Here is a 71,920-nt window from a genome sequence, read left to right on the forward strand (position 1 = left end):
ATCTTCATGTTTAAGTAAATGCGTTTATATGGAAACTGTAAATGATGTATATGAACGAAGGTAAAAGACCATATTGGATAAAAAGTTCCTTGTTGGAGGAATCTGCCCTGAATTGTTAGGTAAAAGGTTCTACTTGATAGATCTCTTCTTCCTCCGTGTGGTGATCACTCTTTCTACTTTTAAACTGAAGTTTCTCCGTCATTTTTGCCAGTGAGAAAAAAAATGTCTACGTGTTAGTTTATTTACGTATTCGTCTATTTTAAGCCTGCGTGCTGCGTTAGAACGCTTCTGGCTACCCTCAAAACGCTTCTCCTCCAGGCGGGATTGATTGTTTTTCATGCGAGATTCTCGATAGTCTTTACATTTCACTTGTAACATGAACATGTCTATAATGCTCGTGCATACATGTCCAAAACCTTTCATTTCCGTATCCCAGGCAAACAACAGCTTTTCAGTTTCCAAGTACAATTACATGGTTCTATAAATGACAATCTTCGTTTTTAAACTTCGTAGATGGGTTGATCAATTTTTCTACTTTTAAACTGAAGTTCCTCCGTCATTTTCGCCAGTGAGGAAAGAAAATTGTCAACGTGTTAGTTAATTTACGTGTTCGTTTATTTTTAGCATGCGTGCTGCGTTAGAATGCTTCTGGCTGCCCTCAAAACGTTTCTCCTCCAGGCGGGATTGTTTTTCATGCGAGATTCTCGATAGTCTTTACATTTCACTTGTAACATGAACATGTCTATAATGCTCGTGCATACATGTCCAAAACCTTTCATTTCCGCCCCCCAGTCAAACAACAGCTTTTCGTCGTCAATACCGTCTATGATATCGCCATAATAAGTAAACAGCTTACTTACTCTCTTCTGAGTACAAATTTTGTTATCGATATAAGCGTCTTTGGCTTGCACGCTCGGTTTATTATTCAAACAAGTATGATCCCTTTGTGACAGCCAACCTTTGCTACACCGAGACAAGTGTGATGAAATGCGACAGATTCTAGCGTATCTACGACGTACCTAGCATACTTTAATTGTAAGAGAACTCGAGTATACACCCACTTTGGTGTTGTCGAGACAAAACATTTGCTTCGTCCATTATATATACGTTCGTATTTTAAATTAAGAGATAAATAGTTATTTATATACTACAATTGATAGAGTACGATAACGCATTTATTGATTGGTACACTCATACGTATTCACCTTTGAATTGGTTCAGTACGTTTAGCGCTTTGATTTTTTAACGCATAACATTTCTAGCCTTTAGTGTGACTATCGCAAACCACGCTTTCACCGTATTTTTTACCTAAAATATTGAATAGACAGACAGCGGAGTATTTTACATATCCTTTTTAGAGCCTATATTTGACTAGTCTTTCTTCAGACCCAATGTCTTTTTGTTTGTTTGTTGTTTTATTTTTTATAGGAGATCACTCCTGAGGCAATTTATATTTTTGTATTCTTATGACCCTTCTCAAAACATAATAAAACCAAAGACGGATGTGGTCAGAATAATATGAGAAACTATTTTCAAAAAAACGACTAACAAATTGACTTTTCATCAAGGTTTCTTCCCTTAGTGAATAATTTCCATCACTTTTCGACTTTATTTTGACTATTTTCATTACCTGTTTTATACGCGTTAGAAGGGCACCGAGTTGCTAATAATGATCTTCCCTTAAATAACGAGGAATGTGTTCTCCGACTGAAATAATAAAGTACTTTCAACGCTTTTATACTAAACTTTCCACTTTATAAATGATTAATTAAATTAATCTGTTTCACCTTTAAATTACTTAAGTACGTTTAGCGCTTTGATTTTTTAACGTATAACATTTTCAGTCTTTAGTGACTATTGCAAACCACGCTTTTACCGTATTCTTTACCTAAATTATTAAATTTGAATGGATAGACAGCGGAGTATTTTACATATCCTTTTTACAGCCTATATTTGACAAGTCTTTCTTTAGACTCAATGTTTTTATTCCTTGTTTTATAGGAGATCACTCCTTGGGTTATTTATATTTTTGTATACTTATGACCCTTTTCAAAACATAATAAAAACTGTTAGAAAATAATTGAAATACGTACATATATGTAAATAATTTTCAATATCGTTGTAATTACTTGTGATGAATATTAACTAATCGGATAATAACTACTCCCCTGACTCACCCAAAAATACCGGATTAACACTATTAAAAATTGGTACTTTAGTGATAGAAAACAATTGAAAGATATTGGTCTCGATATGTATTCTTATATTGACAGGCCTATGTCTAAAGTGTTACTTGTTAAGTCAGTTGAACAGTGTTTGTTAGACCAATTTAAAAATGAATGGTTGTTGAAAATCATTTCTGTTACTGGTCACTCGCGTAGGGGAGGTAATAAGCTTAGAACATATTGTACCTTTAAAGAAGAGTATGGTGTAGAGAAATATTGTACTATGCTTTTGCCATTAAAACATCGTTCAACCTTTTGTAAATTTAGATGTGGTGTGGCACCAATCAGGCTTGAGACCGGAAGATATGAAGATCTACCTGTAGATCAGCGCTTGTGTCCATTTTGTCAGATTTTAGATGATGAAAGACATGTTATTCTAGAATGTTCACTATATGAAGACTTAAGATTGATTATGTTTGAAAAAGCAAATGAAGTAGTCCTAGGTTTTCAAGCTATGCAGTTTGAAGAAAAACTAGTTGCTTTCAACGCTTTGATTACAACCAGCCAACGTTTTAGTTTTACAATTTTAAGAACATTAATTTTAACGTACCTTTAAATTACTTCAGTACGTTTAACGCTTTAGTTTTTTAGCGTATAACATTTTCAGTTAATTTAGTACCCTTCAACGCTTTTATTATTAAAAATTTTCGCTTTGTTTTATTATAATACTAATACATAATTTCGTTCTACAGTAACAACTTTGTAATGTTTTTTACTTATCTTTACACTTTTCTCTCATATATATCGGTGTTATTCTTTACGATTAACGTTACAACAGAGGTAGTGTATCATCCTATATATACAGAATGCCACTTATTGTTTTTCTACAATAGAGATTAGTTTTCGTTACTACGGTGGCACTTTTTACTTTAATCCCAATTGTCAACGAGTGCGCATTGAAGCGGATTAAGTATCTTAGAATAAAAGCAAATAAAACAAAAATCTGTGTATAAGTAAAATTGAATATAAAAACAAAACATTAATTGTTTGACTCTCTATTGGTTTCCGTACTATTGTACGGATCTGAGATATTAGGTATCTTTAATCATAAAGATGTTGTTAAACTACATTTAAGATTTTGTAAATATGTATAAGGGGACCGGAAATATATAGATATTTGTAAAACCGGCTGAGGGTGTTATGTTTTAGGTAAGCTTTCTAAACACTGAAAATATCGTACGTAATTACCTTGAACAACGTAATATAAAATGTTTTCGTCTTCTAATGTTACAGATTGTTGTTAATTATTTCATTTTGACTGCTATTGTTTGTACTATATTATGCAGTAAATGACTTTGTAATTTTGTGTTAGATTTTATAAGTTCTTAGACAGGAAAACCAAAAAGAAAAGAAATCGCAGACGGCCCGTCGGAGGTAAGTTCTTTTCAGTCACTTAAAATAATGGGAAATAAATAAGATAATGATAAACGTGTAAATAATAATCAAACTTGTCATAGAATTCGGGGACCAGACTAGCAAGTACGGATTCTCATGACAGTTGTTAAGATGTAGTAAAACTCAGAAGTTTGACATAAAACATTTAACCATATATTGCACTTATTCGCCCATATATGTTGGTGTTATTCTTTACGATTAATGTTACAATAGAGGTAGTGTATCATCCTATAATAGAATGCCACTTACTGTTTTTCTACAATAGAGATTAGTTTTCGGTACTAATTCGGTGGCGTTTTTTATTTTAATCCCGATTGTCAACGATTGCGCATTGAAGGGGATTAAGTATCATAGAATAAAATCAAATAAAACAAAACCCCTTGTATTTATAAAACTGAATATGAAAACAAAACTTTTACTGTTTGTCTATCTGGATGTTTCCTTATTATTGTACGGATCTGAAATATTGGGTATCTATAGTCATAAAGTTTTTGTTAAACTACATCTAAGATTTTGCAAATATGCATGAGGGGACCGGAAACAAACGCCGACTTGTGCAGTTTATGGTGAATTAGGAAGATTTCCGTTGTCTACTATAGCCATAGAAAGATCAATAAAGTGTCGGTTGAAAATAATGAAAAATATGTACATGGAAAGTCAAATGTTTACTTTTCTGATGAAGCAGCCAAAGACTTGAATGTTATTTACAAAGTGGAAAATATTAGTGAATTTATTGTTTGTGATTACCGCCCTTTATCGCTATAACTAAAAAGCTCATGTGTGATATTGAAGGTAAAGATTTTCTGTTTGTGTAATTATGTATAACATCTAAACAGACATTTGCTTTATCTGATTTTTAAACATTTAACTTTCAAATTAATTTTTTTAAATGCTCCGGTTGACTGGATATTGTTGAAGACTAAGCGCATATGTTTGTGCTCTGTATCATAGTCATAAAATGAAAAGAAAAAGATATAATCGTTGCATTTGTAAAACCGGCTGCGGGTGTTATTTTCAGTCACTTAAAATAATGGGAAATAAATAAGATAATGATAAACGTGCAAATAATAATAAAGTAAAATGCGCTTATCGCTTTCGTTTATATTATACAGAATATTCCGTTTTGTATTTTTTTTTTCTAATTTTTAAACAATTTTTAAGACCGCGCTTGTCTTCACACAAATCAGAACTGAAAAATGAAATTAAGAACGGTCGTAGATATTTTAATATCCCTAAATGAATCATAGTGGATAACATTACTTTGTTAGCATTATATAAGGTGACGTATAACTTTATTAAATGGAACAAAGGGTCGCAGCACCTTAGGTTGTAGTTTAGACAATTTTGCCAGAATTAAACATATTCTATATCATTGCTATATAGATCTTGAATTCGGACCACACTCCACAACGATTACGCATTGAAGGGGATTAAGCCGGATTAGGGATTATGTCGGTTTAGGGATTAAGTCGGATTAAAATGCCCCGCTGCCCCGCTGCCCCGCTGCACCGCTGCCCCAACTCTCCGAAACGCCTCGTTATATACTACTGTCTGGTGTCTTTCACATGTCGAAAATACTCCCCGAGTAAAATTTGCGTAGGCGCAAATGTGACTTATACAAGGTCCTACATGGCGCTGGTGGTATATTCCACCTCACATGTGTTTGTGTTCAGAAATATAAATGTGGCGCATGTTAACATCTCTTAAATTAAAAAATATATATATTAAAGAATACTTCATGTTACTCCCATGGAAGAGCAAATTGCTTCAATTTGTAATTTTTACCTTGAACAACTGCTTAAAATATCTCAACATAAGAAAGAGATTATATATAATATATTGGATTTGATTTGATATTTGGAATTTAAATCTATTATGACTCAGTTTTGTAGATGCACTTTACTAAATAAAAGTAATAAAAGACACAGAAATGACCTTTGTTTAGTTAACTAGTCAAGGTCCAAAATCATAAACTTAAGCATGGAGACAAGTCTCAAAATTCAAGCATGTCATTTGCTGTTTCTGGGCATAGTTTTTAAATTGACCTGAGGCACGACTGATCTTCCAACTCAGATTTATAACCTCGGTTAGAGGAGGCGTGACCGACAACTTCCTCATAGCCGTCTCGTCACAAAGCAGCACTCTGACTGAATCGTTCAGGATAATACAAAATACCTCGCGATTTTTGTGCAATATATATTTCATATTTATTAATATATCCAATTATATAACTTCATCAGTACAAATAATGATATATCAAAAACGCTTTCAATAAAATTGATCATGCATATAGATGTATATAATAATAGTTTGATATAAGTGGAAGCAATTAGTTTATGGAATGGAATGAAAATTGAATCGGATTTCTTGTACCTAATTTCAGCCTTATTTCAGCCCAGTAATAAAGTCTGTACTACTGCTTTCGCAACCACTAGTACTATAAAAAACAGCAACCATGTAATTTTGGTGCACGCACCTGTTTGATCACATAATTTGTCACATAATTTGCCATTAAGCATATAGAGTTCCAACAGCATTTTACCACGAAACAGCCGTTATCATGTAATAAACTGCTTAATTAAGGATATACAATTATTCATTAATGTGGTTCGAGATAAATCAATATTCGCATTATAGCAATACATTCTTTATATATTATTTCTTTTCTTGTATGAACTTATAAAGCGGGTTTTCTGCTTTCCTTTACATGTTCTTGTTACAACTATGTTGCAAATAAGTTACTGCAACATTATAGATGCTCAAAAAGATTAATTTGACAGTGATAGGACATTCTTTCTTTTTTCTTTCATTGTAGTCTTGAGAAGAAAAATTACTTATTGTACAAGAAAACATGCAATCAGATAATTAGAAACACTATGATTGTTCGGTCTTCTAATCGGTTTAAATGAAATTCATTGACCTTATGCAGTCAGGGCAAACACTAAAGAGGCGTTTCGGCGTCTTGCATGTTTCATGAAGTGTAAATATCACGCTAGTTATCCCCCTCCGGTTTAAGTCCATCATCACCTATCAATTGTTCATTACATTACATCGTCCTTATTTACTTTGTTAACAGAAATAATTGGATAAACACACTTTTACAAGCTATCTGATATTTTCAATGGTTGCAGCCACTTTATGCATGATGTAAGCGGCCAACAACCTTTGAAATTCTCAAAAGATGTTACAATAATTAATGGCAAATGAGATAAAATTGTAGATAATGTCGCATTTCGTCACGTCCAGTGGCAACATGTGTAACTTTATGATGGTTGCGTGTAATGAATCATTGAAATTATGAGCTACCAATCGAAATTTGTCCAATTTTGCATCTTTTGATGATAGCCCCCTTTTGATGTTGGAAAATTTTGTAATATGATTAACTTTCTAACTGTAAATTTGTCATGAATTTGAGATGCTGGTTTCAGTTATAGTAACACTTCAGTTGATTACGTCGACAAATACTTCATGGAAAGCGTAAATCATTTTTGTTTTCGACAACTCGAATAAAACAAACACTATACTCACTGTTTTATTATCTAGATAAAAGAAAACAAGTTTTATTATTCTTGCATCTGGGAGAAATAATTGTTTTATCAAATTTTCTGCATGTTTGTTAAAATAAAATGAAACTAGTTTACAGCAGAACTGGGAGTCAGGATATGCAGGCTCTATTGTTATGCACTTAAAAAAAGCGAATTTCAAGCACATCGAATGTCAAAGCAAAATTAAGGAGATACAAGCATCCATTCACCTTAATTAAAATGAAATTGAAACCCTCCTTAAATACATTTCTGTAGCATAATTAAAGGGCGATCTCCTATCCTCAACTGCTTGTTTAAAGGAACAGGAAATAAAATACAGGGTGTATATAATATGTACATGTGGAAAAAAATGTCTTCACCTTATTACATTTTAAGAAGAAAAGCAATGACGAAATGAATTGAGAAGATAGAACAATGTATATTTCAGTTTTCTACATTGCCACGCTTTTTGGAACAAGCAAAGAAATAATGGAATGTAATAAACCAAGTATGCTTTCTGTAGGTGTTTCTGTATAGATATTTTTTTTTATTTTTAAGAAACAAGACAACTACATGTACATATTACATACCATTATAATGACACGACAACATTATACACTTTGAAAAGAGACAACACAAAATATGAACGAGATAATGAACTGAATTGTAGACGGCAGGGTGATGCAACGTAACTGCCCTTTGTTGATTTAAAAAGCTTTTTTGGCATGCGCGTACACAATCTTACCAATATATAATATATTTATTGATAAGTAACATCGATTCCAGGTTGCTGAGAGTTTGAAGAGGATTTCTGTGATTGAAGTCCTTCATTTGCAGACGAAATCATTGCCCGAACACATGTTAGCACTTGGAAAACAAAATAATTTTGTCTGGGACACCAGTTCTTTGTATCAGTTTTAGATAAAAACAGATAGAACTGGGACACAGTCCAAGAATGTAACGATTAATGCGCGTTAAAAAGAAAATAGATCTTGCTCTAATTCCAGGTAGCAATTTCTAAGTAGCTACATTATCGTGATAAAGATAAACAGATAAAAAGTGGAGAAAATCAGGTGGTAATTATAATGTAAAGGAATTTCTGTCTTCTGCTCGTGGGAAAGTTGTAAAATTTTGCCGTCTGCGGTTGTAAGTTGCTTCGCAGTTTGGCGCGCGAATGGCAGAAACAGACGTAGATATGAACATTTTTTCCGTAATTTCGTGATTCAGTTTGGCAGTTATATATTAATTATAGAATAAAACATTACAGCAGGATAAGATATAGTTTTTAAAACAATATCTGTTAAATTCAATGTACGTCTCTGTTTAAATAATGTCGACCAACGAAATGCATGTCGGCAAATTTGCAGCAGACAATATATCCCCCATAGGGACAGAAACAAGGCGTTTTCATACCGGCTCTTTCATTATCGTAATGGCTAAGATGTGCACAAGAACACGCGCCTCCGGGTGGTGATTTGATAGGATAATTACAGTCTGTACAACTGGGTGATAGCAGTTGTTACAACCGAGCAAATTTCAGACTGATTCGGACAAATTATTTGGATCGCTGATATTACACTCGGGATTTGTTGACAGTTCACACAATTTGTCCGCACAATACATTGTTTTCCAAAAAAAGTTTATCACCATCACCATGATAATCATCACCATCAACATCATTATTATCGTCATCATCTTCTATGTTCTTATATCTTCATCATCATCATCATCATCATCATCAGCGTCACCACCACCATCATCATCACCATCACAATTATCAGGGGACGCCATTTTTTTTCTCATTAGATTTACTCCTGTTCATCATCGTTAGTTGTTATCATCATCATCATCATCATCATCATCATCATCCATCATCATCATCATCATCATCTTCATCATCAACAACAACATCATCATCATCATCACCATCAACAACATCAACATCATCATCATCTGACAGTCATCTTCATCATTATTAAAAACAATAATCACATCAACAACGGCAGCAGCAGAAGTATCACCAGCAGTAGCAATCATTTACATAAGAAATCAGCAGTAGCATCAACAACAGTATCATTATTGTCGTCATCATCAGCATAGGGAAAAGTAGCAACATTCATCACAATTATCATCATGTCCACCATTATCATCATGTCATCATCATCGGCCTAGTATGTGTACGTGACGACGTATCACTCAGTAACCCTGCATGTTATTAATGACAGTAACAAAATTTAGACTAGACTGCCACTTTTTATACGTGGGGAAATTGCATATTTGGCAAAGAAGTAACATATATCAATCTAGATACTTATTCAAAGAATCCTCATCATTATCACTTATTTCATAAATGAGCCGTGCCATGGGAAAACCAACATAGTGGGTGTGCGACCAGCATGGATCCAGACCAGCCTGTGCATCCGCGCAGTCTGGTCAGGATCCATGCTGTTCGCTAACAGTTTCTCCAATTCCAATAGGCTTTAAAAGCGAACAGCATGGAGCCTGACCAGACTGCGCGGATGCGCAGGCTGGTCTGGATCCATGCTGGTCGCACACCCACTATGTTGGTTTTCCCATGGCACGGCTCAAATGATGAAACTGACATCAACATAATATGATATTCTATTCTTTAATGCTAATTTGATTTTTTATGAGCCGCACTAAGAATAAAGATTATTCTGCCAATTTATTTGTCTGTTTCAATCGATAATTTATTTATAAATGTTCTATTTGCACGTAATATTTCATTCTAATTACAGATATTGCCTAAACTTATTTCATATATTTGATGCCTAAATTTTATTTCTTGATCTTAAGGCTTTTTTAATGAAGCGTGGTACATAAAGACACGTTAATTGCCAATTAACTGCACATTTTGACATACATTTGATCAAGACAAATATGAATTTGCGTATTGTAATTACTCAGATATTTCTAAAGATAATGAAAGCGTATTAATTGTACCATTTCAGTCATGCTGGATCAGACATGTTAAAGACATTAAGTTGCATATACAGTCGTCTGCGAATGTATCAGACATTTAATTCCTGATATCTTTTACATCCTCTTCAAGATTTAGTTTTAAGAATGCATATGGCATAGTGGCTGATTTCTGCCAAGTTTTTTCAATTTTCGTCAATTCGTTGTTTCGTCGAAAAGACGGCGATTTAGGGCGCCTTTATTAGCACTTAGCATGACAGTGTCATTATTGCGTACTGTCGTATTACCTGCTCTAAATCCTCATCTATTCGTGCTTTTTTCAGTGAAATAACGACACAAAGAAGGAACGAAATAAAAAAATGACGACAATAACGTTGGTGAAAAGACAACCATAAAATAGTGACGTTTTTGTCGCCAATTCTTCTTCCTTTGTTTCACCCTCGAAAACACTAAAAGCAACTATTTTTAGTGAACCGTTTACGGTGCCGGCGACACGACAGAACAAAATAACAAGAGACTCTGAGTTCGCTCCACTGAAGGCGCACTGAATCGTCTTTTCGCGGAGAAACAACGACGATATAACGCTTAAACGGTCGTTGAAAGATGGTAATTAATACACTCTAACAACGCTTGTATTTGGTCAGTTTCAACTCGCAGAATATTTATTTCCAAAAATGATTTCTTTTAGATGTCCGTTTCTTTGATGGAGACTGCTCACCATATAGGTCCTAACATGCAGGAGCTATCGCTGGCATCAAAACTGAGAAACAGTCCGTAGAATAACACGCCTGTCGTATTTTATTAGAATTTCAAGTAAAATACATAGAAAGTCTGTTATTGGGAATACGAATCACTCCCTCTTGTTTGAAACATTGTTTCAAATTTCAGACTGCAGAAATGGATGTTTTTTCTACCCAAAGTAAATCTGTGATGAAGGTACTAAATCAATTAGTTGCTGAAGGATAATTTACTTTGTAATTTAAATCATGAACAGCCGTTGACTTTTTCATTGGGTTAGTATTGCACTGACACAATGACCGTCTTAAATTCTTAAACCATCTTGAGTATTTTGAAATAGTTTGATCGGCGCACTTATACATCCGCATATTGCATACTTGTGATAGGAAGGTTTATTAAAGTTTGATAAAATATGACAATATAGTTTTCGATATTTTTGGTTGTTGCGGAGGTGGTTGTTGAGAGAGGACACGCGTCTGACGTCGTCTGACGTCTGTTTCTATACTACGTCGTATGCGATGAACTTTTCAGAAGTTACAATAGTATAGTGTAGTATAATACAATGTTCCTTGAGTTTTCTTTCATACCTTGAAAATCTATTGAAATATATTACCACAGATTCATTGTCAATAGCTATATTTCTTGAAACGTTTCATAAACTTGTTTAATCTTTTGCTTTGTTGTGGATATTTTGATGGCATAATATGATATAATATAGAGAAGTTAATATTTGTCAATTTTTATGTTTAAAATTGTGTTATAATATTATATGCCACCATGTTTGGAGTGTAGAGATGTAAAGAAGCAACAACAAAAGCACTGGGGGTGGGATGAGGGGGGCGGGGGGACATCATCCCTACAATTACACTGACCACTGTCAAACTGTGTAAGTTATATACACAAGTTAATACGCAAAGTATGTTTCATAATATGCGTCTAGCAATAAAAGATCTGTTCAGTTTGGTTCTGTTCTGTTACATTAACCTGTAGTCACCGTCGGTTATGCAAATGCTTCCTGAAAGATCTCTTCTGTGTCAAAAAAAATGTCTGCGACTTTTAAATATTTCAGGAAGGAACAATTTCCATTTATGAATATAAAATTCATATAAAATGACCAGACAACGACCGTTAACTGATTTCATTTCTTCTAACATGAATTGACAATATTTTCACTTCTAATCAGCGCCTATTAAATTGTTCCGTTAACAATATTGGGATGGCTTTTCGGCGAGTAAAACGCCATATGGTAGCCCCGATTTAATTACAAGGGACGGGAATTGCCGGACCTCGCTCAGTGGCCGCCCATTCATAGTTTCTTAGGGAAAAATAAAAACAATTAATTGCTCTTTAATATCAATATTTGCGATATTTAACGGTAAAACGACCTCACACATGTACGGTATTGTTTCAGGCAAGTTAACCATTAGGCACCTGCGTTTAAGCATCAAAGATTCGCAAATAGGTTCCTAGACGACCCGAGGAGTTATTCGATACCTAGACACAACAAACAAAACCAAGACCACTGGTCATCATTAGATTTTCATTTTTTCTTTCTTTGATGTTTAGAAAATCTCGGAAGAGATTTCCACGTGATTGCTTAAACTGAATTACGTACATATAGCTTAAAGCTTAACAGCAAAACTTTTCCACATTTTTATCCCCACGTCCCACCCCCACAAAAAGTAAGCCTTTAGTTGAAACCAATAATTCAGACTTAAGCTCAGTTTATATCCTTTCTGTTAGTGTCTTTGTCTTGTATTTTACATGAATGTAAAAATATCTATTACAAAGTCTTTGCATATTTAAAATACGTGTGCTTATACAAATACAAAGAGAAAAGAAAATATTTATTTCGTGTTTAAATAAGACAGAATAATTATGAAGTAAAAATTTATGATAAACGCACGCAAAAAATATTTTTTTACCACAGAACTATATTTTTTTGAAAATGAAAGAAATCGAAAGTGCATTCTTCGGAAGAATTTAGAGACATTATATAAAATTTACCAAAACCGAAATAATAATTAACACCTAAATTCGTTTGAATCTGTGGTACAAGTTACAAACTAATCTAAGAAGCATTTCACCTTATTGTTAAAGATCAACAGTAAATTCTAAATATTTCACCGTTGGGACATGATTTGGTTCATTTAAAGTTTGATTTATTTGACATTTTGACATTTCTGGTGCATCAACATTATTGTCATAGATTTCACGCTCATTAGCCAATTAAACAAATTCTGAAAAGAAACTGGAAATCATCATTTAATGCGCATGCGTACTTGTTACAATTGCACGCGCACTTTGCGCCGTGCACTGACATGCAAACAAAACTTTGGACACCCCGTCTTGTCTCTCTGCGTGAGAGTTCGCACAATTAGGGTATAATGATGAAAATGCAACAGGAACGCGCATGTGAAGCACGTGCTGGCATTCAGAATGCATTCTTGGGAAATGATAAGCCAATATTTCAGCGTGACGGACAATTGATCAACTGTTAAACGACAGTTTATCACGCCACAGCCAAAATGATACTCTAGACAATGTTTGTTTCAGAAAAGATATGACAATCTGCTAAGCAATATTCATTTAAATTCAATCTGGTGCTGACGACCATCTTCCACAAGATATCATTTGATATTAACGGTTACCATTTGAATTCCTCCAACAAATAACCTTGTATTTATAACTGTATTAAACGGCCACCTGCTTTAGACGGTCAGCGACCATTGTTTTTCATTCTCAGATGCATCTTCTGTCCCCACTTAACGGTCAGCTACACATATTTCTAGACTGAAGTTAAGATCATGGAAACAACCCTTTTTTTGTCTTTTCTTAACTTTAAATACCAAACTTATTTTCCATACTGTATAAATACATTGGCCACATTGTATAGATGTGTATTATACTTTAAACAGAAAAACAGTTTGTACTCCTGAAAAACATCACTATCTCTGTTAAGCGGTCATTTGACTCTAGCATTTCCCTTGTTCGGCAGCTTAATTAACACAAATTCGGCTGTATACATGTATTAACAAAAACATGCATTCAAGGTTATGATGATATAATCTCAACCGTTTCAAAGCAATATCGTTGGATAAGGCAAACTGAATCTGCAATAGCGCTTTTGACTTTTGATAGTTCAAATAACCGACTGTTGTATTTGATAGAACATAATTGTAGAACCACATTAAATGTCTACATGCCAAAATGACTGGTAGGTGTCAATGTTCTTTAATGTTTCCCGACACATTGAATTGTACCTCTGGCATTACCCCAAGGGCGGGTCGCCACTGCATGCCAAAATATTCACCTCAAATAGGCTTTTATTACATTCTGTAATATAAATGTTTTCGCCACATCTATTTACTTAACCATTATTAACTATATTATGAAGGAATGTAAAGCGTTTGCTGGCACCGGATTAAAATTGGATTTTTTTACAATCATACTTGCGATAGGTAATTGCATTTTTTCTCTATCTTTATTTTCATTCAAATGGTGCATTCTTATACTGCAATTATTTTGATATATCACTTCTGGATACATACAGAACGTTGCAGTCCATATATATAATCGTGCGTAGGCGTTACAGTATTACATATTTGCGTGGACGAACTATTTCGTGAAACGAACTATTTTTTATTTTCATAAGTTGTACCATACAGCGGGTTTGGTTTTTGTATTAATTAAGGCCTTTACGTCACCATCGGATACCCTTGATTCAACATCAGCGGTATTTTTAATCAATTACTGAGGGGTTTCTGATATTTTTTTTTTAAATCGTCAATGCCTATATACCTTGAACATCTTACTTTCCTATTCCTATATTTTAGTGCCAGGCGTCAGGTAGATGGGCAATTTGTAGTCATTATTTAACTTACCGGCGGCTCACCAGGACGTCTTTCTTTAGTAGTAATGCATACCACTGACAGAGCCCGAACCTTCAACCTCCCGATTGAGGTGCAGACACCTTATCCATCAGGCCACTGTAGCTCGTACAAGCGCGAGTATGTTAGCCAGGTTTCTAAAAGGTCACACACTAATAAATAGTTTTCCCTATATATTCTATATAAAACTCACATTTTTTAAAGAGCTACCAAACATAGCTAGACCCATTTCAGAGAACGAATCCTTACCTCATTTTAAAGAGTTATGATAAACTGATTTAAAATGAAGAGAAAAGTAGGGGTCATATAGAGAGATTTCTCTTGTCACATTTGCTTACTGTAAAATCACATCAAAATCACAGTGCTGTGACCTGGAAGTACTACTCATACTAAAATTGAGTTTCACTTCACCAAATACAACCTCTCGTTTTTCCTACCAAAATGTCAAAAATACATTCATATTAAATGAAATTTAAACAAACCAGCTTTAATTTAGACGTCTGTGGCCATGCCAAGTGAAAAATCAGTGTTCAAAAACCTGTCCGCCATTACATGACTAAACCAGATGGCTCCCACGCTGGTCGCTTTACTATAGTTAGGCCTATAAATGAGCGGTATGTCAATCGAGCAGGTTAGCCGGTGTAAACGGCAAAATTAAAGACCCGCCACAAGCTAGTGGCCTACGTTTTTCCACCTACAAAACGTTAATGAATATCATTCTTATACTACAGGTATAATTCAACTTTAGTGCAAAATGGCTATATACATTTAAAATATATAGACAAATAACTATCTTATAATGTATAAAAAAGGTGTGGCCTAAACTAAATAAATGTATACTGTTCACGGTTAAACATTAAACAGGTTGTCTTGGCCTAATATATACCACTGTCAATTTGTAACTAGATACTTGTATTTCTCATTTAGGCCTATATAGTTACCATATAATATAGTTGTCATGTGGTAGGTTCTTTAAGTGTAAACGTACCTGATTTTCCATTTTTGGTATGCTGTCAGCATCGGACAAAACCTTATTCACGAGTATTGTACTGAAAATGCGAGGAATTTACAGAACTATTCCAAATATGCAAGTCGTTTGCGTTTTGTTATTTCATTATTCATTTCATAACTATAAATCAACACTATGTACCAGCTGCACTATATATCAAACGACGAGTAATTAGATGAGAGAAAATTATGCAAATCAGTTCTACCTTTTTACGACAATTTATATTCACTATATCTTTTATTTACGTACGAAGCACGTTTTTTGCGTGAAATATGCTAAACAATAGTTAATTCTAATTCTATTTTGAAATACATTAGTTAGAATAGCCACTAGAATGATAACAAAATTTCAGATTTTTGTGATTTTCTCTATTTTATGTTTAAGTGACAAATGCCAGTCTATTTTACAAAAGGTATAAAATTATACCTGCGGGTATAAAAATTATACGCAGGTACAAAATTATACAGGTAAAATTATACCCGCAGTAAAATTTTTATACCCGCAGGTACATATCCAATTTATACCCGCAGGTACTTTTATTACTACTGGTGGTATCCGGGAACTTTTGACCCAAACGGTACGCCATAATACTTTGTTAATGTTCGCCCCTTGTGGTTGTTGGCAACAATGTTCAGACTAAACATACTTCAAGGCATTTAGGAGCTAAGAAACAAAAACTGTTTTAAATTTCAATAGTGACACTGACCTAGAAGCATTTATCATGTACGCGACACATTGTCTCATCATAGGGAACATTTGTGTGATCCATCAATGCACATAAAAGTTATGAAGCGGAAACAATTTTACTTAATTGACCTTCAATAGTGACCCTGGGGCCTTTGACCGAAAGCCATGGGTCATGCTGACGAGTCTTATCATAGGAATATTTCTGTGAAGTAATAATAAAAAAATCCTTCAATGCGATTAAAAGTTATGGGGCAGAAACAAATTTTTATTTGACCTTAAACAGTGACCTTGACCTTTAACTGACAAGCATAGATCATGTCATTGTCTCATCTTGGGGAATGTTCCTGTATAACACTAAGATATATAAAAGTTGGGGAACGGAAACAATTTTTACTTGACCTTCAATATTGACCTTGACGTTTGACCTACAAGCATAAGTCATGTACGTGCATAATCTACATATTGCTCTCTATTCACATACCAAGTTTATAAACCTAGCTTGAATTCTTTTATTAATTGCAGGATCCAGATTTGCGGACGGACAGACAGACGGACGGACGATTTGAGGACATTCCTATAGTCCACCGGTGTTCCACCGGTAGGGGACTAATAACATTGGAGCTGCACTCTGTAAGAAAATCCACGGACAGAAAGCAACCAAGCAAAGTTAAATATAGTAGTCTGTTCATATCCATAAATTATAATAGAGAACATGTCGTTGTTTGGAGTTCATACGCGAAAGAACCGTATCTTTGTATACGTGAGCGAATTTACAGGCGCCACCGGTAAACCATACGGACGGCTCCTCCAAAAAACTGTTGGTAATTTTAGTGGGAGGATAGTGCAAGGTACAGATGAAGCTCCAATTCCAGAAACATCCATAAACCGGGCTCTTATCCCAGAGTTAGTAATTCTAGCTGAAGGAGCGGGTGTTCGACCTCACAGCCCCTGTTACGTAGTCAGACAGTGTCGCCACTGGACAACTTCGTCAGCTCTGAAGAACTGTATCATTCATGTATTCAGAAGGTGGTCATTTTGACGCGCCTTCTTGCAAACACGTTATTTGTTTAGATGACTTATTCGACACCTAGACACAATAAAAAAGAATCACAAAAGCATTGACCCTATTGAATTTTCATTCTTTTTGTCTTTGATGTTCAAAAAACCTCGAGTTCCGTTCTTCTTGCCACAATAATTTCCCCAAATTTGGCTCTACTTTATCTATTTAAGCTTACGTAAATTGAAAACCACAGTTATGCTTGGAAGCTAATTATAACGGTATAGCTTTTCGAGTATCTTGAAAACTTATCATAATTCTGCAGCCAAATTTATCAAATATCTTGACATTATGTTTTGTCTTTTTTTTTATTTTTTACTGCGCAATAATTGACTTCTGTTTGGACCTCATCCAAAATGCCGCTATTAATCAAAATTCGCGCTCGAAAGTTAACAAATTTGACACAATAATCTCTTCATTAACAACACAGACATAGACACCGAGCGTGAGGTTAAATAGATATGACATGTGCCTCTCTAATCTTAGTCAGATAAAGACTTCTTGTTTACTTTCTGAAGGTTAGAAATTTCATCTTTTAACAACTAAATAAAAATGGTTATCAATCGTGTATGATCGTGTGAAGAAAAGTTTTCTTCATTTTCATAACTGTTCTTAGTACTGTACCTTTTTTTTGTGCTGTACTGAAATAGTACAGTAATTTGTTGAAGACAATTTACGCTCTTGGGCGGATCAAACAGAATAATCGTATGCCTATTGACACCATTTTTCTGCTGACGACTGAAATAATAGTTTTGTTCTGGAATTCATCTCTTTTAACAAAGAGCAATGCCAGTGCTTTTTCGTAACCGCAGAATCGCCCAACTGCTTAAGTTTAAATTTCGTGTTCCACTCAGTATTTATGATTGCTGTTACTATCGAACTTGTTGTAAAACACTATATAATACATTTATAATGTATAATGCTACGCCCTGTGACAAGTGCAATTAGAACAATATATTTTTTTTTTCAAAAATGCTTATGTTAACTACTGACGCTACAAACTTCTTATAATGAAAGATAAATTCAAGACTATTGTTTTCTTATTTGTCGCGTTTCTGTTTCACAGAAATGTGCTGACCCCGCCCTGTCCTCCTCCCAACCCCTCTTCTAAAAAAACACCATTCACATAATTTTGCGCCTAGGTCCGTATTCATCAACGTTTTAAGTCTTTGAACGAGCCGCGCCATGAGAAAACCAACATAGTGGCTTTGCGAACAGCATGGATCCATGCTGTTCCATAACAGTTTCTCTAATTGCAATAGGCTTTGAAAGCGAACAGTATGGATCCTGACCAGACTGCGCCATGCTGGTCGCAAAGACACTATGTTGGTTTTCTCATGGCGCGGCTCAAATATCTAAACTTTAAATGCTGCAACTTTCTTTGTAATAAATCTATATTGCTGAAACTGACAGTGAAACTGATGATTATGATGAGAAAACTTATGCTGATGACAATGATGATAGTGGTATCGATGATGAATGGTGACTATGATGGCCTTCTCCTATCAACAGAAATACCAAAGTGGGTTCCATTCAGCTACTCGCAACATTGATTTTGTCCCATTAAACAAATCGCGTTGTCACTATTTTTATGCGTAAAAAAAACCCTGCAAGGGCATAAAATTACCATTTTATCCATTTGCCCTTCCTTTCGTTCGTACCAAAATTAAAAATGGTGAAGAAACTGGTGATATTAAATCATGATTTAAACTCATGGTGATGTAAAAATAATGATAATAGTTTTTGCTATGACGTTGATGAATGATGATTAAAACGACCCAATCTGACTAAAGTACATATCCTATTACGCTACGCATAGGATCTGAGAACGACCTATTCATTGCCTCGTTCTGACGACCCTTTCGCTAGCCAATCAGAGCCTAACTTACAACATCCTGCAAATCTACCTGTAGCATTGACTTTTGATATTTACAATTTTTATGTCATATTGTATCAGATAGCCGGTTAGCTCAGTCGGTAGGCCACTTGCTTTGTAAGCGAGGGGTCACGGGTTCGAGCCCTGGAATGACTGCACATTTTTCTTACTCTTTGACATTCGAACAAGTCGTCTGATTGGATAAAATAAAAATAGCAATACTGGAAATCCAAAATATACAGAAGACGAATGTGAATGGGTCGTTCTCAGATCTTCGTTTAGAAGATCAAGTACTTTAGTCAGATTGAAAACGACCGTATCGTCGACAAAAAATTCTATTATGATTGATCCATATCAAAATAGATGCACCAATGCAACGGACTTTGTCGCCCGTCCAGACTTTGGAACTGCCGTCATTTTGTGGCACAAGAGATAGTGAAAAACAAATAAAAATGGACTGCTGAAAATAAAGTAGACAAAAGAGAACCATGACAACCACGATGGTAAAGAATTGAAGACGATAATTTTGTGTATGACCTGTTAGAGCGAGCAAACGTTCTATAATTTTGACAGGTAATGGAGCCCAAAAAATGTCAAAAGTATAAAAAGGGTATTCGTTTTCGTTTCTAAAGTAAGAGTGATCACCCGCCAGTGAAATAAAAGAAAACTAAATTTAACAGTGAAAAGTGTAATTTATCGAAATTCAATTCGAAACTTAAATACTAGTTTCCGAATATGCGCGGATATTGGCTCGCCGGTCAAATTAATAAAAAGCGTTTGGTAAGTTGCAGAGAGCGATGATCTGGGTGCGGAAACAAATAATTAAAATGAAATGAAAACCAAATGTGCTTTATTTCTATTGTTTTATCAATTCTAGTAAAACGCTTGCTTGTGTCGGTTTAAGTGACAGTAATTGACATTTTGGCGTGACTTTCTATTAAGGTCGGACAGGCACGAGTCTCTTTCGCAGGTCGTATTTGCGGTGTCCTTTTACTTTTGATTAAAAAAAAGTCACAGACGAATGCTAGAGAACATAATTAAAATAAGTGCTTAATTTAAAGACATGAACTCATACATTCTGCAACAAAGGTAAGGAATTGTACCTTCAAAAGAAAACGTGTGAACTATGCCACTGACTGAACGTATAAATCAGAATCAAAGCTATGGCATTCGGCATCTATATGATATATATTGTCTCGATTAAATTTGACTTCTGTTGTAAAAATATGTGGTTCGGTAAAAAAGGTAAATCACAGTACAAATATATAATAATATAATACTGTATCACATAATTAATTCCTCGTTATCCTGCTTGTTATTAAAAAAATGTTGTTTTTTTTTGTTTGTTTGTTTTTTGTTTTTTGTTTTGTTTTTTTTTTTTGCAGAAGAGGGGATTGGGGATTGGACGTTAACACTTCTTCCAAAAAACGGCATGGTAAGTTCGAGGACTGTTTCTAAAAGGAAGCATTTGGAATTCAAAATATGATAGTTTCGTACTTAAAAACCAGATCCGCCTTTTTAAGTGACCAACCGTCTGCCACGGTGTATATTTCACGTGTCCAATGAGTGCCGCCATCATCGTTTTGCCATTTTACTCTGATTTTATCTGCCAGTGTAAAGCCGATGTTGATTTTTTGCCCGAGTTAAGCCAATATTTGTTTTTTGCAAGTATTTTGCCAGTGTAAAGCTGATATTCATGGAAAATTTGTGAACTAGGTCAGTAAGCATTATTTCGAATCAAATTTTGCATGCCAGCAATAAACTAGTAGTAAGGCATGCACCGTTAAATTCTCGACTAATGTTATGTTGGCATTTATGGAGAAAATTCTGCGTTGTCATTTCATTGTGGGTTCCATAACTCTTGAGCGGACAAATAACACGCGCATTCACAGCACGTGTGATTATGCAATTTAAGTCGCATCTTCACTGTAAGATCCTAATATTTATACCAACAGGTATTAATTATACCTTTACGTACATTAAAATTTTTCTGATTTGTACCTGCAAGTATAAAAGTGTACCTGCAGGAACAATTTTATACATGCAAGTACAATTTTATACAATAGCAACGTATAGTACTAACATGACAAGCGCATACTAGTAGTGTAAGAGTGAAAATGTAGGACCATGGTTACTGCCATTGTAATACAAGACCATGGTTTTTGTTCAAGCGATTGTTTAAGAACTTAGTGCTATGGGAAAAACAATCTTGTTGTTTACAGTGCCCACATATTTTAGATATGACATGCCAGCGGTCACATGAACTAAAAGACCATGTTACTGATTTGTTTTAGACAAGACTATAAATGTTAATTAACGTCGTACATTTTGGGCATGCAGAAGCGTTCCTTGAATGCTGCCAACATACTGTTAAGACAATAAGCAATAAAAACATATCATATGTCGGTTGAAAAGAGTATGAAGCTCGTATTTCGTAATCTTCGTAGGTTTTTTTTATAAACCTGTGCCACCTGCTATCTGGCAGTTGACTCGGTATCTATAAAAGCATGAGTTTCTCTTTTTTAAAGGTCCACAGTGTCTTTCTTTAAAGTGTGATACACAAATGAGGTCAGCAAATAAGTTTCGTAAAACAATTAAACATGGAACATTTAATTGATTCGAGTATAGGATAAACAGTTTAATCATATAATTCTGATTAAATCTCTTCAACAGTATTTTCAAAAGTGAATGGCCACTTTAAATATTAGATTTGATGCACACCTTAAAATTGTAGTAGCGCAATTTTCAGATTGGTTCCAACGCATTTAGCATTTTTGTAGACAGCAATATTATCGAATTTAGACAGTCCTAATCGTCTTTCATCATCACCATCGTGATTACCACCGTCATTATTACCATAGATTTCACCATTGTGATCATCAGTTTTATCATTATTTTAACTTTCTTCGGACGACGACAACGACATTGATGATAATGATGATGATGATTGTGGCGGCAGTGATGATGAGGAGGAGGAGGACGATGGTGATGATGATGATTATGATGATTACGACGACGGCGACGATGATGATGATGATGAAGGCGATGACAATTACGACGACAATGATGACGGTAATGATAATGATAATGATGACAATAGTGGTGGTGGTGATGACGATGACGATGGTAGTGATTATGATAGGTAAGATCAAAGCAATTGTACGCATGCCTACGATGATGATGCTAATGATGTCAATTGTTTGTATTCTCATTAAGCATTGTATTTATGCTGACGATGACGATGATGACGATGCCATTTATTTGTATTCGCATTAAGCACTGTATTTATGCTGACAATAATGATGATGGTGATGTTTTATTAAGCACTGGCGGATGCTCCAGCGTGACTGTCGTCCATTGAAACATCCCTGCTTTGACTCCTCCCTGTTTTTTTTCAGATGATGTCGTTTAGAGCCGCCTTATATTTGTCTAACGCAACAGGGTTGTGACTACAAAAATTCTCTGCGCTACCATTAGAACGGGTACCTGCAAATTATTTAGAAAGAAGACGAAGAAATACCTATCACCCTAACTTCTTTACACTACGGGACTTTAAAACATCTCGTGTCAAAAATGTATAATGAAGATTTATGACAACGTGTATTACCGCAAGATTGTACGTGCGATAATATACGGCAATTCACAAATTATCTCTAACATCAATCATACAATGCCATGTTACGAACAAATGGATTTAGCTTTCTCTGTGGGAGAATTAATCTGTCACCTCGGATTTTATTGTATTGCTTATTTTCCTGGAAAAATGTGCCAGATAATATCTTAAGGTACCTAACTGGTGCAAACCTGAACTGGTGCAAATTTGTTTGGTCGACATAAATTAACTGATCAATATTCAAAAAAAGATCAAGAACAGGGATACTTCATTCTTTTATGGGTTTATCTCAATTACTATAACAGTAGCAGCAGTAGCAGTAGCAGCAGCAGCAGTAGCAGTAGCAGTAGCAGTAATAGCAGCAACAGCAGCAGCAACAGTAACAGTAGCAGTAGCAGCAGCAGTAACAGTAATAGCAGCAGCAGTAGCAAGTAGTAGTAGCAGCAGCAGCAGCAGCAGTAGTAACAGTAGCAGCAGTAGCAGCAGTAGCAGCATTAACAGTAGCAGCAGTGGCAGTAGCAGTAGCAGTAACAGCAGCAGCAGCAGCAGCAGCAGCAGCAGTAGCAGCAGCAGTAGCAGTAGCAGTAGCAGCAGCAGTAACAGTAGCAGCAGTAGCAGTAACAAACACATGAAACTGACAGTAGCAGTAGAATTAACGTGAAATTGGCAGTGGCAGTAGTAGTTGCAGTAGCAGCAGTAGCAGTAGCAGCAGTAGCAAGCACGTTAAATTGCAAGTAGTAGAAGTAGCAGCAGCAGCAGTAGTAGGAGTAGGAGTAGCAGTAGCAGTAACAGTAGTAGCAGTAGCAAAAACGTGAAACTGGCAGTAGCAGTAGCACTTGCAGTAGAAGTAGCACTTCAGTAGCAGCAGTAGCAGTAGCAGCAGAAGCAGTAGCAAACAAGTGAAACTAGCAGTAGCAGTAGCAGTAGCATAAACTTGAAACAGGCAGTAGCAGTAGCAGCAGAAGCAGTAGCAAACAAGTGAAACTGGCAGTAGCAGTAGCAGTAGCATAAACTTGAAACAGGCAGTAGCAGTAGCAGCAGAAGCAGTAGGAAAATCGTGAAATCGGCAGTAGCAATAGCAGCTGTAACAGTAGCAAATATATGAAATTGACAGTAACAGTACTAGCAGTAGCAGTAGCAGTACCAGTATAAGCAGTAGCTTTAGCAGCAGTAAAAGAAGCAAACGCGCGAAACTGGCAATAGAAGTAGCAATAGCAGCAGTAGGAAAGCCTGGAATATTTTAGCAGCAGTAACAGTAGCAAAAAAGTAAACATTGTAGTAGCAGAAGCAGCAGTAACAGTTGCAAAAACATGAATTTGTAGTAGGAAAAGAAGAACACGAAACTTGTGCTGCTACTGCTAATTTCGCGAGTTTGCTTCTGCTACTACTAGTTTTAGGTGTTTGCTATTGTTATTGCTGCTATTGCCAGTTTCACGTTTTTGCTACTGCTGCTACTGCTACTGCCAGTTTCACGTGTTTGGTACTGCTGTTACTGCAGCTACTGCTACTGCTGCAACTGCTACTGCTGCTACTACTACTGCTTCTACTTCCACTACTGTTACTTCTGTTACTGTTTTACGTTTTTGCTACTGCTACTGCTGCTACTGCTACTGCTACTGCCAGTTTCACGTGTTTGCTACTGCTACTGCCACTACTGTTTCTACTGCTACTACTGTTACTGCCTTTTTCACGTGTTTGCTACTGCTGCTACTGATACTGCAACAAGAATGGTAAATAAAAAATGTACCGGAATCGTCCAGTCATCACGTATGAAAACAATACATAAAGTCGTCGTGTATTGTTTTTATGCAAGAATAGCGATAATACACGTTTGTTTTGTGTATTAACGTCTGCAGAAGCCCTTAGGATATGTTTGTGACCTCGACCTTCGGTCTCGGTCACAAACAATCCCGCGGGCTTCTGCAGACGTTAATACACAAAAAACGTGTATTATCCGTACATTTGCGTTCACACTTGTAAAATAATGTAGTATTACTTTTTAATATAGTATTAAAACCACCTCCCGCTATATTACAGAACCCACTTGACCTTTATTTTGAGCATCAGCATGACTCCATATCGCAATTTAATGTTGTTTTTTTTTTCATCAACACTCCAATTACTTTTGCCAGTCATAGCATCAATTGTTTGATACAAAAGAGAAACACATGGTATTCTTCCGCCAAAAGGTAAGATCTGTGGATTTGGGATTGTAAAACCAGTTATAACTCATATTTGCGTTCACACTTGTAAAATAATGTAGTATTACATTTTAATATAGTATTAAAACCACCTCCCGAGGTAGTTTTAATGCTATATTACAGAACCCACTTGACCTTTACATAATTCACGTTTTACACCACATATAATGTGGATGCAAACGAGTTTAAAAGATAAACCCAAGTTAATATAGGATTAAAAACGTAGTCTGAACACAGTATTTGGCGGATGAGCAAAACGACTTCCAGTGTTGACCATATATCTGCCATTACCCCTGTCTTCTAGAAAAAAAATACTTCAGACTTTGCCGAGTAAAGCTTACGACTCAATTGATCGCTCAGTATTTATGGGAGTATAGTAAACTGTAAAATGCTATCAAATCATTATATTCTTGTGTAAGCTCTTGTGTTAAACTGAATGGATATACTTTGCAATGGTTTGATGTTTAAGACAAATAAAAGGTGTGCTTTTTAATTCTAGCTGTAACAAATAATGGTATCAGTATAGCTTGAATGAATTTCTTGACTACAATTTCACAGCTAAATTTGTTTCTGAAGCAGCCAGTTTCAGAGCCTTTGTTTGGGTGTTTTTAAGAAATTATACGAATTGGTCAGTCATCTATTTGGCGTATAAAGACTTCCTCCTGAATAGTAGCAGTTCAGAACCGTGTCATGAGGTTTTGTTTTGAAACATGCAGATATACGCCAATAGATGACGCCTCTGGTGACATGGGTTAGGAATCCATTTTTATTAAGCAACTAATATGTATGGCAGGTATTTAGTGCAGATTTCCTAGTACGAGTTATTTAATTTAAATAGTATAGTTAATAAATACTGCATCAAGAATGCCGATAGAACATGTAAAGATTGGCAATAAAGATTAAAGGAAATTTTAGAGAGATATAATTGCGGTTAATTTTTAATTTAAATAAATTAATAATGAAAAAATAAATGAATAAATTAAATAAATAGAGTAAAGGATCTTGATTGTTAAGTTAACCAGTTCATAATTAAATCGTTTATAATACCTGGATGCAAGGATTGAATCTCTACATACAGTTAACAGTAATGCAGGTGGCGGAGGTATTTTATTACATACATGCAAGCCTTCAAGGTTTAATTTTGAAATTGAAACTTATGTCAAGACTATTTTGCCTTATAAACATGAGCAGCTTTCGCAAAGTTTAGGTGTGACACAGCCCCTATCAGACTTGAGACAGGCAGATACGAACGGTGATATACTGTCAGAAGTATGAGCATATTAGACAAGGCTGAGTTTATCAATGCGCATTGTTTCAATTCATCTGGTAAGGGTAAAATCTTTTATCTAATCCTGAAATTGTCTGTGCCGCAGAATTCTGTTTCTATATTTTTAAAAGTAGGACAAAATGTTTGTACATTTGAGAATTGATTTTCATAACTATAGTTTCTTTTATCATTATTGATCATGTATAAATGTTTTATTATTAATTATGAGTTTTTCCGCTTCTATGAAGTTGTTAATAATTAATACGATCTGATCGGGAGTGATAATGTTAACGCAACGGCAAGTTAAACATGAAGAATCTAAGAGAGATAAATCTGCAGGGCACATTAACATTTTGACCTATATGGTCTGCGGAGTTGTCTTTCGTAAATGCCTTACAGTCCATGTGGGTTGAAGATTTATTTGAAAATATTCTTATAGATGATAGACCATTTCCCAAAAACTATTAAAATTTATGCTTGAACTATTCAAAATCTGGAAACCCTGGTCTTTTTACAGTAATACTTTAATGACAATGTCTCATTTCAGCTGAAAGTTTTAGGCAAATACCTCTCTTTCAGTGGCATGTTTACCGGACATCTGCTGCTAGTGCTGCTGTGATAAATTACAGCAGTTGAACAGAGCAAAACTTAACTGAACAGAACAGACCAGAATGCACTGAACAGAACAGACCAGAATAATATCATTTCTGCAGTAAAGTTGATTTTCATTGCTCTAAAAATGATTCCAGTATGTATTTTCATGCCATAAAATGTATTTTCACTGCGGTAAAACCCTATACACCTTTTGTGTGGTGGTATTAATTATTTACCTTTATTATTTACCAAGCTTGGTTGCAATATTTCGTTTTTAACTGAAATTACCAAAGAAATATAGCCTCGGGTATAGGATGAACGGTACTGAATGTTCAAGAAGTGTTTTATTACATGACATGAAAAGTAATTTCTTCTCAACTTTTGACTTTAACCCAGTGCCCGTTAAAAATAGACCAGTCAATAGCATAAATATGGACCGGTGGTTTATATTGCACACAATACAGTTATAACGGACATCATGGTTTTGTGTTTTCATCATCGTGTTTTCGACTTCCATCATCGTAGTTTCGACTTTCACCATCGTGTTTTCGACTTCCATCATCGTAGTTTCGTGATTTCGACTTTCGAGATATAGGATTCAGAAATAAAAAAAATATCGATGGTCCAAACGGAGCGCCGTAGTTAACTTTATATTACGTTTTACTAAAATGTTCTGGACCACGTCCTAGATGGACCAACAATGCCAAAACTATATTCGTTCGCCTGGGAGAATCGTAAGAAAATCGCTGTGTTAACTTTGACCGACTTAAAAAAGTATACCAACGCTGCATGGGGAAATTGTCAGGAATGAGTCACAACTGGCTATACTGACATGCTGCCAAAAATGATATCACCAAAATTAGTCAGTTAAATGTGAATGTATAGCGATTTGATAACATGCTGTACCATTCAAAATGTTACATTTTATGTAAAAAGGTGTTTAAGAAGTCAAATCATCAACTAAAAAATGACACAACCAGTGAAAAGGTTTTATTATGACGTAATTTCAATAAACATACAATAATGTCAACAAGAACAAAAACAAATACTCAGAAAGTTTTAAGTCATTAATATAAAAATGTACAATTAGACTGAACAGTAAGTTCACACGGGTACAAAAGTATGAACAACATTGGCTACACGTATATCTAGAATTGACAATACTTTGTTCATAAAATAATATTTTACGAAAAAAGCCTGAATTCATTTAAAAATAAATTGACTGTTTCAGTAAATCATTTAAATTAAAAAAAAATACAATGCCGCTTATAACATCGGTGCAACAATAGTTATAATAAATTGATTGTCGCCATTTTGCCTTTGTTTAGAAACTCTCTTCTTCATTTGTACATTATGTTTGAAACTGATAATTCCGACAGCGGAACTGAGATCGAACTACACTACTTATGGGATGAAACATACATTCAATCTTGTATACGGTAACGAACACATCATCTACTTACAAATTACATTTTTGAACATTAATCAAATCATAACTGCATAGTCAGTATAATAAATAAGGCGTATTTACAACAGACAGGAATATAATTACAGCTGTCCAGCATGACAAACTTAAAGAGGATCTAGAATGGCACTCTCCTGACTTTTGTATCCAAAAGCAAACTTACCCTTATACGAGTATCATCATGTAAAATATGAAGACTAGCTCCTAGACTATGACATATTTTTCAGGTATATTCTATTTTAGACTCATCAAAACAGTACCCCTACATTCTAATGTTTGCAATGTAAGACATTTTTAACAATTCCCCCACCCCCACGTTTTTTAAGAAATTTGGAATGTACAGAAAAAGAACATTTGTAATAATATTAACAACACTTAACAATAATGCATGTAGTTTCGTCATCAATGAAATTACAAAATCGGTCAAATAAATACCTATCGAGTCAGTAAATTTCAAAATATAACAAAACAATTAAGATTTTTTTTTGTGATCAGCTGGGCGAAATCTGTTATTTTCAAGATGAAACCTGCACTCTGTAGCGCCATTTATAAGCGTGAGAGGACCACTAATGTCTTACATCAGTTCATTAACCCTTACCCTGCTAAATTTCTATAATGAACTTGTCCATCTTTCAGTTTGCACAGTACCATTAGCTGCTAAAAGGGATGCTTACCAAAAAGATACGGACTAAATAGCGAACAGTGCAGATCATGATCTACACTGGTCGCAAAGGCAGAATCAATCGTGTCCAGCATGATAAAGGTTATTATTACATGAGTACCTATAAATAGTAACAAATTTGTGTTGAAAATTCTCCCATTATCGCATTGCGTCATGCATTATCACATTATCATAATAAGCCCCGGGGCCATTATCGATAATGGCCCTGGCGTTAGCGCGGGAAATTAACGTCTGTAAACAGAAATGACGTCATGGCGTTTCGTGGAGGTAAAACAGCGAATATTTCCGTTTTATTTTATCATCTTGAGCGTAACATCGTGTATTCTTCGTGAAATATCGTATTTTATCCCTAAATTATGCAATAAGCAAGAAAGTACAACTATCCAGGTATTTGATTTTATACAGTAAATAGACTCTTATACAAATAATATAGAAACTGAAAAGCTGAAATTTATTGTGCCAGAAGATGCAAGTACCCATAAAAATGACACAAAAAAAACCATTTCTTACTATATTATAGGTAAACATGTAATAAACAGGTAAATACATGGGAGAGCAAGCCCTCGGGCTATTATCACCTTGCCAGGGCCATTATCACTCAAAGGCACCGCTCTCCCATTTATTAACCTATACATATTACCCTAGATGATCTAGTTTCTAATTTGGCCTAGATTTCTTTAAAGCTAATTTATAGATAAAGCAGAAGTAAGGCTCTAAAGATACTACTGACTAGATTCATTTTATGATTTGAACTTGTGACTAGTTTTTGACCTCAGATTATCCATCCAATTTGGAATCGTACCAATTTTTTACAGAGAAAACTAGACTGACAAAGCCAAATTGTTTTCAATGGCGGACGATGACGGAACGCCGGACAAAGGGCGATCAAAACAGCTCACATTGAACACTTTGTTCTCAGGTGAGCTAAAAAGCATTTAATGCTAAATTTAAATCAACTTTAAAAAAGATACAAACATGTATATCAATTTGAACATCTTGTGCTTGTACAAATGTACTTTGGTTTATATTTATATTTTTTATAATATCAGGCAACGATCGATCATCTTGTGGGATGACTCGGACAGATTTCTTATCAAACGAGTACATAAATAAGATTTATTTTGAGTCGGCCACCGTTTCGTAACCGACTGGAGAGCTTTTCAACCGACTCAATAATTACTTTCTTACAACTTCAAATTAATATGAGGTACGTACAATATATTTACTCATATGCAAACTCAAATAAAGTCTATGCTCCTTAGGAGAAAATATTTCATTTTTGATGAAATGCATAACCTCGCACACCCAGACGGTCTGTTTAAACCTGTCTAAAACGTTTTTGTTCATATAATGCATCTGTAGAAAACAGTTCTGTATAAAAAAAAACTGATGACATTATTGCACTTAGGAACAGAAATGTAAACGACAATGTGTTGACTGAATTCATCGTGAATTTGCATAAAGTCAGTAGAGCTGCACCGTCGTTGATTTCTCCATGCCGTTTAAAGGACAAAACACATCTGTTCATATTTGCCAGAATATAGGATGACAATGCAAAACCGTAAAAATGTACATGTATGTGAAAAAAAAAAAAAAGAAACTTAATGCCATTCTATCTTTCAAACTGCAAAATATCACACAACAGTTTTCTGACATGGTCCAAATTACGTTCTATATCATATTTTTCTATTCCAATCACTGCACAACTTTACTGTCCCTCAGACTGTCGGCTATTTGCTTCCTCTTCAGTGTCCTCTGCGTCGTGGTCTGTCCTTCCGTCTGGAAAGGCTGTACCAGCATAAATATCAATGTTCACTCTCAGAGGAAACGGAGAGGACTCTACAGACAGCGCACGCCGCTGAAATACAAAAACCCGATGATAGAGACTTCTTCAGGCCACTTAGAGAACAGCTTATTTAGCGCTCATTCATATTTCATCGAATTCCAACAACATGTAAACATTCCGCCGCGGTTGACGCTAAATCTAGAGCCAAGAATATCTTCTTAAGTTCTTTAACCACTGGCACCAGAAAATGCTACAGTGCATGTTATACCATACTCCTACGTATACTGTAAGAACCATGGCCATGAACGGGAAAATGCACTAACCCATTTTAATAGTATATGTCTCTCCTAAAACCATCATTTTCTACTGGTCTGGTGCCAGTGGGCAGAACCAGCAACGGCAATAATGATAAACAAAAACAATAACAACATTTCTTATTTTAGCAAAAAGTAGTATTAAAACACCAGTGTCCCTGCAATATAGAAAAGGTAACTTACCCGTCGTCTGTGACAATGAAAGTGAAAGAACTCGTCGCTAAGACGACGAAGTTGTCTTCCAACCGCCTGCTCACACGATTCCTCTTGTAGAACTTGGACATTTGGGAGTGAATAAGAACGGTCATGTGTCAGATGTTCAATTTGTGATTGATTCTGCTGTCTTGCAGTTTGGACTGTTGACATCGGAGATGCATCTGCGGATCACAGAACAATACGATACAGTACGCGTGTTTGTTTAAATGTACTTACATGTCCTGTATAATAAAAGAAAACAGACATACGTTTAATTTGCATAAATATGGTTTACTGGTGCCGTTAAGTCTAACAGTCGTCTTGAAGTTATTACTACAAACAAGAACTGTTTGTAAAACACATACGCTCCCACCCCACCCGCGCTTCTCTCCCCCCCCCCCCCACACACGCACGCACGCACACACACACACACACATGATGCTCTGTATGCTATGGTATTGAAATTTGACCAAATGGCCACAAAAACAACAGGACGCATCTACTAACTACAGGCAATCATGATATGAAGATTGACAACCAATACTGTAGCCTTCTTTGATTACTGAGTGGAAGTAAGTTTCAACCTAGATGTCAATGTGACATTTGACCTACTATTTTGTATGTTATGACCTTGAACTTAGACCAAATGACCTCGAAAATCAAATGGAGTCATTTAACTGGCTACATGCAATCATCATATGAAGATTAACAGCCATAAATTTCCTGGATTATTGAACCGGAACTGTTGTCGGTCTAATGGTCACTGTGACCTAGACCTTTCATCTATCAAATCCAAAACACAATTGTGGTCAACTTCTGATCACAGGCAATCATCCTAATTGTATCAAGTTTGACGATTGTATCCATAGTGTTCTTAAGTTACTGAACGGAAACCGTTTTCAGTCTCAAGGTCACTGTGCCATTGATTTGTAATCAATTAGCCTCATATACTGGCCATAGACAATCGTCCTATGAAGTTTGACCAATGCGAGACCACACATTCTCTAGTACCGCTCAACGAACCGACATACAGACCGTCCGACAATGAGCAAAACAATATACCTCCATTCGAAGGATGGCATAAAAACATAAAATAGCATGTCAAGAGCACGAAATCTTTCAACAATGAACCAAACTCCGCTTCATAATTTGTAAATAAATGGTACCATCTTTGACAGAATTTACTCTTATTATTTACCGTCAATAACATAACAGTGCCAACGTGAGTTGTGATACCGACACAATGCAGGTCATATGGCGACTTTCCAGCCTTCAAAGTCGAGGAAGACTAGGAGCTATATGCGCTCTTTAGGCATTATTCTGGGCGCAAGCGGGTACTTGGGTAGAACCACCACCCTCTGCAAGGCAGCTGGATGGTTTCCTAGTCAGACAAAGAGGAAGAGGGTTCGATCCCAGAGATTGCCGAGTGGGGAGTGATTTGAAGTCAGCAGCCTTAAGCACGAGATACTAGTAAGTAAAAAATCACTGACTATCGTAGTGAACTGGGCTCTGATGTCAATCTTATATAAATGAACTGTGAACGTGTCATACGAGTAGAGGTACATGTTGTATTTCCTGAATACTTAAAATTAAATTACTACATGTTAGTCTATGCGTTTTACTATCAATTATTTGATCTTATCTAGAGTGTTTTGAACTTTATGAAATCATCTTAATGCGGAAAACCATATTTATTTGCTTTGGGAAAATCTGTGTCAGTATGTCAACATGATAAACTGCGTAATCCTTTATAACAAAGACGCACGTTTTTCTCTATATATAGTATATGTATACAGTAGCAATACACTTAAGCCATTAAGTGAATGATTATCTTTTTTCCGTGATTTAAGATAATATTCCTCGTGACAACTTACTTCAACTTTCGAAAATCATCATAAAATACAATGCCCCTTCCGGATATATTAAATTTGTATAATGGTTTCTAAACTTGCTAATTACTTCCTTCGCATAAACTTCAAAAAATGATATTACAAAAACAAAAACAAAAAAAAAAAAAGCCCTCAAAAGACTCACCATTGTTGGGAAATTGCTGAACATCTACAGTGCCTGTAGTATTAGTGCGATATCCGATTCTGGATAAAGGTCTCACCACTGTGCGACTTGCAAGGCTACTATCCCATCTGTGGCCAGTCCCACTTCCAGCACCTACAAAAGTGTCCGGGTCTGGGAATGGCGCACTAGGTCTTTCTATCCTTTCGACATCGTAAAGTCCGAAATTACAAGAAGCACTATTATTTGCATTGATATTCATAACCTCCTCATCGATTTCATCGGTCTCAGTCATATCCATTGACTTAAGATTACCGTCAACAGTTCCATTTTCCCTTGACCCGAGCTGAATGGTTTGTAGCCGCTCAGACAGCATTTCAGAAACATTATCGGTTGAAATATTTCTACCGGCGATGATTTCGTCATTGAAAACAAAATGTCTGGTTGACGTAACGGATGACGGTGACGGCGAGTAGTCCGTTCCATAGCCGCTGTCTCTACCGGTTCTAGCCAACGGGAACCGGTTCTGGGCGGCTGGAGTTGATGGCGTCGAATCCGGCTCACGGGAAACGTTACCGTCGTTTTCCACACCGGTTCTCGTTTTGAGCTCTTTAGGTTCTTCGTGCTGTTGCATCATCTCGGCTCATTGTCTAACAAATAATAATATATGAACACTTTTTATACATCTAAATACTTCATCGGTATTATTTTACACCGAATGATAAAATTACTGTAATTGCGACTTCAGTCCGCAAAAATTGAACGGCGTTGATTATCTAATTTAATCCGCATGTAGCAAATGTAATCTGGTAACATAATCTAAACTGTAGTATTGCCTAATCTTGGATGACGTTATCAAAGTACGAGATATTTATAAAAAATGGAGATTTATTCATTGGCTTTATGACGACCTATAAGCAACCTTCTTGTGAAATTGTATCAGAAAATTATATAATTTGAGTTATATATTGGAACTATACAATAATAAAATAATTTAAATTGTCCTGACCTTCACGCCGCTATTTTCAACACCTCGTGCAAGACTGTAAATATTTACAATGTCATGCAAGAAACTATATTCTGATTGGACGGGTAAGAATAGTCAACCAATTAAATTAGCGTGTCGTAACTTGTTTCGGCGCGCGCTGCTCGTAGGGATTTTCCTAATGGTTATATTTAGAACTACAGAAATAATACTGCCAAATATGGTGATGGGCACCAGGGGCGGTCCAGAAATCATAGTTGGAGGGGTCGCATTTTTATTTTTTTTGTAGGCTACTTATAGCATGTTCTGCTCAACCTCGGTGCTCAGCGCCGTAGCCACACTGAGGCAAACCGAGGCAGTTGCCTCGGTTAAAATTTGAGGAGCCAAAAATAAAAAAGGAGTAAAAAGCAGGCCTATCACACTCATGAAAATTCAGTTATAGAAGTTCAAAAAAGTATATTAACACCATTAGAATATATCAGAATATGATTTGCCTCATGACATCATTGAGGCAAGGTGAGGCAGAAATCCTAGCAGTCCTATTGATAGCCTGGCCAGGCCCAGATCCAGGGCCGGGAAGTGTTGAAATTTCAAAACGTTTTATGGGGAAACCCCTGACCTCGACCCCACCCCCCATCACGGACAGAGCCCCCCCCTCCCGTACCTACGCCCTCTCGGGTGATAAACTAATAAACTATTTAACTACTAGTAACCTGATAAATAGCATGTTGCTGTATGTCTTTACTGATGGTTTTCTTGTTATATATTTTTTTCTTAAAATATGAAAGTGACTGTGAGAAATAGGGCTAAAAGGACGATTTTTACTTTGATATTACACAGTCTGAGAGTGCTCCAGAACGCACCAGAGATGTCCTGGGGGAAAAATTTAGGCGGGGGTTGGAATGGCTGGCATGCCCCCGGGCGCCCCTAGTTTGCCTCGGTTAAAATTTGTGTCTGGCTACGGCACTGGTGCTAACTACCGTCCTGCAACATTTTCGTTTTTGTTGTGTTGGGCGACCTGTGGAGTTTCCACTTTTTCTATTTTGTTCCTACACGTTTAATTCGTTTAATTAATAGTAGATTCTAGTTTCAATTATAAGTAGCAGTTTCGACAACATTTCCAGACATTTCGGTTGTAGTTCCCAGAAACCATTTTATGGAGTTTCAGACGTAGTTCCTAGACCGCATTTTTCCTGTTCTCAAACCACACCACACTTTCCGTGATTTTAATAGTAGTTTACGAGATCTAGTTCCTGTGCCATAGTTTCCGAGGTCAGACGCTGTGGCCTAAGTCACGGGTGGTAAACGCGCAATCCTATTCCCATTGGGAATACGCTTAAAATGGGTTGCGCGACTTCCGGTGCTGGTGTTGCGCATCAATATATACAAAATCGAGGTAGGTGGGTTTTTGTTTTTGTAAATAATGACACATTTATGAGTGTTTTCGAAAAAAAGCAAAATGCTATTCGACACAAAAATGAATAAAGATCATATGTTTGAAGTGCGAAATTATTAATTTAAGAATCAGCCCTGATATCATGAAAACTCTGCTGGCTCGGTCTGTCAGAAAAGTTTGGAATCATAAAAATGCAAATTTTCTAACTTGTGCCTTCTTTCTGGAAATGTGACGCTTCTAATGATCAAACACGTGTATAACAGTCATGAATATTACATACACTTGAACGAAATGTTGCTTTAGGAGGAAAGATTGGCAAAAAAACAATCGGGAATAGGGTTGCGCCCTGGTAATGGAGTTGCGCGTATACATTATATACATTATGATGTATACGAGCAACTCCATTCCCGATGCGCAACCCCATTCCCGATGATTTTTTTGTCAATTATGTCCCTGTAAGCAGGATTTGAAGCAAATAATTTTGATATTCGTTACTATATAACAGTTGAGTTATCATAAAAAGCATCAGATGTCCTCAGATTAGGTATATGAGGTCAGAAACTTCCATTTTTGTTGATTTCATACTTTTTTCACACTTCGTGTCGCCAGAGTTTTTGTGGTAATAGAGCCGAATCATAAATTACAAACCAGATATTTTATATATACGATATATCATCATATTTGTGTCGAATAGCATTTTCCTTTTTTCGAGAAAAAATATTCTTGTCTCATACGAAGCAAAATCATGACTTCACATTTCTCAATTTCGTCTATTTTTACGCGCAACACAAGCACCGGAAGTCGCGCAACCCATTTTAAGCGTATTCCCGGCGGGAATTGGGTTGCGCGTTTACCACCCGTGTAAGTTAGTATAATTTTTAAACAATTTCCTTTCTGCGAGTTGACGATAATCTCAAAAACCCATTAGTCCGCGGAGAGGTAAATAAACTCGAAATTTTTGGTAAAAAGGGGGCATTAATTCATATCATAACATATTGGGTCCAGAGTTATGGCCCTTGTGCCATATGATGTGAGTGATGATAAGGAATAACTATTTATGTTTGAAGAAAATCCATCTACTATTAATTCCAGATATAAAGAGAAAGTGCATCAAAACTTTAACCAAGGTGTGGACACAGAACGGACGCGGACGCTGGACGTAGGATAGCTCTCCATATATATCGTATAGTCGAGCGTAAAACAAAAGGGCCAAGAACACCTGACTCATGTTGACACATTGATCCCTTGTTAGAGGACGTCTACACAATGGTTTATGCCAAGTACCTCATCTTTAGGCCAAAGTTTTAGACAAGATTTTGTTTCTATTGAAGTCAATGTAAAAGAAGTGACCTCCATGTGTTGGGCCAATTTTGACCACAGGGACACGATTTGAAAAAAAAAAACTTGGTAGAGGACCACTACAATTTTACAAACCAAATAGCTAAGCTCAAGGGCTCGAGGTTTTAGACAAGATTTTCTTATCTATAAAGAAGCAGATTTTAAATCTTTCCTTATACAGCTCAAGATCTGTATAAAACGTGTGAGCTCCAGGGCGTTGCCAATTTTGATCTTAGTGGCGAGATTTGAACAATCTTGGTACAGCATTAGACAATGTTACATATTAAATATCTAAGCTCTGGTCCTTGCAGTTACGGAGAAGTTTTCTTTTTTTTCTTTTTTTTTGGTTGCCACTGAAACCAGAATTCTGCATGGTATGGAAATTCTTTGAATACTTTTGGAAGAGGACTAGACATGGAACGTTGAGGCCAAGTTTCATCAACTGCCACTAATGGTTTCCGAGATGTTGTTTGAAGAAAAGTGTGGCTGGACAGACGGACAAAAAACCACGTAGCTCACCCGGGGCACTTCCTGCTCAAATGAGGTAATAATGGTCTTTTTTTTTTTTTACAAGTGGTCAGTATTAAAGATAAATTACGAAATGCCAACTGGTACAGAGCAGTCTTTAGAATCAAGAAATACCTGTTAATAAAATCAGCACAAGTTAACTGAATTGATAAACTGAGGAATATTATTGCCTTTGTCTTCACCACCGAGCTATGTTATGTTTCCATTAACCCTTACCCTGCTAAATTTCTAAAATGGACTGGTCGATCATTCAATTTGGGCACCAAATTCGGGGGGGTGGGTGTTCACCAGACTTGGGGAAATCGAATACAGTAATTGTAATCACCTGTAATTGATTACTCAAATACAAGTATTCAAATGTATTTGATTACTTACCTCAATCTGGTTACATGTAATGTAATGTAATCAATTACAGTGAATTTTCTGCCTGTAATCATGGTTACTTTTGATTACTCTCTGATTACTGGAGGAAGAGTACGACACCAGGTATAAATATATAAATTTACAATGAAATGCTTGCTTCACTTGGAGAATCTTCCGAGAGAATATTCCTAATAAGTTCAATGTAGTCAAAAACATTTCAGTTCGTTATTATCCGTAAACAATTGAGAGGTGTGCCATCTTATTATAGCCTTAACTTTATAAGGATCAATTATCACTGTGTCACCTACATTATCTACAGTGGGTTCCGGTATTATGTACAGGTGAGAAAATATGATATTTAGCAGTTAATAGATCTACCAACAATTTACACAATGCCCCTGGTTAATGGTGATTTTAAAGTGCAATGATACCCTACGGTGAGATACAATGTCAGAAATGAAGTATTGAATGAATTATTTGTTGCATTATCAAATTTGTAAATAAAGATAAAAATCATATATTCAGTTATATATGCCTATATTTCTGTTGTCCAAACAAATGGTTATATTCAAAGTAATCAAATGTAATCATAATTACTTGAGCACAAGTAATGTAATGTAATCAATTACTGATGCAAATTTAGAGTAATTAAATGAAATTGTAATTACAAAATATCAAAGTAATTGTAAAGTAATTAATTACTGACACATGTATGGTGTTCAACTGAATAGCAAACAGTGCAGACCATGATCAGCCTGCACGAAACTGAATAGGAAAGTTCACATTTTCTGACTTGTGTAGAGCTCAGACCCTGAAATGCTTGACCTGTCCCTAATTTTGGATGTAATACCACACTGTTGTTGATGTCTATAGCAGTTAAAGGATACACATTTTAACCCTTTGCCTGCTAAACTTCTAAAACTGGACTGGTCCATCATTCAATTTGGGCAATACCATTTATTATTCCAAGGGGTGTTCACTGAAAATTTACAAACTGAATAGCGAACAGTGCAGACTATGATCAGCCTGATCTTGGTCTACACTGATCAGCAAAGGCAGAATCACTTGCTGCCAGCAGGCTAACAAGGGATGCAAAACAAAGTGTTACACGAGCAGAAAACTTTTTTTTTACCTGCAGTGTAACCGAATGATAGAACAGTGATTATGCTATATATACAGTATGTTATATTGCAAGTAGTCAAGACATGATTTTGCTTTCCTAGAAATTTATTATTGTTAATCTTGTAAATATTCATTAAATCATTATACTGTAAAGAGATCTGAACTTGCATTTTGCATTTTTTTTCTCAAAATGGGCTGATTGTTGAATTTGTGCATTTTCAACAAACACAAATTTATATTATCACAGGCTTACCAAAAAAATGCACTTGATTGCACTACTGTTTTCCAGTACATGTTCTGAAAATTACATCACCAAAATCAGGTATCATGAATTTCATATCACCAAAACATTTAATTTCAATCAATTACAATTTAGAGGGGTTACTCTTACTTTTTTTTCATCACAATTCTCACCCTTAATACAAAAAAAAACTTAAGTTGTTTTAAACAGTTGACCAACAGGTTATAGTTCAAACATTAAAGATCTCCATGCACAAAGTCTCTGAATTCACAAGTTTGTTTACACGAGTTAGCCCAGGGCCTGTATCTTGTGCCTGACATTTGTGTAACATTATGTTAAAGTCCCATTATTGAAGGCAGATATGGAGCAGACACAAAATAAATGTTTATTTTTGACCTCAGTAAGACTTTGACCTTTGAACTAGGAGTCTAATGACTGCATGAGGCTCACTGTCTAGTTATGGTGAATGATATTGCTCTTTTGTTCTTTTGAATATCAATTTTTGCATGGCAATATTATTTTTTTCAAATTGCAATTCTTAACTTTACCTTAAAGTTTAAATAAAATTATTACCACATAATTTCTCTTTGTTTTCAGAAAATTAAACAATCACACCAACACAGTCAACATATTCAAATATTTTTTTTATTATTTTTTCAAGTTATTATACATTCATCAATGTATAACTAAGATTGTCTCTGACATCTGTTACAACCAGAAACATATTCAAACACTATTATTTTACATTAAATGAGTATACTGAAGTCTCACTCATACACAGATATTGCCATCAGCAGTAGCTTATAGATAGATGCAGAGTGTAGGACAAAATCCCTCTGCTCAATTTGACCAAGGCAGACACAGTCTACAACTTAATGTTGTTATATAATAACTTTAAAATCTAAAAAATATCAACTTTGAAACAATAACAAATTTCAAGGTGGTAACTATCAATGTTTAGAGAGAAGGAATTGAAAATAAGGATGTGTTTGAAAAAAAGGCAGAATTTTGTTTGCCTTGGTCCAATTCAGCAGGTGGATTTTGTACACATTTCAGAATAGTTAATTATTACAGCTCATTTACACATAATGACATTTACTACATATCAATAAAACTATTTCTCAAACTTGTTTTTCAGCTGCGAGTTAAAATAGTTCATTTGCATCACTAATGTACATTCTATGTATGTGCTTGTACAGATGTATAATTAAGTATAAACATGTAAATTATTGTTACCAGTACTCATTTACAGGGCTTAAAAATGTAATCTGCAGCATAATCAGTATCATCAGGTATATAACTCCAGTACCTCCTGCAAAGATAGATATTTTCTTTCTTATTTGTCAATGTTCTTAGTATAATTAGCTACATGGCATCCTGGTAACTGAATATAGGGTAAACACTGTCAAGGAAATCTATGTTGGTCAAGACAGAAGCTCAAGTGTAACAAATTTTAGTCACAGCACATATCCCAGTGATTGTTTTTGCCCTTTTGGGAAAAGGTCTGGTACCGGATAAATTGGGAAAAGTAGCAGTGTTTTTACTCAGATTGGGAATTTTTATAGTTAATTAATAACATCATTTAGAATGCTTCTTCCTTTAATTCCATGTAAATATCACCAAACAAACTGTTTGAATGGTTAAATCATGATGAATGTCAATGTAACTAAGTTTTCCTTCTGCAATCATCAAAATGCAAACTTAATTTGGTCATTCGGGGAATTTTTGGATGATAATTGTGAAAAAAAGATTGCATTTCTCAATTGGGAAAAGGTCCTTTTAGGGGTACTTTATAAAGAAGGAAAAAAATCCCTGTATCCCATACTTGGTCAACAACACGCCATGTAATCATTTTATCTTGTAGACCTCACTTTTACTGCTGAGTTTGTTGAATGTGAGCATTTGTAATGCGACTGATGATGACTAAGTCCATATGGTATCATATTGTCCATATGTAGGCTTTGTCTCTTGACCATTAGAAATGCCACAAATTTGTAGATGGTGAGATAAGTGAACCTCCCTTGAGGAATAAAATGTTACTCAAAGGTTGCAAAGTACAGCAAAAACATTAACAATTTAACAATCTGAATTAAGCACTCCACACCTGTTATGAAAGACTGGTCTTTCAATGAAATCCCTGAATTCTCTTATTTAATACTCTAGACAATAATTATGTTACTACATCACTGCAACAATCTTAACGCTTATTGCATGAATTCTGAATAGATATTATAAGCACTTGATTATTTATTTCTCATGTGCTTCACTTTAGAAATAATATATAGCAGAAGTGTTTTATAATTCATTTAAACATGACAACGAGGTTATACATCACATAAAATAGTTTTACAAGCTGAAGCACATAGCCAGAATAAGTCTATGCAGGCTATAATGATTTTGAAAATTACAAATTAAATTTGCTTCAGCTATATATTATTTCCATTCTACCACTTCTTTGATGAAATACAGAAGTACACTTTTTGTCGAACAATTTGGTCGCTGTGCTGTCATCATTAGTGTGTATTTATAGTTTGTCCCATTAAAACTTAACACATTGTAAACCAACATGTATCATGACACAGCTAAATTTTCCTCAACCCCAGAATGCCCTTTTTCACTTTCTCCCACACTTTCATTTTTTGTTGGTTCACCAAATTTATAATTTTCATATATTGGATCAAACAGTTTCCGACAGTCAACTTTTGCCGCTAATTTTGTACATAATAAAAACGATCCAGCCATTTTCCTGTGAAGGGAGTAAGTCTCCTCTGGTGGAGGTGTGAGTCTATGATTCATCATGACTGGGATGAGGTTATGAATACGTCGTGTTGTATCTTGTTGTGCAAAATCAAATGGTCCGTCACAGTGAAATGCTTGTCCAAGAATCATGACAGCATCTACATGTGCTTTTTCCATTTCCTGTTAATAAAAGAATAACTGATGTATTTGACTGTTTTTTGCCTCTTAATAGTCTTTTAATGGCTATATATATGCTTTCCAATACAAAATTTTGAAACATCAATTTTTTAGGGAAAAATTACTAATTCCTTTTTTCTACTTCAATTTAGAACACCTGCACAAACTTAATGACCATGAAAATTTATCAGGTATTAAAATTGCTATTTCCCTCTTAAAATATTCGTATAAAAATGATAGTTTTCTTAAAATCTGCTAGCCTTCCATGATGTGTCTAAGAGATTTAAGTTTAAGATCTTTCATTTTTTTTCTAGAAAATGTTAACTTTCAGGGTAAAAACTACACAATAAGCTTAGGTCATACAAACCTTAGATTCATATCCTGTCAGGAAGCCGAGATCTTGTGAGTATTTCAGAACTCCATCTCTGTCATTATCAGATGCTGCCTTGATAATTCTGATATACCCGTCTACAAACTTTGTACTGAACTCACGTGTTGCCCCAAAATCTAGCAGAACAATCTGTCAAATATATTGTTTAGGTATATTATTGGGTAGTATTGCTAGAATGTTTTTTTTTTTTCAAACATACACTTATAAAAATCTTGCAAAATGTATGAGCTCTAATTATTGCATGTTACATGAAGGGTTTGAGGCTATGTTGTAAATGTGTATTTTCAAAGGAAAAATCTCAGACAGTTACTAATCAGAATGTCAGCTACTGACCAATTTCCAACAATTCTGGATCTACAAAAAGACCTAAGTCATTATAATATACTGATAAATTATTCTCTCGTTAACTTTTTCCAAGCAATTAAAGCAAGTCTCTTGCAATAACTTACATCATGAGATTCTATTTAACTACATTTGAATTTTCAGACACATGTCCCATTTTGTTTTTTTTTTGTTTTACAAAAAAGACTTGTGATATGTTTTAATTTTACCTTTTCTGTTTCTGGGTTGTAGAAGAAATTGGACCAGTTTGGATCTGTCTGCATGAGCTTGAATTCAAACAGTTCCCTGAGGCATAGTTCTAGTAACTTTGTACCCAGCTGTAAATATTGTTAAAAGTTGTAAGGTACACTTGCAAAAAAAACAATGACAGTACTTTTGTCACCACCTGTAAGTACTGACACAGTGCAAAGTTCTGCATTATAATGACAAAATAAGATATTACTAAGCACAGTAACTGAAACGTAAACATCAAACCATGTAACTTAACCAAATAGTTAATATTTATCAAAATTACTGTTCAACCTCATTAGATTAACACCAGTGTTAGAATGGAGATTTATTGTAAAGACATTGATGCTCTGGAGTGGACAATTTATATAAAAAAAAAACATCTGTTGGAATGAAAATGTCTGTCTCTATAGATAGGTTTTTGCTTTGTATAAATGCTGCATACAGAGACTGTATTGTTTAGATGAATGCCTACCCAGTTTCTGGTATCTTGGTCCAATTCAAATGTTCTGTCTAATGGAAGACCTTCAACATATCCTGTGGTTAACACTTGACTCGTAGTTAGTTCATCTATGTTATCTGGTATGTAGAATGCATGATCGTCTTTCAATAATTCCCTGTTATAAGAAAATAACAAATATTACTGAAGAAGCAGAGATCATTAAATATCATACGGTTAGTCTTTATCTATATGAAATACATGTATCCGAATAAAACAGAAATTCTTTTCACCAGTCTTTTATATATTGAACTGAAGATAAACAAATACCTTCCTTTTACAAGATTCAGCAATGATATTCTAGGAAATAAAGTTGTTGTTTTTTTACTCAAGTACACAGATCAAAAATTCAATACACATGTTAAAAGTTCTTACTTCGATTTGCTAGATGTTTTTAGTAATGTAATGTGGTCAGTTAACCTAAGTGTTTCAGGATTATGCACCAGTACTGCTTTGTTCTTCTCAAGTGAATGACAACCTAGGACTCGCAAGTGAAGGACTTATGACCAGACATTCTGTCTTCTGTCAAATTGTAACAAGTCATCACCAAGAACACATGCTGTGGCGAGCTTCCAATCTTGCAATTCATAGCCTGCTTTTGTGATATTTTTAGCAACAGGTACATTTAGAGCTCAGATAGACTTCTAGTGTGCCTGCGTTTTAAACTTGCCTGATCTTATTCAGACGCATAAATAACATCACCACAGAAAACAGAATAGATGATGAATGTCAATACACAGCAGAGCTTTTGTCAAATCATAAAGAACAACATTTCCCTGGTCCAGGAATCAAAGTAACTTTAGCTCTAGTCAAGCTGACTGAGTTTTATACGCTAGAAACTCAAGTCAAATATATTACTTTTGTCAAGTACCAAGGCAAGATTTTATCCTTCGAGACAAAACTGAACCAACTTTATGGGAACTTTAGGAAATGCGATAGTACCTGAATTTTTTACTGCAGTCAGCTTCTCTCATGTAGTCCACTTCCCAAGCTAGTTCCTTCTTTGCAACTTCTATTACACTGTCAACATACAGACCTGTAAATATGTTTAACATATACAAATAAAACACGATTTTAAAGGCAATTATATGTACATGTGTTCACATATTAAAAACAGTGTTAAAAGCCTAACTGACAGTAATTCAACAAAATTATATGTTGGTGAAAGTATCATGAAACTGACTTCCTACCTCAAGTTGGGACATTTCAGACACTGAGGACAAACATTATTAATTTTTGAGTTTATTAGTGACCCTCAATGGAAATAAGGTTATTGATATCACTGTCTATACTTTGTATACAGACACTCACCTTTCGGTAGGACATTCCAGACACTGAGGACCGACATAAGGTTATTGATATCACTGTCTATACTTTGTATACAGACACTCACCTTTCGGTAGGACATTCCAGACACTGAGGACCGACATAAGGTTATTGATATCACTGTCTATACTTTGTATACAGACACTCACCTTTCGGTAGGACATTCCAGACACTGAGGACTGACATAAGGTTACTGATATCACTGTCTATATTTTGTATACAGACACTCACCTTTAGGTAGGACATTCCAGACACTGAGGACTGACATAAGGTTATTGATATCACTGTCTATACTCTTGGCTACCCCAGGATACTGAAATCATAAACACATGTAATCAGTGCAGCATGATATAAGATTTTTTTACTGAATATTTCTTGTCTGTCTCCGGAACACTCAAAGAATCAGAAGTGCATGTGTATTTGGAATGTTCAACAAAATAAGCAATGCCAGTTACATCCTAAATTTTGGTATCAGTTGTACAAGGGTACCATTTACAACTCACCCTGCCAATTACTTAACTAATTAATTTGGACTTCAACAATATCATGAAGGCATGGAAGAAGAAAGTGTAGCAACAATTCCTGTAAAAGATTTATAGTTATTAAAATATCCACATGCCAAACAGTACTTAGAGAACAAACTAATAATTTGCATTGAAAGATTGTCATATGAAGTGGTGGGTTTCATTTTGTACTCAGATACAGAACTTGTTAAAGCAATTTACATAATACAAATACGTAAATGTAAAAATAATCTGTGCACAGTTATGAAATCATCACAGATAAAGAAGTCATGTCTTGCTTTTACTTAGTGCACTACTACTCGAAAGCTTAAAATGAAACTTTCCCAAATACATGAAATCTAAATTTGGAGAGAAATTACAACTGCAAATTGCTCCAATAAATCTATTTTGGAAAACTAACCTTATGATATTTAATGATCTCTGCTTGTTTATGGTGTGCACTGTTTTCTATTTGGTCAGTAAATTTTCAGTGAACACACCTTGAATAAATGGTACTGCCCAAATTGAATGATGGACCAGTCCATTTTAGAAACTTAGCAGCAGGCTAAAGGTTAAGTAAAGCAGATATACTTCAGTTACAATTAATACAAATATTGTTCTAATGTATTACCTGTACTTTTAAAGCAACAGTTCTCCCATCATGCAGCACACCTTTGTGTACCTGTCCTATTGATGCTGCAGCAAATGGTCTCTCATCAAAACTGGCAAGTTTGGATTTCCATTCTGGACCAAATTCATTCTTCATAACTCTCTGGAATTATAGTCAATGTAAATAAGAAAATCAATTTGTTGCAATGGCACCTGAAAGATGTAAGGCCAATTATTTTACAGAACTTACTTTTATATGCTCTTTTCTTTTAATTTAACACCTAAGAACTACCAAAAATGAAATAGTGTTTATAACCACTAGTAAATGCTCACATATTGTCTTGGATATCTCACTGATACCTGAAATTCTTAGATTTCGTACATCTGCATAAATGTGTTGTGTAGATAGACACATATTATACTGCAACCAGAAACTTGGTGAACTAGTAACGAAAGTATTAAATACTACCATATAAAGAGCCATTTCTGAATTAAAATGAAATATTTACAGACTGATGAAGATCTGACGTACCTCCATTTGCCATACAGGCATGAAATCAGCACTCTGTCGGACACGTTCAAGAATCTTCTGTAACTCTGGACTGATCAGTGAATCATCTAAATGAAAAAACAACACATAATTGTATTACATAAATAAGTAAATTGGTTGATGTCTATCCCTACAAATATCAAGCTGTTATATATCCTGGTTCTTTTTTTATTAACTCCAGAAAATTTGTTTCAAGCTTCCACATCATCCCAGCAGGAATGAATAAAACCAAATACATGTATTAACAAAGTCTAGCTCTACGAAACTTGCTTTCATAATGAAACAAGAAAATGTAACTCCAGTTTACCTTGAAGACTCAGCATCTGCCCCAGTTTAAGGGCTGCTCCTCTGACTCGACACAGTGTATCAACAATCAGGTTCATGTTGGCTTCACTCAGAAATAGATTGCTTTGCATGATTGTCTCCCCTACTTCTACAAAATATAAAATAAATGATTAAATTCTGTGGAATGAGGTTTTTACAGTTTTATTCAATCATTTATCATGTTTATGTAATTCAAACATACTTATTGTTAATCTGAGTTTGGTCCTTTTGTTAGAACATTTTTTTTTATCTTAAAGAGTATTAATAAAAACAAGTATGCCCACTGGTAGAATGTCAAGCCTGCCAGCTGTCAAGTGTGACCTTGACCTTGGACCTAGGGGCCTGGTTCTTGCGTATGGCTCTCCGTCTCGTAATGGTGAACATTCATGCCAGGTAACATCAAAATCCCACCATGCATGAAGAAGAAATGCTCCGGACAAATTTTAATTTGACATTTGACCTCCAACTGGGACCTTGATCTTTGAGATAGGAACATGGGTTTTGCGCATGACAAGCCTTCTCACTGAGGTAAACATTCATGCCAAATATAAACAAGACTGGTCCATGCATGTCAAAGTTATGGTCCGGACAAAATCGGACAGATGCATGCATGGATGCACGGACGGATGCACATACACCGAAAGTGGCGACTATATCGAGCTCACCGCAAGAGGGCTCGACAACAAGAGCTATCCATAAGACAGTATGTTTAACTTCTTAACAAATTATATGTCAAACAAAAGCCTTATTACAAATTATTATAATTTTTTTTTTTATTACTGAAATGATAACAACACATGCAAATAAGGGCCAAAATTTGAATTGATTTACACCACGTGTTCTCCAACTTGTAAGTATGATTGATGAGAAAAATGTCTTGTCTTAAGTTTCCATCCAATAAAATGTGTAGATGTTTCTGAGATACAGCTTGATAGTAAGCTGCATTCAAACTTCCACTAAAAGGGGCCATAATTTAAATTTAATCGATTATCCAAACAAGAGTTATTTAACTTAGATAATTATTTTTATTTTTTTATATATGAATTGGTGTATTGACTATGAAGCCTTCTAAGAAGTTTCAGTCTGATATATTCAAGTGTTCTAAGATACAGCTTGATGTTCAGTCAGGGGTGTAACTGCTTTAAGTTATGTAACCTATTTCAGTTACTTTTTCAAGCATTTTATAACCTGTAGTAGTTATAAAATATAGTTAACTCAGGTAAGTTATTCAAAAAAAGTCTTTTTTGCTGTTCTCACAAAGTGACCTTTAAAGTGAAATTAATAGCAAACTGTGGTTAATCAAATTCTCTTTTAGTCTGAGCATGACCTGATAAGCATAATGGGGTATTAAGAGTTTTATATAAGCTTTAAAACTTTTGCATAAAACTTTAGCCTCATAAAACTCAGCCTTGTGTAAAAAGTTTTACTGCATAGCTGGAAAGATAAAAGGTCAAGGATTCAGGAAATAACTGTATTAGTCTCATTCAAAATGAGGAATTGGCACAGGAGGCCTTTGTAATATTTTATGATAACTGAAACAAGTTATGGAAGTTTAAGCAATAACTCAAATGGGATATAAACTTGCGATAACTTGAAACAGTTACACCCCTGACTGATGTTTAGCTGCACGCAAAACTTTAACTGAATCTTTTAATCTTTAAGTAAAAGAAGGGAAATAATTTGTGAATTCAACAAAGAGTTGTCTAATTAGGTTTGATGGCTGGGAATCCAATACATATGCATGCTACTTTAGTTAATTGTAGTCAAAACTCTAACCCTTTAAAGGGTCTTAATTTACATTTAATTCATCTAGTAGGTTTGGTGACTACACAGCTTTTCATGAAGTTCCAATCTGACACATTTTAATGTTACTGAGACAGAGCCTGACTGCTACTTTCACCATATTTTCTTTACATAAAAGGACCCTAATTTGTATAAGTTCAAATAAGAGTTATCATGCTTTATTTCATGACAGAGAAGCCTTTTGTGACTTTTAAATCCGATATATGCAATGGTGACTGTGATAAGACGACAACGACGTCAATGGTGACTCTGGGTGAATACCTACAGACAAGCAAGAATTTCACTAACATCGTGCACAATGCCATGATGTCGCGATGTTTATTTTGGAACAAGTAAAACTGTTCTATGAAATTAGAAAAAATTGTGTACATTATCTAAAGCTTATGTACAAATGTCTATTATTTATATTCTTTAAATTCAATTATAAGTTTCAGTGAAACAGACTTCCTACTGACTATAAAGGCAGATATACTGACACACATTAAATTGCTATTCCACTAACTAGAAATATATCTGAATGGATTATAGCAACAAAGAAATTTACCTGCTCCAGATTTTCCATCCAGTCCCAGTGACCTCTTCGTTACCTCTGACACAGCTCCAAATCCCAGTCCAGCAGCCATTCCTGTAAAGAAACATGTAGGACATGCATGTACTAAATGATTTATACACCATGTCATTCAAACTTTAGTTTTAGTTGTAACGAAGGTTACACTACTGAGGAGATTATTTTTTAGACTTAGTTTTACTGATAAAATTTCAGGCACAGGCTTGGGTCTGTAAAACATGACTCCTCAAACATCTAAGTGACTTCCTCAAATAAAGTCTTCAACACTGCCAAAAGGTGACAATACCCAAAAAAGTGCTAAATTTTATACAAACATTTAAGAAATACAGACAACATAAAATTAAAATCAGTCTGAATTTGTGACAAGATAAAAACATGAAAAAAAAACAAAAACTTCAATCATGTGTAATCTGTGTAACTAAAGAGAACAGTGCTGCTTCTTCAGACTGTACATCACTGAGAAGTCTATACTGTGTTTGTTGTACAGTGGTTGTTAGTCTGCAGAAATTGTTTCGATTCTGTGCCATTCTTCAACAGTATTTTGGTAACGTAACTGTGCAAAGTTTACATAACCAATGTTCCTGGACTTTGTTCTGGTACTTATTCATTCACTACAAGTAACTGCTAACTTCTCCACATGAACCAGACATAGAGCACAAAATGAATTGAGACACGTCTTTAATCAAATCATCATGAAGAACCTATGCCTCCCCTAAGTGATCAAACTCAAGACCTCATGATCTGTAGATCTGAACTCTCCCTATTCTGCTAAGCTCTGTAGAAATTAATTAACTAGTGATTATGTCTAATGGGAAAGAAAATATAGGTCTTTGTGGAGAGAAAGTCTCTCCTTGAAGGTGTTGTTTAACATACATTGTGTAACAAATCTATAAATTGCAAATTCTTACTGCCAAAAGTATAAACTCTGCCAATTCTGGACGATGGTACTTTTCTCTCTTGTGCTCTATCACTCAGCTGAAACATCAGAAGATATTTACATATCCATGGTCAGATAAATGTAGAAGTATACCTTGCATACTAACCAAAACGAGGCAGACCAGAAACAGAGGAACAGCTGTATAGTACTGTGAAACCATTTAATTTTGCTGACCTCTGTGGTTTGAGAAAATAGTAATAACATGTAACAGTGTGTATATTACCCTAAACTGTTACATTTCTTCCACTTTCTTATCTATGAGACAGAGTTTTCATAATAGTACAGGTATACCCAACATTATCATCACTTGTCTCATAACATTCTTAGCCTATTTAAATTTACTAAGTCTTAATAGTTAGATTTGACTATTTTACCAAATTTACGCTTACAATATTTAATTTATTTACTAACCTGTGGTTTGAAATTACTAAGAATTTCTTTCCTTTTTGTTATATCCCAACTTGAGATAGATTTTCTAGCTGCTGTGGTTTTTGGCACAGAGGTTGTTTTCTTTACAGAGTCCTTAGGCATGGTGGTTTTCTTTAAAGGTTCTTGAGTTTCTTTACTCGAAACCACAGGGTCTTCTTTTGGAGGAATAATGTCCATGTTACCAGCAAATGGTGTACCTTGTTCAGTTTGAAATGCACTTTCAGTTTGAGTTGAGGTCTGCGAAATATTCAAATTCTTAGTACTAATGTCATCTGTTTTTGTATCTACTTTCTGACTGGCTGTAGAAGCCCCACCTCCTGATGACACATCCTTTTGATATTTTCCTTCACTGTCAATGATTGGACTAGGTATATCAAAATCTTGAGTAAAATTTTCTGGCATTCCAGTGAATTGTGAGTTATCTTGTGATGTTGAGCTTTCTTTGAAAGCACGAGCTGCCACTGATGCCTGCGAGTACATCAAAGATACTGTGTCTTTTACTTTTTTCTGAAATTGATTATAGTGATTTATACATCAATAAACATATACTTAAACATTAAACAGTAATGGCAGTACTGAAGTGAAACAAAAATGGTCACATGAAAGTAATGGTCAATTGTAGGACAAGGAGTTCTAAATAAAGTTAATAATTACTATTAAGGTAGTTCTGCATGTTTGATAAACCGGAAGTGATGGCGTAACGTCATTTATCCGGAAAACGTAGAATAAAGCCTGGATTCGGCGTACGGAAATAAAAATCAGTTTATGAATTAAAGGCAACCTGTGAATAAATTTATTAAATTGTAACAGTCTCTATCTTTCTAAAGTTAAAATATGATATTAAAACATCTGACACGTTAAATAATTCAAAATAATGTCTTAAAATCAGCTTCAAATAGGTGGTTCACTTTAATCATGACCAAATATCTTAGAAATAAGCACACGGACCTATACATTTTATTTCACTATATTATAGGCCATATGTTTATTTACGACTGTGAGATGTTTCATTAAAATCTACATTGTGGAAAATTTTCTATTCGCAAAAATGTTATGAAAGTTACTGTTTTCCCATAGACTCCCATTATGAAAACTTGCGCGAAGTCCGAAATTTTCAAATCAGTCTAGCAAAAAATCAAGCACACGACCCTATCCTTTTTATTTGCTGAATTTTCTAGGTATATTCTGAAGTTTTGAAAAATCAGAGTTTAATCAAATTCTACATTGTAGAAAAAATTTCGATCCAAACATGCAGAACTACCTTAAAATGAAAAGAGACAGACTTATGTCATCGGTGAAAGAAAATCTCACTTTGTACAAGTAAAATATAAAAAAAATCTCAGTGTTATAAGTATTTGGCTCCTAGTCTAGTAATTGTTCATTTTATTGCTTATTACAAGAAATTCAAACCACTTTCTGACTACAGTTACAGCTAAATCCTACCAGAACTTAAACAAGGACGTGTAAAAATAACATGGTAACTGACATGAAGTCTGTGAGTGATGTATGCAACATGTCATCATGCATGTGGACTTACCTTTCCTTTCTTTAAAAATAATTATTGCTTTACACGATACATGTATATTCATCAAACATAAAAATCAAAGTGTAAAAAATATAACAATAAAAGTTTTGAACATTTAAGTTTACTTTTAAGTCTTACAGGTATTATGTCTTGCAAAATCAAGTTTTAACCTAAATGTTATAAACCTAAACTTACTGGTATTTCAGACAGATTGGCAGCCTGTCGATTACTAATATTTTCCTGTATATTAGAACCAGCTTTTTCTGCTGCTGTTTTAAGACTAGAATTATTCCAGGCACGTCTGACCTCGTTCCCCTGTGTCTCCACCAGCGCCTGTCGAATCAGACTCAACCCTTTGATGAAGCCTGCTAAGTCTCCCCGTCCTGCCATACTCTTGCCAACTCAGTAGATGTATCTCTGTAAGAATAACCATGGTACAGAGTTTATTGGACAAGTACATGTTATTTAAATATTTACATTTTGAAAATAAATTTAATAATAATGAAATAATTGATACACATGTATATGCAAAAAGAGATATTTGGCTAAATAGCTGATGCTTTTTTAAATTTTTGACAGAATGCATACTTATTCAGAAAGACTTAAGTTCAATTATATAATTATCAAAATCATATGATGCTTAACTGTAAAAGCAGAAATTTTCGCAAGGGTTTAATTTTTGCTATATTCTCGAGGCCCTACATCTTGCAAAAATTAATCCTCACATAAATATTCACCATTAGTATAATTCAAACACAAGTAGGATACCATTTTTACAATTTCGCGAATATTAAACCTCACGAACATACTCTGATTTTCAAATTCGCGAAATTTTGACCCATCGAAAATATTTGCTTTTACAGTATATAATTACGCAGATTTCATGGATATTTAATGACCATTTTTCAGATTTTCTTTCTTTCTTTTTTTGCTGGTATCAGTGTTTAAACCCATGTTTGTTTTATATTATAACCCTTAGGATTCTGCAGAAAGCTGTATTTTGTCCCTACAATTCAAACTGATTTTATTAGGTTAAAATTAGATATATAAAATTAAAGTGACAAGGTGTCAACATCATTTTGTCATACATGACAATAGAAAATAAGCCAAATTTCACTTTAAACTGGCAGTCATATTCATTCCCAACATCGAACTAATCAGATGCATGCAGTTTGTTTTATATTGTGATGGTCCAACTGAAAAAAAAAACGGTGGCGGCAAATGTCAGAAATTAACAGGCTGGGCACATCTCCCAATCAGGGTAAATTACCTCGTTCGGGGTAATATACCCCAATCGGGGTAAAACAAGAACAATAGAAAAGTACAAAATGTTTGATAACTTTTTTATTACGGAAGTGCTAATGCTTATATTCTCGGGTCAACTTTGTATGATATAAACAGTTGACAATATGATAATTTTTTAACAGATTTTTGTTGTAAAAATTTCCGATTTTCACCATTTTTTAACATATGCAAAATTGATAAAATGGTACATAGGGGATGTTAGTCAAAACGTCCCCTAGTCAAAACACCCCCCATTTTGGTCAAAACGTCCCCCTTTTCTGGTCAAAACACCCCCCTTCCAAAAATTACCAGGTCAAAACACCCCCCTTAAAATTATATATGTAAATACATATTATTTAAGTTAATTTGGTAAACATTATTAGATTATAATGTTCATTATATTGTTTTACAGGCATAGATTTAAATTAGAATATTGTAAACCATTAGTTTTAGAATGTTAAATGTTGTGAAATTATCTGATGTTATATTGTGCAAGAGTGATGTTTCTGTTATTTATTAATAAAATTAAATGAAATTATAATGTTGTTATGTTATAAATGAAATTGTTACAACTGCATGAAGACAAAGTGTTAATGGATCAAACAAGCTGTTTGTAAACAGGTATCTAAAAGTATAATTGCACAACAATTAAATAATGTGAAAAAAGTTATAACTATTAAAAATGAAGTGTCCTTACATTAAGTGTATATGAACAAAGTCAAACCGCGTCAACATGCCATTGCCTGCGACTCGTGTGGCAACAGCAACACAGAACCTGTGACACAGGTAAGTTATATTCATTTTATTATTATTATTGATTACTTGAATTACTAGACTTTAGTAAATGTCTTTAGTGGAATACTTATCATATTCCAAATTGACTAACTACTTTTTTGGCAAATATGTAATTTTCAGCCAAAATTTGATTAACTACCTTTTACCATTTAATAATATCTTTATTTTATTTTATAAAATATTGAAAATCTGGTCAGAAAGAAAAAAAAAACAATATACAGATCATAATCGCATTATGAAAAGCAAACAAATTCAAATATACACGTAATCAATGCACTGTCAAGTTAATCCAATCAGAGGAGATAATGTGTTATAACAGACACAGATTACAATAGGTGTTAATTCAATCAACAGATTCTGTATATTGAATTGATTAGTAAAAACAAATGAGAAATAAATGATAAATATTTATTTACAAGTACTAGAATTAAAAAGAAATCATGATATAATGAAGAAATATAGGAAACCTGTATTAGTGACAAAAATCAGAATTAAGATAGCAAAATATTCATTAATAACTTTCTTTTATTTTTCAAATCTTAAAATTCGAAGTAATTATCTTCACTATTTCAAGAATTACAATGCTAGTAAGTCACCGAAGGCATTTTGTGTAAAAAAGGTATTATCATTTATAGTTTGTGTAAAAAGGTATTAACATTCTTTTCAGTCATTTCATTTTCTTACTATATTTTTTTCAGTTACTTAGGCACAATTTGTGATTTCCATCTCCTATAAATAATTCTTATGTCTTTTACAGCTACCGTACAGGAGGTATGTCGGCAAGTTCCTTGCTAAAAGAGATGAGCACCTGGTTTACAAACCAAGGCTCACCACCACAGTTCAGGATGAGGAATAATTGTGATAAAAACATTAACTAGCATAGACGTGAATTGGACTTCTTGATATTGTGTAACTGGAACACTTTGAATTAATATTGTGATATTCTTGACACGAAATCTAGACATGGAACAGCACATAAACTCGGTATCCAGATCGTGCTATGGTCAGATCAGACAAATTAATCACATAAGAAAATATCTAACAACTGACGCAAAAAAAATCTCTAGTAAACTCCCTAGTAACATCACGGATGGACTATTGTAACGTGCTGCTGCATGTAATACCGAAAACAAATCTTAAAATACTGCAGCACGTTCAAAACACAGCAGCCCGCCTCATCACAAAAATCGTCCTGCTATGACCATGTTACTCCTATCCTGATAGATCTCCACTGGCTGCCTGTAGAGTACAGAATCAAATTCAAAAACCTAATACTTCCCTATAAAGCATTACATAACAAAGGTCCAGTATATATCAAGAAAATGTTGAATGTATACCAACCAAAACGAGACTTACGATCCCAGAATGGTTCACTAAGACTGGAGTTAACTACGAACATTGGAACAGCAAATTATTCAGATTTTAGTTTTATGATTGCATATGCCATGTTTTGTGATTTTCCTACATATCTGCAATATGTCACATGTTTAATTGTAAAGTGCCCATGACCGTATATTTCATATGAAAAGGGCACTCAACAACTCTGGAATAATAATAATAATAATATATGATATTGTTAATTTGACTTCTTGGTGAAGAACAGTGAATGAATAGTATGATGTTATTTTTACTTAGTAAATATGCAGTTGTGACTGTTCTGATGTTTTATTAATGTTTTATAAATAAAGTTATAACTCTGATCAGCATTTTGTTCTTTCTATACAAATATTGATTGTATAGAAGAAAAGATTTTCCCTTCACAAATGTTCGCACCTTATTACCATGATTACTGAGTTTATGACACCTATTAATATTAAGCCCACAGCTCAATTAATGCACAACCATGTATAGTTGATAGGTGTTGATTGCATTATTTTAGGTGCTAATAAATCAATTTTGTGCATTATCAGTACATAATCCATAAGTTTCAAATTGAAAAGATAATAAAATATATGAATTAATTAAAAAGAATTAAGAATAATACAAAATAATATTAGGGGGGTGTTTTGACCAAATTTTAAACTGAATGGGGGACGTTTTGACCAAAATGGGGGGTGTTTTGACTAGGGGACGTTTTGACTAGGGGACGTTTTGACTTGATACCTACATAGGCATATTTGTAATGATGATATAAAGCTTTAGTAAAAATATTTATGTTAGCACTTTAAAGTAAAAAGAAATATCAAATTTTTTGTGATTTTCTATTGTTCTAGTTGTAACCCGATCAGGGTATATTACCCCGAACGAGGTAATTTACCCTGATTGTGAGATGTGCCCAGCCTGATTAAAAAGCAGCCACTCAGCGACAATAAGCTTGTCTATTGGTTGCCCTAAACATCCTGTTACTTGGACTAACTGGATGACACAGACAAGTAGCTAAATAATATTTCGTGGTTTTTTGTCTTATAACAGCAAGCTAAAGTAAAAGTTAAAATCTCAATTTGAAAACATACTAATGCAGACTGCTAGCTCATGAACTTGAAGTGAAGGTGAAACTGAAAGTAAGATCTGATCAAGATATATTCGAGTAAGGAGAGAAGAAAAATGTTTGCTTACCTGCAGTTTGAAATTTCAATAGCACTTCTTCAAGTCTGCAACAAATTACACTTGCGTAATATTCTGTTAAAGTCACACAACTACTAAACGTGCAAACATGCTTGTGTAAGAGGTATGTTGACTTACACAATACAACTGTCGGATTACCTTTGGGTTTATCCTCATCAACTACACATTCGAGATTGTGTGGTTAAAAGGGTGAAGGTCAGATTTGTTTCCCGCGACTTGCCAAGTATTTTCAAAGTATGTGGTTGTCTTACAGACAAAAAAGCAGGCAATTTCAAAGCGTATAACATTAGATATGTTTTTTTTCAGTTGTTAATTAATCTTAATTGAAATGTGAATTAACAGAAAATTAAAATTATCATTTGTTTTCGCGAGGCTAAAAAATTCCATTATATTTTTCAGGGAGCACTTTAGTCCAAAATATTAGACGTGTACATGCTCAGCCCTCATTTTAACTTCAACATTCATTATTTTACATTTCATTTTCAATCTGCATTGTAACGTCTAAAAGGGCCCTAATCAGTAGAATGTAGCATTTTCTCACACCTAAAATATACGATGTACGCAGGTTTAAACAGTTTAGCCAAAGAAGTATAAAATACACAGAATGGCAACTGGCTGTAATCTCGCGTGAGCTCGTGTCAGAGCGTGATTCGGCGTTATCTTACTAAAAACAAACATCAGCGAGCATGGAGTTACAATTTGTACCTTTAAAACTACATTTAAAATACATGTTAGCTTCTAAAACAAAATTAGTTTAATGTGAAATGGTCTTAAGACACGAAGTACACGTTTTTTTTTTTTTGTCATCGAAAGAAGCGTGGTCATACGGTGATAATTATTTTACCGATGAATAATTGCTTTCGCATACAAAATGGCGCGTGGAGAAAGCGCCACTTTCGGTAAACGAGATCTCGTTTTTTTGTCACGGGAGGTTTGCGAGATTTGCTCTATATGCCTTTCAAGTTGCCAATCTATTTATTTTTATAGCTCTTTGGTTTAGCCTACCGTTATTTATCGTATTCTAGTAATATATCGTTTATATTTACATTTAAAACCTGTTATATCCAATATGTGTCAATTTTGTACAGTTTTCAATACACATTCCGCCATTTTTCAAGCATATTCAGCGGGTTATAATATATTTTGAAGCGACTGAGATGAAAACAATTTTCCACGTGAACTATTTGTCAAGTGATCTAGAGGGAAAATATTTCGTCTAAAATTGATTCTCAAAGTAAACTGTGTTTACACAACATTCGGAATGTTGCACACCATAACAAGAGATACACGGCGATACATACAGTGGAAAGAAACAACTCGATATTTATACATGAAAAGTAACTTTTATTTCGAAATTTTGTTCGTAATTTGAAGTTTAAAGGCGACATGAAGTGTGTTCGCTTCTCACTACATGTTATAATTGGCGATCCGATAAGACCTGACATAACCGATAGACGTCAAAATGTTAAAATATGTTATGTCAGGTCTTATTGATAGGACTAGGAGCACTTGCACTTAGTGGTCCCTTTAATTATAGAAGTTTAAGAATGTCTTAAAAAGTAAAGTTATGAGAGGTTACTTTATTCTTAATCTTAGATGAATATGTAGCAATCTCCTGCTTAACACCCCAGGGAATCCGCTCTACGGAATGAATTACATTGTCAAAAATGGTTACAGTTACAGACTCGCATTCACTCCGTAGAGTTAATACCATGATCCTTAAATTATTTCGAAAATTTTTATCTTCCATGTCACAAAATGGTTATTTACACGCTCTCATTCATTTCGAAGAGTTGATGCCATGATGCCTAAATTATTTTGAATTTTTCTATCTTAGTCACTTTTATATATTCCTGGTTTAGCCCTACATCTGCATCATTATGCCAAACTGTCAGACTTGGTATTTCTTTTATGGTGCGCAAGAAAAGAGAAAGTGAAAGAAAACTGCAAATAGTGAAAGCTAGAAGTTTACATCTCTGTCAAGATTGGTTGCAGATAGACGAAAGTTAGAACTGTGAAGAATTGTACCCAGTTACTTTTCACGTCCATCAGGACAAGACCAATTTGGCTTCCGTGGCGGTACCAGGGCACAAGGCCCCGCCGACCTAGCTCGAGTCCGTCCTGCGAAAGCTTTATTCGTAACTGGGAAGGGTGTCCCCTTAGAAGATCAGGTGGGAGAGCCCGCTCTTAAAAAATGCCAAAGAAGGGGCCTCAGCAACAGCTGCTGGTAGATCGTTCCTTAGGCACACTTTCGAATATTCTTAAAAGGAAAATATTTTGCTTAGGGAGTTCTAGACATTGATTTTCATGTCGTATGGTTTTGACAAAAAAACATTGCGCATTGTGTTTAGCGAAAAATAACAACAGAAAAGTTGCTACATGGTCATTTCGGTGAAAAGCCGGAATTAGTGTTGTTAAAATAATGTTGTTGGTTTATGATGAAAATCTTATTAATATATAATTCGGGGTAAAAAGATGCATGTAAGAAATGTTGCTTGTTATAAATGTTCAAACATTCTTATTGACAACTGATAAAGATTTCTCATTATATTAATACCATTCTGAGACACAATGTGCTTCATCACAAGCCACCAAACATATCCAATATATGATGCCAAGAAGCAGTTTCCTAAACCATAGTCTGTACAGTTTCTGGTGTAGTTAGTATGATAGAAGCATCTTCTGTGTCTGCATATTATTTAAAGTACAGTGTATTATATTTTGTAATAAAATGAAAATGCACTCCGAAGTAATATTTAACTGAGGAGACTACTGATGCTGTTTGAAATACTCAATATAAATCTAAATTACTCGTGTTATTTTTAAACATTTAAATTTCTCATTTATTTGTCTACACTTCATTAATTATCAAAGAGAGTATAGTGTTGTACAAATACAATGCACTTGATTCTAAACATAACAATAAAAATAAATATCATACCCTTTATACTAATCTTGCTTTCATGGGAGGCGATAACAGATTGTATTTTGAAGTTGCCCAATTCCCTCTGCTGATTTCCCATCAGGCTTAACAACGTCGACACAACAAGAGAGTGGTGATTGTGTGAAGACTGTTGCTGAAAGAAAAAAATGTTTTTAAATGTTAAAAAATAACTGATATACAAATGTCACTTTATATAGACCTCAAGGGTCACATCTATTCAGGAGGTTCATCTTTTCAAGCTATATAGAAATTATTTTTTAATGCGTGCAATTTTAAATGCACTAAATACTACAAATAATATTTACTCGTTTTTTTCTATTACCTCGTCCAGCATCAAAGGTGGCAAGGTATAACACAGGCTCTTCCCATATGGTTACCTATTGGGTTAAAGTCCAACAACATCCTGTTTTTCCCAGAGCTGCTTTTACTAGTGTCCTCTGGTGTTCAGAGTTAAACATGATTTAGTTTTCACTAAGTTCATCAGTATTCGTTCTTGTCCACAAACTAAGTCTTCAAGATTTTGAAATAAAGTTAATATCCTAGCCAGGTCACTAGTTATAATTACTGAGATCTGTTATCAAATCTTATAGACTGGTTAGTGATGTAGTAATTCGCATCTCATCTTTGATGCTGCTCATTCATGTAACCATGACAGTTGTTATTCTCTCTGTGTATTGTATCGCCACTTTAAGCAGTATACGCACAAGAATGCGACCAATAAGCACCAAATATTTGCAGACAATAATTAGACTGGCATTGGAATTTTAATTTTGGGAACGTAGAATTACCCTTCATACGTTTGCATGTACTACTGAACATACTGCCACCCTACGTTATGTCCATATAGTTTCAAAATGACCTAAATGTTTTGGGGATGTTACTTAAAAATCTTAATAGAATGTGTATGACCACTTCAATCCAACACACACGTTACTTTCATTACGTAGATCTGCCACAACTTTTATGTGAATTTAATATATATGGCAACTGTCGTCAAACATTACTACTACTTAAATATCTAATATGCGCATTATACTTAAATAACCACTATATCCAACATGCATAATAATTGCATTTTCTCTACCATCATTTGCTTTACAGTCAAACAACTCTAATATTTGGCTTTAAATCCTATGTTAATGTGTCTTTATGCTGAAATGGCCAATGCTGTGTACTTTGCATAGCTTTAATTATCTTTTATATGCATTGCCACTACCATCCAACACCAGTACAGGTTGAATATCTTTTACCATATTATATGTGAATTTCACTGAAATGACCACTACCATGCAACACCAGTACAGGTCAGGGTTTTTTTTTATTCTATAGCAGAGGCCGAATATCGGCCTCGTCCCCCAGCCAAGGATTTCCCCCACAGCCAAGGATTTCCCCTACCGCAGTCGAAATTCCCCTACATCCGAAATTTCCCCCTCCAAAATTGTAAACAAAGCAATGGAGATTACTCCCAGCGATTTCCCGACCGAATATCGGACCCGTTCACAATTGCAGACGGTCTTTCACAATTTTCAATGGGTGTGAAAACCTTAAGAAATAGTAGAAAAATGTTAGAAGAGCGTTCAGTGGACCCGAGGTTCCGGTTTTGACCAGCGAAAATCGATAAAAACTCGTATCTGACCCACACATAATATGCTGTGGGCGTCTGCTTGTCTCGCGGTAATACTCTTTCATGCGTAACGAGTTCGAAAGCTCTGCCCCTTGTCAATCAAAATCCCAGTGAACTTCATACTGTTTGTCGACACCAGCGTAAGTATGACAGTAGGCGGAGCGTCGTATGTTAATTAGCTACTGACAGATGTCAATTACGCCACGCGCTGACTGACACGTGGTTATCATCAGTATGTAATATAGATGATCAAACAATGCAGCGTCAGATTATCATGTTTGTACCTCTTGTTAATTAGCGGTAACAGCTTATGCTGTATTGTGTAATGTGTGTTGTTAATTTAAAGTAATTATTTTATGTGCTTGATTCGATTAAATAAGCCGGTCGGCCGTTACGCAAATTTATTATTTTTGCCGAGGTATTTTGCTGGAGCAAAATAAAATATAAATGTTTTAAGTAGTCAGATATTATAAGTATGGAATTGTTCTGTAAAAAGATGAAATTTAAAACGGGTATTTTAACAAGAATTTTAAATGTTTGCTTCCGTTTTTTCATATTTGTCACACGTTTTCGCGATCGTGATTTTCGGACTTTTTTATCCTTTCTTACAAGATTTTCTAGTACAATTGAAATAAAAAGCCAACAAAAGTATGCATTTAATAATAATATGATGACTCTTGCAAAAGCAACTCTTATTTTAAAGCACTTTTTGTGAATAAAAGCATGTGACCTTTAAATATTCAATGATTTGAGCATTTCAACTCTCCCCACCCACCCTGTTACAATGATAAGTGAACATTAGTGCAAGTCCATCTATTGCTAAGTGTCAGTGTGTATAGTTGCTAAAAGTTGCAAAAATATGTAATAAAAACATAGTTTAAAGTGTTAATTATGCATAATTGTAAATTCCCCCCTGAGTGAAAAAATCCCCCAAAACTGCTCGTCGCGCGCTATTTTCTTCCCCCAGTGACAGGCTGGGGCCTCTTCCCCCAGTCGGAAAAAAAAACCCCTGCAGGTTGAATATCTTTTACCATATTATATGTGAATTTCACTGAAATGGCCACTACCATCCTACACCAGTACAGGTTGAATATCTTTTACCATAATATAGGTATTTGACTGAAATGGCCACTACCATGCAACACCAGTACAGGTTGAATATCTTTTACCATATTATATGTGAATTTCACTGAAATGGCCACTACCATCCTACACCAGTACAGGTTGAATATCTTTTACCATAATATAGGTATTTGACTGAAATGGCCACTACCATGCAACACCAGTATAGGTTGAATGTCTTTTACCATATTATAGGTATTTCACTGAAATGGCCACTACCATGCAACACCAGTATATAGGTTGAATGTCTTTTACCATATTATAGGTATTTCACTGAAATGGCCACTACCATGCAACACCAGTAAAGGTTGAATGTTTTTTACCATATTATATGTGAATTTCACTGAAATGGCCACTGCCATGCAACACCAGTATAGATTGAATGTCTTTTACCATATTATATGTGAATTTCACTGAAATGGCCACTACCATCCTACACCAGTACAGGTTGAATATCTTTTACCATATTATGTGTGAATTTCACTGAAATGGCCACTACCATCCTACACCAGTACAGGTGGAATGTCTTTTACCATATATTAGGTATTTGACTGAAATGGCCACTACCATGCAACATCAGTACAGGTTGAATGTCTTTTACCATATTGTAGGTATTTCACTGAAATGGACTACTACAATCCAACAGTCACTGGCATTTAAAAGAAAATTAATATCAGTTGTGCTTGTTTTTGCTTTGAACATCAGTTATGTGTATTTTCTTGAAATGATCACTCTTCTGTAACACCTGTAAAACTTGCATGGTCCTTTTCATGTTATTTCTCCATTTTGCAAACCCAAAACTCATATTACTTTCCAATAATTACTTATTATAAAATAATTAGATCACTTGCCTGGCCTTATCCTTGCGGATATTTGTTGACTTGGCCGCTATCTTCTGACATCGATTAGTGAACCTTATTTCTTGCATATGGGATAGGAGTTTCTTCTATCTTAAGCTGTGCTGCAAAAACTCATCTGACATCTCGGCGAGTGGAGGATAACTATTTTAACGACATAGTGCTTAGTAAATGTCATTAAGTATATATTACTTCTGTTATATCACATAATTATGCTACTTGCATGGCCTTTGTCATCTTATACATGTATGTGCATTTCACTGAAATGGCCTTGACCATACGACATCAATACAGGTTGAATGTCTTTCACTATATTGTATGTGCATTTCACTGAAACAGCAACGTCCATCCTAAACAGATACAGGTTTAATGTCTTTTACTGTATTACATAATTATAAATTTCACTGAAACGGCCACGATGACCCAACACATTACAGGTTGATTGTCTTTACCAAATTTTACAGTTATATCACTGAAATGGCCAGGACCATCAAACACAATTACAGGTTGATTAACCATACTATATGTGTATTTTACTGAAATTGGCAAGACCATATAACACCAATATAGCTTGATCGCCTTATACCATATTATCTTTGCATTTCACTGTATTTGCCATTACCATCCAACACCAATATAGGTTGAATGCAGTCCTACTCCCATACTACTTGCATGGCCTGTTCCGTCTTGTGCATTTCACCTTGATAGGGGCGGCTATCCTACACCCTTATTACTTGCATAGCCTGTTCCATCTTATTTGTCCATTTCACCTAAATGGCCATTGCAGTCGTACACCCATACTTCTTGCATGGCCTTTACCATCTTATTTATGCATTTCACCTAAATTGCCACTGTAGTCCTACACCCATACTTCTTGCATGGCCTGTTCCGTCTTTTTTTTGTGTGTATTTAATCTAAATGGCCACATCAGTCCTACATCCATACTTCTTGCAAGGCCCTTACCATCTTGTTTGTGCATTTCACCTAAATGCCACTACAATCCTACACCCATATTACTTGCATGGTCTTTACAACAGTCTTATTTGTGCATTTTATCTAAATGGCCAAAGCAGTCCTACACCTATAGTACTTGCATGGCCTATTCCATCTTTTTAGTGCATTTCACCTAAATGGCAGTTCCAGTCCTACACCCATACTACTTACATGGCCTGTTCCGTCTTATTCATGCATTTCACCTTAATAGGGGCGTCGATCCTACACCCATACTACTTGCATAGACCTGTTCCATCTTATTTATGCATTTCACCAATATGGCCACTGCAGTCGTACACCCATACTATTTGCAAGGCCTTGACCATTTTATTTGTGGGGCCTCCGTGGCCAATTGGTTAAAGTCACTGACTTCAGATCACTTGCCCCTCATCGATGTGGGTTTGAGCTTCACTCGGGGCATTGAATTCTTCATGTGAGGAAGCTATCCAGCTGGGTTACAGAAGGACGGTGGTTCTACCCAGGTGCCCGGTCATGATGAAATAATACATGGAGGGGCACCTGGGGTCTTCCTCCACCATCAAAACAGTGTCGGTGCGACGTTTAACCCAACAAATAAATTTCTCCTAAATGGCCACTGCAGTCCTAAATGCATACTATTTGCCTGGCCTGTACCATTCTTATTTATGCATTTCGCCTAAATTGCCGCTGCAGTCCTTCACCCATACTACTTGCAAGTCCTGTTCCATCTTATTTGTGCATTTCACCTAAATGGCCACTGCAAAGCTGGAGAGTCACCATATGACATATAATTGTGTTGGTGCGACATTTAACCCAACAAATAAATTTCACGTAAATGGCTACTGCAGTCCTAAACGCATACTTTTTGCCTGGTCAGTTCCATCTTATTTGTGCATTTGGCATAAATGGCCATTGCAGTCCTAAACCCATGCTACTTGCATGGCCTGTTCCATCTTATTTGAGCGTTTCACATAAATGGCTGCTGCTGTCCCACACTCATACTACTTCCATGGCCTGTTCCATCTTATTTGTGCATTTCACCTAAATGGCCACTGCAGTCCTAACCTCATACTACTTGCATGGCCTGTTCTGTATTATTTGTTCGTTTCACCTAAATGGCCACTGCAATCCTAACCTCATACTACTTGCATGGCCTGTTCCATCTTATTTGTGCATTTCACCTAGAAAACCACTGCAATCCTGCACCCATACTACTTGCATTGAATCCCGTTGCCCCTACTCTTCTACATCCATTGCCCCTACTTATAGATGTGTGTTTCACTAAATGCCTCTTGTACTCCCATTGCCACTACATTTAGATGTGCAATTCACTGAATGCCTCTTGTACTCCTATTGCCTTTACCTTTTAGATGTGTATTTCACTGAATGACTCTTGTATTCCCATTGCCCTTACCTTTAGATGTGTATTTGACTGAATGGCTCTTGTACTCCCATTGCCCTTACCTTTAGATGTGTATTTCACTGAATAGTCCAGTAAATTTAGCTGGAAAATGCACCTAACCTAGAACTAATTGCAAAAGTTTCATTTTCTACATATTATGGTAGGGAAATATTTATAGTTTCTTGTGTAAAAAATCTCCATCTCTCGGGTCAATGGAAAATGACATTTTGCGGGGCTTTATGAGAGTGTATGTCAGAAAATTGAAAATACGCTATTATAACACTAAATAGTAACTGTTACCAGTTTGATGGTATTTTCTTGTTTATTTTGTGTCGGGACGATTGCTTTTACATAAAACATTACCTGTAATCAGTAACGGCACAGTTTTGTGTCACTCTGAGATATAATTTTGCATATTGTTGTATTTTAGGGGTAAAATTACCCCACCCACTTTCGAACAAATAGTTATATTTCGGAACAAAGTACAAAACTCGCATAAATTATAAAGACTTAGTATTTATTATGTCCAGAAAATACATTTAAACATTTCATACAATTGTTTTCAAATGAAATTAATTAGATTTATTTTTATAAGTATCAAAACTGCATTGAAAACATTCTTTAATCAATAAAAATAAAGACAAATTGACAATTATACTTCTTACATTAATATTTTGAAAATAATCATTATTTTCTTACTTATGACAACAAATGTAATTCATTATTATTATGTGAGTTTATCTTTACTTTATTAGGGCATAAAATAGTTGCACACATCATTTCAAGTATATGTTGCCATGGAAATGTAGTCACAATAAATCATGACATATTACAATTTGATGAAAGAAAATGATACACATTTACTTGATGATAAACCTTACATCAAGTATTTAATATATATATATATATAAAGACATATTTTTCAATTTCAGAGCATTAAAAAATAGCAAATAGTCAAGTGCATAAATCATTAGAACTTTAACTACTTCTTAAATGCAAAATGCATTTGTAACAAAATTAAAAAGCAGTCATCTTTGACACCTGATTAAGCCATCGACTCATTATTCTATGATAACGTGCAAATAATTTAAATAATATGTAAGAATACATCAGGCGTAACATACTGAACTTTATAAAGTATAATATATCTAGTCGTGTTCTAAGACTATTAATTCATCTACTAAATGGGAATATACCAAAGTAATTCAAGACTATTACCGCTTAGACAGGCATTATTATTCAAAGCAAATTATTTCATTTTATGGTGTTATGTTATGATTTTCAGTCTGTCTCATTACATAAATAATGTGTGTAACCAAGTTAAACATGGACTTCAATTTGAACGCGATACATCACGGGTAAGATCAACTTCTATTCAGTACTTTCTTCAGCTTCTACCTCTGCAAGCGTCATTGAGTTCGAACAACTGACACCTCTGCATGCTCCACAACCAACTGATCTTCTAGTATCACAATTGACCTTGCAGTTACACCGAATTATGTTCAGCAAATTTTCCGGGGCTGGAGGAAGATCTGTCTTTATTGGTATGTATGTTCCATCCTTCAGTTCCCATCCAAAATCTTCAGGTCTAAGACTAGAGTCACCCATCCATTGCCTGCATTGCAAATAAACACGCAGACTGTGATACGCGGCAGCAGCTGATGTTGGTGGTAACATGTGAACTTGAACAAAGGCTGTGCTTGTCATAACTTTTGCAGCAAACTTCCGAAACCGCAAAGCGTCTAAACGGACATACGGATCACCGTCGATCAATATAGCAAGGGCTCTTTCGCCTCGTATGGCTCTGTGAACAGCCTTACCTGCTAACATATATCTTACCGCGTTTGGAGCATAAATCGTCTCAAGTACCTCTTGCAGTCCAGTGGATGACATGATGTGTCCTATGCTGGCCAGGAAACTCATCTCTGTATGAAAGCCTCCTAGTCGTAAAACTATGTTTTTCAACAGAGGATCACATCTGATGATACATGTCGCCTTTTGGAATAATGGCTGATCAAATGTCAATACAGGAGTGACACCGTACTTCTTACACTGGTCATTTACAAAGTGGAGCGTTGAATTGATACAAGATAAATCACTTGGATTCATGTCTATCATGGGAAGTATTTTGATATTTGCTTTACCTGGATGAGCATGAGATTCTGTATAAAGCTGCATAAATCCTGACCAGTTTGGTCTAGATGTTTTCAAAGGCCAAATCAATTTGAAGAATGTGTCAAATGGATTCTGACTGCATACCAATGTATCTGAGATTTCAGTTCCAAATCCTATGTCCCGAAAATAAAATTCGTCGGACATACCATTATCTGGATCCTTGAAGTATTTGATATTAATGTTTGATATTCTAGATAAATCTGTAAGTGACATATCTGCTCTCGGAATTGGTAACTCAACATTTGATCCTGGTGACGTGATGAGCAAGCAACCATACCCATACCGTGGAATGTTCCATGGCCATCTAAGGTACATACATTGTAGTCTGCATTATCTGCAACGTATTGAAGAAACTGACCTGGAAAAAATCCTGCGACTACAGCATTTAATGACATAGCGGCATTGGATTGGAAACGTTGCACCTCAGAATAGGAAGATGAAAATCCCATCTGGTAAAGTTCATCTACAAGAAATCTTGAAGAATATAAATGGTGAACCTGAACTGTTAGACCAAGTTGTAATGGTGCAATTAAGGACTTTGGTCTACAAGCTTGCATAATTGACTGGCCAATCGCTGCAATCTTTATCTCAGTGTCCTTTCCTCAAAACATTGACGACAGGAGAAAATCTAATGTGTCTGGTAGTAACTTTCTGTTCCTTTCTGCAGACTGGACAGTACCAACAGAAGGATAAAATGTTTTTGATGCATCTACAGCAGCAATATCGGACTTAATAAGTTTTGCAGCTGTTGAAATAATTTTACGTTTTTGTTCTGCCTCTGAGAGTCCAAAGTTTTCTTTTGTGAATTTGCTTAAGATATCAGATGCGGTATGTTTCATAATGATTTTACCTTCTTGGCCTTGCGTAGAAACAAATGTAATTGTATCACCAAAATGTTCAATAATTTTCTTTTTCATATAATTACTTGAGTAGGTTCTCTCTCCACAGGTCTGTTCCATGACTTGAACTAATTCTTTGACTGATAGTGCTGCCCCTTCATTGCTTTCGATATAGTTAATGACATCTTTAAATCCTTCCAGCAATTATGTACACTGTGGTCTTCCTGGTGATTTCTTACTTTTCTCATCTTTTGCAAACCTGTCAGGCACCTGCTTAAAAGTACGAAAGTTTACATTGCACACTTGATGGTAAATTGCTTCAGCAGCCTGCAAATCAAGGACTGATACCAACCTAGCATGAACCTTATTACCCCACGAGTCATTTCTTATATTACATAACTCTTTTATAGTTGCAGTAAAATTAAATTGTTCGACTCTGTGGACTTCACTACATATTTTATTACATTTGTGAGTGCAGAAGAAACAATTAGATTTAAAATCGAAAGTTGTACAACTGAATCTTGTTGTCAAAGAGTCACATGCATATCCACTATTATCTGTCTACATTTCTCAAGTCTATAAAATCCCTTCTACAGTCTCTGTGAACTGAAACACCAGATTTCACGGTTATATTAGAATTTCTCTGTGCACTGGCTCTGTTGATGTTAATTGCTCCGTTTTCACGTATCACAACTGTGGGCGATCCATTCTTTAAAAGTTCGTCGCAGATAGGACAGCTTTTATCCTTAAAAAATGAAAATAGGTCTTACTTGGCTGATGTATTTTTCAGTAAAATTAATTCATATATTCCAGTATAAAGTATAGCAACTTTAATATATAATTCATTAATAATAAAATAAAAGACTCTTGATTATGTCTATCATCCCATCATTTCTTATGACCCAAGCATCTGTTTAATAAATCTCAATACCTTGGGTTACTATTATGAGTTTCTATTTCAAGTAGCGTAAAATTCTGAGATGAGTTTGCAGAGAAAAATGAACGCAAACATGACCCTATATCTGAATTCTATTACAAGCATACTGATGTAAAATGATTGTTATTGTCACAATATTGTCTTTTGTTTTCAATAATAACCGACTAATGGTTCGATCTAAGATAAAAGATTAATTTAAGGTTCTGTATAAATACTGCAATAAAGAAAACATGAAATAGAAATATTTGAAAAGTGAAATCAAGCTTAATGTGATCTATTTAAGACCAGTTACCAGATGATATAAATAGCAGGGTCCAAACTAACACTGTCAGTGAACTGGAATTCATTCACACACCTTAGGTCTACATTGTAATCAAACTGTAAAATAAATAACGGAATCATATAAAAGTATTAAATCTATACAAACTGTTCTCCTAAATCTTGTACTTAGGTTGCATTTTTTATACATAGTAGATCTATCATTCAAGCTCCACTTCATGGACATAAATTTTCCCTACATTTTTGTTTTAATATCATAGTTATAGTTTTGTCTAGTCTGAGCAGAATGAAGAGATATATCAAACTTAATCCATACCTTGAAAAGATCTTCAGCAACATGAATGTACTTGTTTCCAACCACCAATCCATCCTGTAGGCACATACCATGAAACTAGAGTCTGAACTGAAAAAAGACGTATACCGAATTAGAATGATAGACATCTCAACGTGATCATAAAATATTATTTTGATCAAAAACATTTAAAAGAACTAAACAAAACTGTTTAAATTGACAAAAATGCTGTGGTTTCGATTTAAAAATAACGTTACAAAAAAATCGGGAAATTGGCGCATTCATGGTCCCTATCCACTTCCGTAGAATAAAAAATCAAACAGAGGAACAACTTATATTTTTAACATTTTTCGGAAAAGCTGCTATATTTTAACTTCCTGGTGTATATTTTTAGTCAGCAACTCAATAAAACTTTATTCTGGTAGGATTTAAGAGACACATATTCAATTTTACCATCGATATCACTTGCCGGGAGCCGGCCAGCAAACACAATGCGAAATCGGGACAAAATACAAAGTGAGCCAGATATCCTGCTACACACATGCCAGTTATTTATAAATACGTCAGAAACACACTTACCTTTGTTCACATCTCGATAATTCTTTTGGAAAATGGCAATTCAAACCAAAGGTTGCATCGAGTTTTAAAAAAATGGCGGCTATAACTTGCTGACATGTACCCAATGACGTCACTAAGGTGTACAGTTAGCGCCGTTAAAAATTCCGAATTCTATGTAACAATGAAAATTTTTACGTCAAGTTTAACGGTCCGTAGAGAAAATCCCTTAGCACCTACGGACGGCGATTTTTTTCTGGAAATAGCTATAAGTATGTACTTTCATGCAGCATCAAAAATCAAACTTTTGCAATTAGTTCCAACCTTTCTCTAGCTTTACTGGACTAGAATGCCTCTTGTATCCCATTTCCCCTGCCTTTAGATATGTATTTCACTGAATGCCTCTTGTGCTCCAATAGCCCCTTACTTTAGATGTGTATTTCACTGAATGCCTCTTCTATCCCATTGCAGTCGTACACCCATACTTCTTGCATGGCCTTTATCATCTTATTTGTGCATTTCACCTAAATTGCCATTGTAGTCCTACACCCATACTTCTTGCATGGCCTGTTCCATTTTTTTTACTTTTAGATGTGTATTTCAGTGAATACATTTTCTACATCCATTGCCCCTACTTTAAGATGTGTATTTCACTGAATGCCTCTTGTACTTCCATCATCACTTGTTTTCGATGTATATTTCATTGAATACCTCTTCTACATCCATTGCCCCTACATTTAGATGTGTATTTCACTGAAGGCTGCTTGTACTCCTAATGCCCCTATCTATAGATTTGTATTTCACTGAATGCCTCTTGAATCCCATTGCAGTACATTTAGATGTGTGTTTCACTAAATGCCTCTTGTACTCCAATTGCCCCTACATTT

General features: G+C 35.0%; 2 protein-coding genes across 3 annotated transcripts; both read right to left on the reverse strand.

Annotated features, from left to right (window-relative positions):
• Positions 1-27,991: 27,991 nt before the first annotated feature.
• On the reverse strand, positions 27,992-34,564 carry LOC123543007 (uncharacterized). Of its 2 annotated transcripts, XM_053542896.1 has the most exons (4): positions 34,478-34,564; positions 33,493-34,118; positions 31,447-31,640; positions 27,992-31,021 (listed from the first exon to the last, which is right to left on the reverse strand). In XM_053542896.1, the coding sequence occupies exons 2-4, from the start codon at positions 34,103-34,105 to the stop codon at positions 30,872-30,874; spliced, it is 957 nt and encodes a 318-aa protein (XP_053398871.1). In that variant the 5' UTR covers positions 34,106-34,118; positions 34,478-34,564; the 3' UTR covers positions 27,992-30,871. The 2 variants fall into 2 exon arrangements, with proteins under 2 accessions (XP_053398871.1, XP_045185003.2); XM_045329068.2 differs by lacking the exon at positions 34,478-34,564 and having other exon boundaries at positions 33,493-34,280.
• A 5,502-nt stretch (positions 34,565-40,066) lies between these two features.
• On the reverse strand, positions 40,067-57,185 carry LOC123542991 (atypical kinase COQ8B, mitochondrial-like). Its single transcript, XM_045329052.2, has 14 exons — positions 57,027-57,185; positions 52,587-52,808; positions 50,849-51,373; positions 50,409-50,475; positions 49,477-49,557; positions 47,113-47,238; positions 46,788-46,873; positions 46,278-46,418; positions 45,375-45,456; positions 44,760-44,853; positions 43,794-43,935; positions 43,300-43,407; positions 42,725-42,877; positions 40,067-42,360 (listed from the first exon to the last, which is right to left on the reverse strand). The coding sequence occupies exons 2-14, from the start codon at positions 52,779-52,781 to the stop codon at positions 42,013-42,015; spliced, it is 2,148 nt and encodes a 715-aa protein (XP_045184987.2). The 5' UTR covers positions 52,782-52,808; positions 57,027-57,185; the 3' UTR covers positions 40,067-42,012.
• Positions 57,186-71,920: the final 14,735 nt, after the last annotated feature.

This window comes from Mercenaria mercenaria, chromosome 1 (assembly GCF_021730395.1).
Source record: "Mercenaria mercenaria strain notata chromosome 1, MADL_Memer_1, whole genome shotgun sequence".
Taxonomy (NCBI): Eukaryota; Metazoa; Mollusca; class Bivalvia; order Venerida; family Veneridae; genus Mercenaria; species Mercenaria mercenaria.

Coding starts and splice junctions, on each gene's coding strand:
- LOC123543007 (XM_053542896.1), bottom strand. CDS start 34,105: ATGATGCAACAGCACGAAGAACCTAAAGAGCTCAAAACGAGAACCGGT. Junction 31,641..33,492: donor TCAGCAATTTCCCAACAATG/GTGAGTCTTTTG, acceptor TGTGATCCGCAG/ATGCATCTCCGATGTCAACA. Junction 31,022..31,446: donor TTCATTGTCACAGACGACGG/GTAAGTTACCTT, acceptor TTTGTATTTCAG/CGGCGTGCGCTGTCTGTAGA.
- LOC123542991 (XM_045329052.2), bottom strand. CDS start 52,781: ATGGCAGGACGGGGAGACTTAGCAGGCTTCATCAAAGGGTTGAGTCTG. Junction 50,476..50,848: donor TTAGTAATTTCAAACCACAG/GTTAGTAAATAA, acceptor CTGATGTTTCAG/CTGAGTGATAGAGCACAAGA. Junction 49,558..50,408: donor CAGAGTTTATACTTTTGGCA/GTAAGAATTTGC, acceptor GTTTCTTTACAG/GAATGGCTGCTGGACTGGGA.